The 72089-nt window shown below is 38.7% G+C and overlaps 4 protein-coding genes and 1 pseudogene across 7 annotated transcripts; 1 reads left to right on the top strand and 4 right to left on the bottom strand.

Moving 5' to 3' along the window:
• Window positions 1-7332: 7332 nt before the first annotated feature.
• Window positions 7333-12610, bottom strand: LOC108987638 (phosphate transporter PHO1 homolog 3-like). Of its 4 annotated transcripts, none has more exons than XM_018960575.2 (12): window positions 11968-12610; window positions 11399-11750; window positions 11246-11294; window positions 10247-10318; window positions 9732-9861; window positions 9505-9619; window positions 8811-9075; window positions 8607-8711; window positions 8308-8502; window positions 7768-8073; window positions 7568-7704; window positions 7333-7432 (listed from the first exon to the last, which is right to left on the bottom strand). In XM_018960575.2, exons 1-12 carry the CDS (start codon window positions 12560-12562, stop codon window positions 7333-7335), a joined length of 2421 nt encoding a protein of 806 aa, XP_018816120.2. In that variant the 5' UTR covers window positions 12563-12610. The 4 variants fall into 4 exon arrangements, with proteins under 4 accessions (XP_018816120.2, XP_018816119.2, XP_018816121.2 ...); XM_018960574.2 differs by having other exon boundaries at window positions 11962-12610; XM_018960576.2 differs by having other exon boundaries at window positions 11399-11726; window positions 11959-12610.
• A 9260-nt stretch (window positions 12611-21870) lies between these two features.
• Window positions 21871-24084, bottom strand: LOC108987637. The gene is made up of 2 exons (XM_018960572.2): window positions 22764-24084; window positions 21871-22526 (listed from the first exon to the last, which is right to left on the bottom strand). The coding sequence occupies exons 1-2, from the start codon at window positions 24082-24084 to the stop codon at window positions 21871-21873; spliced, it is 1977 nt and encodes a 658-aa protein (XP_018816117.2).
• Window positions 24085-27126: 3042 nt separating this feature from the next.
• Window positions 27127-30463, top strand: LOC108979132 (annotated as a pseudogene).
• Window positions 30464-32712: 2249 nt separating this feature from the next.
• LOC108979131 lies at window positions 32713-33436 on the bottom strand. Its single transcript, XM_018949724.2, has one exon. The coding sequence runs from the start codon at window positions 33284-33286 to the stop codon at window positions 32906-32908; it is 381 nt and encodes a 126-aa protein (XP_018805269.2). The 5' UTR covers window positions 33287-33436; the 3' UTR covers window positions 32713-32905.
• A 2212-nt stretch (window positions 33437-35648) lies between these two features.
• On the bottom strand, window positions 35649-55850 carry LOC108979133. The gene is made up of 10 exons (XM_018949725.2): window positions 55511-55850; window positions 55113-55421; window positions 54167-54277; window positions 53804-53894; window positions 46914-46982; window positions 46587-46664; window positions 42954-43043; window positions 36927-36977; window positions 36056-36292; window positions 35649-35978 (listed from the first exon to the last, which is right to left on the bottom strand). The coding sequence occupies exons 1-10, from the start codon at window positions 55600-55602 to the stop codon at window positions 35838-35840; spliced, it is 1269 nt and encodes a 422-aa protein (XP_018805270.2). The 5' UTR covers window positions 55603-55850; the 3' UTR covers window positions 35649-35837.
• Window positions 55851-72089: the final 16239 nt, after the last annotated feature.

The raw sequence follows: 72089 nt of genomic DNA on the forward strand, positions 1-72089 counted from the left end.
ATTAATCCTCTTCCATATTTTCTCCTTGATGAAGCAAAATGAGTTGTACTTAGACCTACCAATCAAGGATGGCAAACCTCGATACTTGTTGTAGTTGTTGCATACCACCCCTTCAGCTTGCTGGATAATGAATTGCTTTGTTTCCTCTCTTGTATTTGAACTGAACATCACACTAGTTTTCTGCTTATTTAGGGTCTGGCCCGAAGCTTTCTCGTATTGGATCAAAAGGTTGTTGACAACAGACCACTCCTCAGAACTAGCTTTACAGAAAATGATGCAATCGTCAGCGAAGAGTAAGTGGCTGATTCTCATCCCTCCCCTCGACACTGCCACCCCCTTTAAAGCCCCACTCGATTCAGCCTTATGTAAAAGGGAGGTTAGACCCTCTGCACAAATAAGGAACAAAAACGGAGACAAGGGGTCACCTTGTCTCAAGCCTCTAGAGGGTGTTATGGTCTCCCCTGGTTCTCCATTAGTAAGAGCTGAATAGGTCACTGTTCTTACACACTCCATCACCAAACTAATCCATTTCTGTCCAAAACCCAGTTTTACCATCATTGCCTCCAAATAGTTCCATTCTACCCTGTCATATGCCTTAGACATGTCCAACTTTACTGCCATACTCCCCTCCATTCCCTTCTTTCTAGCTTTCATGGTATGTAATAATTCATAGGCAACCATGATGTTATCAGAAATTAACCTACCCGGTATAAAGGCACTTTGGTTCCAAGTGATAATCTTAGACAAAACACCTTTCAGCCTATTTGCCATTACTTTGGAAATTAGTTTATAGAATACATTACACAGGTTAATAGGACTGAAATCATGAACTGAAAGAGGTGCATTAATCTTCGGGATCAGAACTAGATGAGTGTGATTTAGTACCTCTGGCATAACTCCATGCTGTAGAAAGTCGAGCACTGCCTGAGTTACCTCGTTCCCCACGACCTCCCAATGATCTTGAAAGAAACCAACACCAAAGCCATCTGGCCCTGGAGACTTGAGGGGTGCCATTTGCTTGAGTGTTGCTGCCACTTCCACACTGGTAAAACTCTTCTCTAGATCTCCTCTCATCTCGGGTGTTATTTTTTCCTCCACTCCCTGCAAGCATTGTTCGATACACCTTGTAGAAGGCTGAGAAGACTCATAAACTTTCGAGAAATGCTCCCAGAAGCCCAGTGCAATATCCCTCTTATCAGTTAAAACCTGGCCTTCGCTGTCCACTACCTTTTTTATGAGATTCTTCTTCCTTCTTTGGTTCACACTAGCGTGGTAAAATTTGGTGTTCCTATCCCCTCCTTCCAGCCACTTTTCTTTTGCTCTTTGCTTCCATTTAAGGTCCTCTTGTTCTAGCAGAAAATCGAGCTCCTCCTGAATTCTTTTTTGAAGCTTCATGCTCTCCGGGCCCTCATTTTCCTGAAGCTTGCTTAGTAGAAAGGTCTTTTCTTTAATAGCATTTGTTCTCTCCCTTGCTAAAGACCTGCTCCACCATAGTAAACCCCTCTTGCACCCTTCCAATTTGTTTTGAACTCTTTCCAACCAGCTTAAGCTATTTCTCCCTGCTAGCCATTCTGATTCTATAATATCTCTACACCCCTCCTCTTTAAACCAGTTAGCCTCATACTTAAATTGGAAATTACTCCTCCTCCTCCATCTGATCCATTGCAAGCATTCCAACACAAGAGGCCTATGGTCTGAGCAGACAGTAGGCAAAGTTTCCACTCTGAAATCGTTGTACATAGCTCTCCATTCGGGGTTCACCACAACTCTATCCAACCTTTCTTTAATAAATGATTCGTCTTCATGTCGGTTGCACCATGTGAACTTCTCCCCTTTCCACCCAAGGTCGGTCAAATTCCCTTTTTCCAGCACTTCCCTAAACATCTCCATTTGATTTTTACTTCTTTGTCTCCCCCCCACCTTCTCATCGTTAGTAAGAATTTCCTTGAAATCCCCTATAACACCCTATCCCCCACTCACTAGCCTAAAGGAAGAAAGTAATCTCCAAGCCCCTTCCCTTAAGTTGGCATCTGGATGACCATAGAAACACGTCAACAGCCATTCTTTCCTGCCCTCCTCCCCGATAACCATGGCATTTATGTGACGTTGGGAGTAGTTAATCATCTCTAGTGTATCTTGTTGTCTCCACATGAGCATCAGCCCCCCACTCCTTCCAATAGCCTCCACCACTAAACAACCCTCAAAATTGAAACTATTAGCAATACCCTTAGCCCGACTGTAAGAGAGCTTGGTTTCCATTAGAAAAATCACATCAGGCACTTTGTCCTTCACTAACAAGCGAAGGCTTTGAACTGTTCGGGGGTTCCCAAGCCCCCGACAGTTCCAACTTAAAATTTTCATATCTCTTGGCGAGGCTGCATCGCAGCCTCCACCTTATCCAGTGACAATATCTCCATCCTCAGTTGTGCCCCCTTGCGACTCTTCTTGTTATTCTTTGGGATTGCTGAAATTGTTTCACCCCTCTCTGTCCTTCGTTTGAAACCAATTGGCAACAAAGGTTCCGTATGAGTTCTGCCATGATCCCGAGCCCTACGTTTCCACCTTCCACACCCTCTCAGCAGGGTGGTACTCCGTAGTGATTTTGTAGTCTCCCTGCTCCCCCTCGAGTTCCTTAACTGCCAAATAGACGTTTGCTCATCAGTGGGTTCTATTTCATTTGCTCTGGGCCCCTGACTGGCCCTATGGACCTTGCTAGGCCCGTCCTCGATAACCAGCCCATTATGGCCCTTCAATTCATTTGAACTTTCCCCCCCAGTTTTCCTAAACTGCATGCACATTTCTTCCTTTCTCTACACTGTTTGAACCTCTCTATCATCTATCTCTTCACTCACATCAACTGTGTCTGTTCCTCCCATACCCCCTTCTGCTGGCGCTGTTTCTTTTCCTCGATTTGTGCCCACTCCATCCTTGGGATCCCGACCGTATACAGTAGACTGCCCCTGATAAGCTTTACATGGTGTCCCTCCCTGAGCTGAGCTCCCAGCGGACCCCTCTGCTTCTTCTCCCTTCTGCCTGCTCCCCGAAGCTCTTGTGCCTCCCTCCTTGCTTCCTCTCCATTCAGAAGTATAGGATGAGTACCTTCTTCTAATGTTGCTTTCAGCTCTCAACCATGGCCCGAACTGTCTGCTATTTTCGTCTATCTCGCTTTGATCTCCCTTCCCCGATAAACATCCCGTCTCACCATGTAATATCCACCCACAACCAAAGCATATTTTTGGCAGCTTTTCGTACATGAAAGTGACGCACACCTTTTGGCCCTGAACATTGAGGAATCGGCCCCTCGCTATGGCTTTAGTTAGTGGTACTTCCACCCTTACTCGAAGAGCCTTTCCCCATCCTATGCCGTCTTCTCCAACATCCACTTCTAAAGTTAAAATATTGTTAGAATATAATTTTTTAATATAATTTTTGTTTGGAAATTTGAAAAAGTTGAATTATTTTTTATTTTTTGTTTGAAAGTTTTTCAAATCTCCAAATAAAAATTATATTGAAAAACTATATTCTAACAATATTTTAATTTTATATTATTTTTTATTCAACTTTTTCTCTCTCATTTATCAAAATCCTATTAAACATCAAACTATTTCATTACTATTTTACAAAATATCTTACTTTTTTTTTTATCAATAAAATATAGATATTATATATATATATATGAATGAAATAGACATAGTCCTTGTGCACAAGAAGTATACATATAATTTAACATCATAAACAATTGAAAAAATAGTACATTTAATTAATTGGCGATAGTTGAAGGCATCCCATAAATTATATAATATCTAAAAATAATACTTTTATTTGAAAGTATTTGCACCGCACACTATATATATGGCATAATTTAATTTAGAAGATAAATTTTAAAATTTTAATCTTATAAATCAAATTATGTCATGTGAACGGTGTGCGGTGTAAAGTCTTAATAGTACTACTTCTTTTTCATTATGGAAAAATTTTACAAGAAAATTTTACACCACGCACCTCCACTTAATTTCAAGATGTGATTTCATATTATTTTCTTTATTTTATAGTTTACAAAGAATATGCCCATTATTTATTTCTATATTTTCCAATAATGAGCATATGTCCGTTATAAGGTTGGGCAGTAAAGATTGGAGAAGAGCAGTCACTCAAATTCAACATATTATAAAAAATAATGAGATTTCATGTAACTGCCCCCATGCATGGATATATTTATTTAACCCAAATTCGGATGGACGCAATTTGAGAGCTTTTTAATTGAGTAGGCCCGTTGATTTCATGCCATTCTTGACCCAATGTTGAAACTTGAATTAATATTTTTATTAAAAAAATATTATTCTTACCGTTCTATTTTTATCGCTCAATTCTATTATTACAATTTTTTATTTTTATATTTATTTATTTTTTATTTAGTGATTAATAAAGTATCTTTTAATAATATTATATTTTTTTATTTTTAAAAAAATATTTAAAAATACTAAAAAATAAAAATTTTATAACTAATGACAGCTCTGGTAATTGAGAAGTGTTAGTAGAGCCTCTTTTTTTTATTAATTTGAATGGCCCAACAACAACTGACTCTTTTTTTATTACCAAGAACGTGAAAAGCTCATTCTCAAATTTTTCACTAACTTTCATCGGAACAAATCAGCTTCTATTAGTCTTGTTCACAACTTTTGGAGCTTGGCTGCTGGCATTAAGCCTTCTACACCTAACGCTAGTGTCGGTGCAAATCTTTTACCACTGGTCCAAGGTCTTCAAGATATGTCAAGTATGGCAGGTATTGCAGATTCTCTCGCATGTTTTGATGGGTACTTCCAAATTTCCGTTGGATTGGTAGGTATTGATCAAGGGAAGTTAGGAAGTGTGGATTTTGAGTGTGCTAATACGGAAGGTATGGCTCATCAATTGCTCGATATAATGTCACCTTGTTTGTGCGCTCGATGTAATTTCTTGGCCTTTTGATAGAGGAAAAGGACTAGACTATTCGTTGAAGGAGTTTTGAGGCAATGGGAGAAGCTGGCTCACACTCATGCTGAGGCAAATGATAAAAAAAAAAAAGCGTACACTTCTCTTACGAAAGTGGCTAAGCCTTTGAGTTCATGTAATCCGAATGAGGAAGATGTTGATGAAGTTTTGGGGGCTTTAGGAGATAGGATTTTGGAACAAGAAGATGTGATTGTGAAACCAAATAGGGAAGTGATTCTTAATGAAAAGCTTAGAAAGTATAGGGAATTGGTTAGAGCCAAGAAGCTGTTTGATGAAGTGCTTGAGAAGCTGAGCTTAATTTGGTACCTTAATGTGTAAAGTATGGGTTTAGTATCTATAGCTCAGAAGTGTAGGCCAGTCGTGATTTTCATGGTGGACGTGCTTTATGCCTCTTCTACGTTCCAAATTTCTGAACTTGTTGCGCTTTATTAGAGGCAGTTGCTAGATATTCTTGACAAGGCTACAATAGATGACATTTTTTTGGTTCAATCCATTGCAAACATGTGTGGTGAACATATGAAAGATTGTTGGCAAGGTGTATTGAGAGTATTGTTAAGTCTGATGCTGGTGTGACAAACATTGCTAGAGGGGATGGGCACGGGCTGTTTGAGGAAATGTGCCATAGAGCGCTTGAGCCAGATAGAATTGTTGTGGAGGGAGCAAAGTTCTCAAAGAAAATGGAGTCTGTTCCAAAGGACTGGTGGATCGAAGATATATTTGAGCTGAGCATTGATCTTTACATGCGAGTAATGATTGCTATTAGAGTGATACTGCCAGATGCCAAAAAATGAAAAGAGAAAAACAAAATAAATATAGGAGCATGGAGCATATTCTGCATCTCGGAGAAGGCAGATAAAGTATGGAGAAAAGGGTGGTTATGTGAAGATGGCAAGGCACCACGTTTTATGAAAGTAGGATGGCGTCAACCATCTACCCCCTGGGAATGGAAACCCAGTTGATACGCAAGGAGTTGCTTCATGTAGGTGTTAAGATTCAAGATGTTCTAGTGATTATGGTTGCAGGTGGTGGCAAAAGCCTGTGTTCCCAGCTTCCAGCTATTTTTCATGATGGGATTGCCCTTGTTGTCAGTCCTTTATTGTCGCCAATTCAAGATCAAGGAAGTGTCTCAGCCTTGTTACACGGTAAAAAAGGAGAGGATAGGACCCCTTCAGATTGGGATGCTCAACTAAGAAGAGAAATAGGTGCAGCAAGAGGCATTGCTTGTATCCATTCAGAGAATGGCGGAAAGCTTGTTCGTGATCCAACCCTCGAACATTTTTCGGCATGAATCAGTAAGGTGTGTGGTTATAATACATTACCTTGGTTATAATGAGTTTCTGAATGTGTATGGGAAAATGGACGTGCCTTGGAATAAGATTTTGCATGTTGTTGCTGGCATGAAGATTAAAGGGGATGGCTTTGTTCAATTTGAGTATGAGGAATTTGCAAACGATGCTATTGAGAAGCTTAATGGCTTTACAGTTGGAGAGAAGTAGATATATGTTTCAAAATTTGTCAAATAAGAGTGATAGGATTTTGTCCAGTGTTGATGCTAAATATACAAACTTGTAATTAAAGAATTGGGGATCTAAATGTCATGGAAGAGGTTCTGCGGGAGAAGTTCTCCAATTATGGGAAAATCGCTAGTTGGTTATGGAAAAGGGAGACAATGAGACTCCAAGAGGTTTGGGCTTTGTAAACATCATCAGGGCATTTGTTGTAGACATCAACCTAGCATTTGTTGTTATTGCTTCATGCTTCTTGGTCATTCTATACAAACTTATGTCATTTTGGTTTTTGTTGCGCTTTTGGGTGTTATTTTTGGCATAGGCGGTATAAGGGCTTGCAAACTTGCTGGGTTGCTTTATTATCGAGCATTTGATGTTGTTTGGGCAATTACCAAGATATCTAATTTGCCCGGATACAATCAGCCACCACCATATGATTAACAGCAATGTTATCCTCCTTCAATAGCTGCATTTGCGTATTGGTATGGAAGTTTTATCTTCCTATTACTTGAGAGCTATGGTGTAAGGAAATTGGAAGCAGACACTGTTGAGAAGGATATGCATTGGCAGAAATCTCATAATAGTTTGGCAACATCACTACTACTTTGCTTTTGTTTTGCATTTAAATTTTGTTGATGATGAAATTGAATTTAATCAAAGAAAAATACATCATTTGAGACTCTGGTGGACTGCCTTCACAAGGAATATACTGGACTGTGGAAAAACAAAAAACAAAAACCGAAGAGAAAATAAAAATAATTTGATTTTCTATCTATGTTTACAGTGTGCTAGTTCTGTCCTTAATTCCTACTCATCCTTGTCTTCTTAATTCCTACTCTTCCTCGTCTTCGTTGTCATCATAGTTGAAGGGTAGGGGAACAGACTTGAATGCACGGTACTTGCCAACATTGTTCAAATGCTCATTCTCCAACCTGTGATGTAAATCACAAGACATTGAAAATATTAAGAAAGGTATTAAATTGAATACCTTTCTTATCCATAAAAAATTAAAGCTTACATAAACTTGTTTGAAATTTTACTCCAAAATGACCAACAATCTTGGTTACCTGAAGAAATTCCAAATCCCACGACGAATGATTTCTAGGAAGGCTACAATGGTGATTAAAGATTCTCCATGTAAGAAAGACATCTTGAAACCCAAAACAGTTTGCAACCAAGCAAACCTGAGGACGACATTCAACACCTGCAAGCATATATTACCATGAAATTACAAAAAGATGGTTTAGTGTCAGACTTTGATGAAAACTTTCTCCAGTTGAAGTCGTTTACTCAACATGGCTCCAAAATATACACTTTTGTGAGGGATCAGAAGCTTGTCTCTCAGCCATTGGTTCTTAGATTTCCGTTGCAGGAGTCCCCAGTCCACGACAAGGTCCCAATATGTACTGACAATTGCTGCAATGGCTGAGAAAATCCATGCTAGCATCCTCCAACCCAATCCCTTGTCGGGCTTGTAAGCTGTTCTCATTGTAACAGCCACACTTGTCAGAAAATATTTCAGCGCGTTGTATCCTTGCATAGCATCTTTCTCTTCAAATAAGCGATGGAGGCACTGAAAAAGAATATGAGGGAATAAGTCCTTGCAACAATAATCATTTTGAGTTGTGGCAAAAGAAGAAATTGAGCTTTAAAATATCACTTGTTTTAAAAGCGTCTCCCGTGCATGCCGAAAGGCACGCGGACCCATCTATTTTAATCGAGAGTGGAGTAGATTAGTCGATGTTGGAATTCAAGACTATTGTTTGAATCAACAGCTTAAATTATTCTCTAAAAGTGAGTTGGCAACCTGAAGGAGTCGAGACAAGTACGGAATCACTGCAACAATGAAGTAGAAAGTGTTGAATACGTCACTCTTTTTGCAAGTGTTTTGTCTGTGCTTGTAGTCTCCCCAACCGTAGTAGCATATGTAGAACTCCAAACTTCTCAAGGCTTGCACTTGGCTGGTAAACTGATCCGCCAAGAAGAAATCTGGGAGTGTGACCTGTCATATAAAGAAATTCACTAATGTTTATTAATTATTACAAACACCCACCTCAGTTCCATTTCATTAATCTCCTGCATCATGAACAGTGTCGACCACAATACCTTGTACAAAGGAGCACAGATACAGTGAAAGAGACATGTGAGGAAGAAGAAACGACTTGAACGGTACATTATGTTGAATGGAAAGAGTAATATGATAACTACAAGCTGCAGATCGGAACGAGAGGATAAAGTTCAGTACTGTATATATATTCAGAATTAGATGGGGAAAAAGTAGGTAAAGTACTTCTACATATACGAACTTACAAGAACCAAGCTGAGAGGCAGAAGATCTGTCAATGCTTTGTAATAATTCATTTTTGGGTCCCTTTCCATGTCAAGGTTTAAGGGAACACTAGCTAGTGCTAGTGCTAGTGCTGCAAGACCAAAGCTGAGGAGGAGAACTTGTTGGTAGCCCAACTCGGTTCCTTGCTTGAAGCCGAATATGAAGGAATAGTTGACTCGGTACCGCCTCCAGAAGTATATGTTGGCAGCATACATTAACATGTGCAGAACTATGAAGCCAAACAAACTGCGAGCGAGGAAGGAAGGAAGTTTAACAATGGAAAACTAGAGAAAGTTTTAAATTTCCTCTTTCTTGGATTAAAAGCATATTCATCTGAATCTTTTATTTTTAAAAAGCTTAAAGGTGCTCACAACGAAGCCTATATATATATATATATACCAGCACAAAACTTGCCTAGTCAAATGACTCATTTCCTAATCCATTTTAATCTCTTAACACATGTTCTACTTATCAATTAAAAATATCTTATCAATGGGAAGTTTGGTTCACATGTGAAGAAGTAAATAATTAATATCATGCATATTTCCATCTACTTAAACTTTTGGAATAATTAGTATTATTGACGCTTGAATTCAACATGGAAGAAGAAGGATTATACAGTTCTTAAAAAATCTGTTGAGTGGAGATGTAATCTTAGAGAGAAATGAAAGTTACCTGTACAGGGGAAACATGTTCTCCATATATTGGGTCGCCCCTTTATTATTCATGAGATTACGAGCGCGTATAATTAAAATAAGAGCTAATATCAGAGTTGCGCCAGCAAAAAGACCTGAAGAGTTTTCCAATGAACAGATCCAAAGGGAAAGAAATGGACATTAGATTTATCTCCATAATTTCTTCGCTGTTAAGAAGTTTAATTCATTCTAGATCAAAGACCTTACCCATGGAAAATGTAGTCCTTTGTCTTTCTCTCTTTGCCGTGGATCTTAAGATGTTCATGCCTCTAGTGCGGTTAGAGTTGGAGAAATACTTGATGAATGCAGCTTCAGTCCTGTCCATAAGCTTGGTAACCTACAATGGCAAGTGGCTTATATATATCAGAATAGAAGGAAATAGCAGTACTGGACAAAGCAAGTAGCAATCCTCTCGTAAGTAAAGTCTTGTTGCGTTTGGGTGTTGATGTGATCTCAGATGATCTAAATTGATATGTGAATAGTAATATTTTGTGGGTTTCATTTAGATATATTTGAATATGTGAAGTAGGTTGAGATATGTGTTTAAATGTATGAGGTATGTTGAGATATCTTTAATAAGAAGTTAAAAAAGTAGTGAATCCTATTAATAATTAGTTTGAGATGGGTTTGACACCCAAACATAGCCTTAGGTCTGATTCATTTGAGGTGGAATGATCCTTCTCTACTTTCATGTACTTTGCCTAGGAATATAGAAATCTCACCTCATCAGAGCTTCCGAGGATGGAGTTATCCACCATCTTCAGGTAGGACTTTGATGCATCCCTTGAAGTAATCTGCAATGTTAAGGTATAAATACAAGGACCAAAATACCAATGTTCAACTCTTAGAAAAGAGAAAAGGCTGCTGGCTATACAAATGGGACCTAGCCATAGATCCCCCTCCAATTTATGTCTCTCATATATTACACACTAATAATCTAGTCCCCTACCAAAAAGGGGTTTTTCCAAATAACCAAATACAACAATTCGGCTAAGGGTCAAAATTTTCTCACTTCTCCCCCTTCTTGGAACCTGGATTTCATATACACATAAAAAACAAAGGACCGTGGTTATTGAAAACGGGAAGAGACATGATTAGGAAAGTAACAACTTTTTTTTTATTATTAATTCCATGAATGTTGGCTTTTACAGAATCACAATTTCTTTCTACTTCTTGGGAAAATAACAAACAAATAGGCCTGACTAGAACATAAACACATATTATATGTTGTTATTTTACTAATTAACTTGTACAAATTATTTCTCTATATGATGAGAACGTCTTGATATAATACTTGAATAATGGTCCCGATTCCACTGTATTTTTTTTCCAATTTTATTTATGAATAATTATTCACATCAGTCACTATTTACTATCTCATACCCCATACCCTATGAAAAAATCCCACTTTATGAAATAATAATAAAAAAAAAATGTCGGGTGCGGAGTTGAATTATAGCTAATATATAGCAAAACTCTTCATTTATATATTTCATGTATGATAGATCAACTTATTAAGGAGAGTTTGACTCATATACAAGTGTATAAAATGTTAAAATACAAAGGATTAATGAAATATGTCTTTGTATTATCTCAAACTTTTAAGATAGTTGATGATTAAATATTTATATAATTATTTATTCCTCTTCTAAGCTTGTCAGTAACGTCTTTGCTAAAATATGCATAAGACATGATGATAATGATGCCCAATTGGAAAATACCTTCTCGTATTTCTTCATTATCTTTGAAAATGCCAGTATATTCAAGAAGCTGTCTCGTTCATGGAAAAGTATTAGTGGAAAGAAGAGAAGAAGAAGACAAGAAAATCCAACTAGATCTAATAAAAAAAACTAGCAATATATGTCTAATAATACCTGAAGCTTTTGAGAAGCCGGAGCTTCTGGTAAAATTCAATAATAGCCCGCTTAAGTTGTTCTTCAGCTTTCATAAGATTTTTCCTGCTGAAATTTAACTTCGTCTGCATGGGATAATGGAGAATGTTCTTAATGGTGGAGCGAGGAGTCTCCCGGGTGTTGTTTATTTTCACACGATCAACTACTTCAGGAGGAGCTGGTCTACTGGCCCTGATGTTATTCGGCCTCTGTTCTTGAACCTTTTGATTTCCAACATCAATGGTCTCCTCCTCATCTTTTTCCTGAACACCCGAATCATCCGATTGTCCATGGCTATTCGATCGCACCTCTTCAATCACATCCATCGACATGACTGAAAAAATATAGGATTCGTATGAAAAAAATAATTTTTTAATAATAAATCTTATTTTTTTTAAAAACGGTTGTACGGCACGTAATCTACGACTATATCCAATATTACTGATATTCTTTTGTAACTTTATAAGCTCTTTTTATCATAATAAAAAAAAAAAAAAGGGAGATCCTTCGATTAATAGCTTCGTAATATATACAAAACTTACTACTTGCACTGGCCCCTCTCGATGTTGAAGCCGACAATGCAGCTGCAGAAGCTGCAACATTTGAAGCAAGACGAGTCATCTCAACTGATCTATCAAACAAGCCTCGAGGATTCTCCACTTTTATTCGAAAAGCAATGAAAGCATCCATTTGCTTATTCAACATATCCGCTTCCTTCATCACCTCCTCCACCATAGACCTGTAAAACTTCTCCACTTTATTGAATTCATCGTCGAGCCTCCTGAAGTAAACCAACTCGTACTCTCCCCCTTCGTCGTCGGACATGAGAAACGTAGTCTGATACCTTTGTAAGCCATCCCGGCTCACTGAATTTACGAGAATGGCTTGGCTTTCAATGTCATGATCATCATCGCGAGTAGTGGATGATGGGCTTGTTGGGTGGTGGTTGTATCTTTGTGTAAGGCCGCTAAAAGCTCTGTAAAGTGTGAGCTTTCGCTTTAGGCCGGCCGATGGGGTGGCCGGTGGCCGGTTTCTTTGCTTGAAGCGTAGGATGTCTTTCAACAAGGTTTTGAGCTTCCCATAATCCATGTATGCTTCTTGCCATTCAGGGACCATCTGTGCCGCGAATTCCTTTCCGAACTTCATGATTTTTCGGGTTTCGTTGCAGACTGCAGTATTACTGCTGCAAACGAAGCAACGTGTGAGACAACACCTTGAGGCTTGATGATGTAGGATTTGTATATACAGGTTGAGAGCGACCATTTCCTCTTCTGTTATTTAAAAATAAATAAAAATAAAAAGAACCCCATATGCAGAGAAATTTCGATCGACGGAGCAAATACGTGTTGGGTGATATCATCAATGCATTGTCTGAACCAATGGTTATTGATGATATCACCCATGCATTGTCTGAACCAAGAGTCAACTGCCTTGCATATTGCACGCTTTCTTCATCCATACCAAATATTTTTTTTGTCTTGAGTCAAAAAAATTTTTTTATTTTTTTATTTTGGCATAGCCATTGTGACAAGTCGAGATGATAGAAAAAAAATTAAACTACACTTTATCTACTTTTGTCTTGAGTCAAGTTACCAACCTTTAGTTTTTAAGTTTTTACTTCATCTATCCGAAGTGTAATTGTATCTGGATATGAATCACGAGTTTAATGTAATTTTTGTTTGATCAGTAAAGGAGTTTAATTATGGGTTCCGAAGTGTAATTGTATCTGGATTTGAAAAAGTTGAATTATTTTTTATTTTTTGTTTGAAAGTTTTTCAAATCTCCAAACAACAATTATATTAAAAAATTATATTCTAACAATATTTTAACTTTATATTATTTTTTATTCAACTTTTTCTATCTCATTTCTCAAAATCCTATTAAACATCAAACTATTTCATTATTATTTACAAAATATCTTACTTTTTTTTTATCAATAAAATATAGATATTATATATATATATGAATGAAATAGACATAATCCTTGTGCACAAGAAGTATACATATAATTTAACATCATAAACAATTGAAAAAATAGTACATTTAATTAATTGGCGATAGTTGAAGGCATCCCATAAATTATATAATATCTAAAAATAATACTTTTATTTGAAAGTATTTGCACCGCACACTATATATATGGCATAATTTAATTTAGAAGATAAATTTTAAAATTTTAATCTTATAAATCAAATTATGTCATGTGAACGGTGTGCGGTGTAAAGTCTTAATAGTACTACTTCTTTTTCATTATGGAAAAATTTTACAAGAAAATTTTACACCACGCACCTCCACTTAATTTCAAGATGTGATTTCATATTATTTTCTTTATTTTATAGTTTACAAAGAATATGCCCATTATTTATTTCTATATTTTCCAATAATGAGCATATGTCCGTTATAAGGTTGGGCAGTAAAGATTGGAGAAGAGCAGTCACTCAAATTCAACATATTATAAAAAATAATGAGATTTCATGTAACTGCCCCCATGCATGGATATATTTATTTAACCCAAATTCGGATGGACGCAATTTGAGAGCTTTTTAATTGAGTAGGCCGTTGATTTCATGCCATTCTTGACCCAATGTTGAAACTTGAATTAATATTTTTATTAAAAAAATATTATTCTTACCGTTCTATTTTTATCGCTCAATTCTATTATTATAATTTTTTATTTTTTTACTTAGTGATTAATAAAGTATTTTTTAATAATATTATATTTTTTTTATTTTAAAAAAAAATATTTAAAAATACTAAAAAATAAAAATTTTATAACTAATGACAGCTCTGGTAGTTGAGAAGTGTCAATAGAGCCTCTTTTTTTATTAATTTGGAACGTGCTTTAGTTATACTGACACTTGCCTCTTCTACGTTCCAAATATAAGTTCTTGATCATTGGCCCGGCTTACAGGTAGGTCAAGGTGGCCCCATAGCGAATTTCTGAAAATAGAATCCAACAAGAAAGCATCGGTGCCACCTAGCGCTACCATACGCAGATATTAAAGCATTGATGGTGGAAGTGGATGGTCCAAAACAAAGTCAAAGTATGCAGTCTCACCAAAACGATTCGACTCGGCAATGTCAAGCTAGTCACCAAAAAATGGGTCTGACTCGTATATTTCTAGTGCTAGGGTGTAACCATTGCGGTCATCCTTAGGTTCTATGAACCCATAGTCGAGAGCCGGGTCAGTATTGCTCTTAATGTTTATATCATAATATTGGATGATAACCTAATGAAAAAGCTTCCAATTGTCACCCATTAACAAAATAAAATCAAAACTCCTTCACAAGGAACGAAAGGGCTAGCAGTCATGGGTTTCAGGGCATCAACATCATAGTATTATTTACTTCTTAATATCCCACTTCTTTTGAACTTATCTCCTCATGATCTTGACACAAAATGACTCCATTTATGAATTATTATTTGGCATTAACTTTGTCCAACTTGCTGACGATTCAAAAATTATAACCATTCATGTCAAATAGAAAGGCATGAAATCAACGGGCCAACTCAATTAAAAAAGCTAAGTCCAAATAAAAAAACTCAATTAAAAAAGCTCTCAACTTGCTTCCTTCCGAATTTGGGTTAAATAAATATATCCATGCATGGGGGCACTTACATGAAATCTCATTATTTTTAATAATATGTTGAATTTGAGTGATTTTCTTCTCCGTTCTTTATTGCCCAACCTTCAAATGGACATATGCGCATTATGGAAATCTCAGTAATAGGAAAAGATTGAGTAATATATTTTTGAGAAAATAATATTGAATAATAGGAAAAGTTTGAATGGAGAGAAAAGGTGAGAATAATTCATCACATGGCATCACTACTCTCAGATCACAATATCATCAAGGATCAGAAGGTGCTCATGACAACATCACAGAAGCTAATCTGCAGACACTGCCATCTTCGAGTGCACCACCTGTTTGTAATAATGTTGCTATTAATTTACTAGAAAGTCCTTCTTGTAGCTGAGTTGTAATGTACATTTATGTAATTGAAGAGTTAGTTATGCAGCAGTACAGATTTGCTGTATATTCGATTATTCCCTAGTTGGTTAAAGTTGTTTTTCCTTTGTGTACTTAAGGAGCTGCATATTGCAATAGCAGATAACACGAATACAATAAAGTAGTCTTTGCAACAAACTCTCTCGATGCTTTTCTCCTTCTTCCTATTTTCTTCTCTGGTTTTACACTACAGTTTCTAATTCTCACATGGTATCAAGAGCCACAGAGTGAGTTTTCTTTTTCTTTTCCTCTTGATGACTACTTCAAAGAATTCCATTTTTCTGGATTTTACTAATATCACTAACCCCTATCGACTTGATAATGGGGATAACCCTTCTTTTTCCTTGGTCCCTGACCTCCTTACCACATATAACTATACCACATGGTCAAGAGCTATGTGCAGAGCTCTCCGTGCCAAAAATAAACTAGGTTTTATTAATGGCACTCTGTCCAAACCAAAGAAAGTTACTGATCCCCTCCATGAAGCCTGGGAAAGATGTAATGATTTAGTTGTGTCATGGCTTCACAACTCAATCAATCCAACTCTCAAATCCAGCATTGCCTTAGTAGATGATGCTAAGCAAATATGGGATGAGCTCAAAGATCGATTCACTCAACAAAATGGGCATCGAATCTTTCAGCTCAAGAAGTCTCTAACAGGTTTGCAACAAGAAAATGACCCAGTTAGTGTTTATTTTGGCAAAATTAAAACTCTATGGGATGAACTCCTTATATATGATCCAATGCCCGATTGCAAATGTGGCAAACTTTCTGTGTTACTTGATAGGTACCAGAGGGATTGTGTCATACAATTCCTCATGGGCTTAAATGACTCTTACAGTATCAGTCGTGACCAAATTATGCTACTGGATCCATTGCCTCCAATAAACAAAATTTTCTCCATGATCCAACAACAAGAGATGCAACATACCATGCTTTCTAGCATCCCTTCACCAGAATCCATGGCCCTTGCTGTCAGACAGCCTTATTCCTCATATAAACCCTTTTCCAAACCAACTCAGCAACCCAAATGTGACAGGCTATTTTGTACTCACTGTAAAATTCAGGGTCATTCTCTCGACAATTGCTTCAAGGCAGGGAATGCACAAGCTCCAGTTTGTGCTCATTGTCACATGATTGGTCACATAGCAGACAAATGCTATAAATTGCATGGCTACCCACCAGGGCACAAGTTACATGGTAAGGCCAAGCCACTTGGATTCTCATCAGCTAACATGACTTCACTGGAGGCAGAGGATTCATCAGATAACAAATTCAATTTTACCAAGGATCAGTACCAGCAGCTTTTATCTCTATTACAGCCCAAGGAAGTTTCCATTGCCAATCATTCAATCAATCATGTCCAAACAGATTGTACCCACTCTCCTACCATGAATGGTACCTCCTTTTGTCTCACTTCTCTACATCACACAGTCACACACTCACCTTGGATTATTGACACTGGTGCTACAGATCACATGATCTGTAGCACCTCCTCCTTTTCATCCATTACCTCTCAAGTTTCCTTTGTTGTTAAACTTCCCAATGGACATACTGCACCCGTTACTCACATTGGCACTGTCCAAATCACTAACACCTTGATTTTACATAATGTGTTATGTGTGCCATCTTTTCATTTCAATTTAATTTCAGCCAAACAACTAACCACATCTCTTTCCTGCTGTTTTATTTTTCTTTCACAACTTTGCTTCATTCAGGACCTTTTGTCATGGACCACGATTGGCATGGGTGAGATGAAAGATGGACTCTACCATTTACTTGCTGCACCAGTTTCATCTACAGCTCTCATTGATCATTTTTCTGCTTCTTTACACAAAACCATTTCTGTTTCAACTATTTCCACAAGTGTTGACCTCATTTCAGATATTTGGCATTGTAGAATGGGGTATACACCCATTTCAAAGTTGAATGTAATCAAAGATCCTTCTATCAAGAATCATGTTTTTACTATTTCTGCTACCAACCCTTGTCATGTTTGTCCACTTGCCAAACATCATAAGCTTCCATTTCCAATTAGCACTCATAAAAGCAAACATATATTTGAACTTATTCACTGTGATATATGGGGACCCAACTCAGTTGAAGCTTATGATGGTTCCAAATATTTTTTAACCATTGTTGATGACTTTTCTAGAAGTACTTGGATCTACCTTCTCAAAGCAAAATCTCATACCAGATCATGCATTGAAGCATTTTGTAACTTAGTAGCAACTCAGTTTCACACTAAAGTTCAAATACTTAGAAGTGATAATGGTATTGAGTTTCAAATGAGGGATTTTTTCAATAAGCAAGGCATTATTCATCATAGAACCTGTGTAGAAACCCCCCAACAAAATGGGATTGTTGAGAGGAAACATCAGCACCTCTTAAACATAGCTCGAGCCCTCAAACTTCAATCTAATCTTCCCAATCAATATTGGACAGATTGCATCCTTACTGCAGCTTATATAATCAATCGAGTTCCAACTCCATTGCTCTCCAATAAAACTCCTTTTGAACTCTTGTTTAATTCATCTCCTACATACTCTCATATGAGAATATTAGGATGCCTATGTTTTGCCTCTACCATTTCTCAAAACAGAAAAAAATTTGACCCTCGAGGTAGGCAGTGTGCTTTCCTTGGTTACCCCTTTGGGGTAAAAGGTTACAAATTACTTGATCTCAATACCAAATCAATCTTCATTTCCCGAGATGTTACATTCTATGAGCACATTTTCCCTTTTCATATGTCATCTCATTCTTCATCTCTTCCTTCTTCCCTCATTCTGCCAAATACTTCCTCCTCTTATTCTTCACCTACATCCATTAATACTCAGCCTCTATCTCCACACATTTCCTCTCCATCACCTATGACTTCTGAACCACTAGTCTCTACCCCCTCCTCTTCCATTCCATTCAATACAGATCATGCTCATGACCCTTCTTTTAGAAGGACAACCAGATCTAGGCGAGCTCCTCAATATCTTCAGGATTTTCATTGCCAGCAAGTCACTTCATTCTCATCCACTCCATCTGTGGACATGGCATCTTCCTCACCAGGTATACCTTTTCCTTTATCATCCTCTATTTCTTATGCACATTTATCACCCACTTTTGCCTTGTTTTCTACTGCCATATCATCCACCAATGATCCACAAACATACACACAAGCTGCCAAAGATCCAGATTGGTGTAAGGCAATGGAAACTGAGCTTGATGCATTAGAGCTTAATCACACTTGGGTTCTTATTGATTTACCTCCTGGTAAAGTCCCTATTGCATGCAAGTATGTCTACAAAACTAAGTACCATTCAAATGGCACTGTCGAGAGAAAGAAGGCCAGATTGGTGGCCAAAGGGTTCACTCAACAAGAAGGGTTGGACTACCATGAAACCTTTTCACCAGTGGTCAAAATTGTCACTGTCAGAACAATTCTTGCCTTAGCTGCAATTAAAGGATGGCATCTTCACCAATTTGATGTCAACAATGCATTCCTAAATGGAGAACTTAAAGAGGAGATTTACATGAAAAAGCCACCTGGCTATCACAAAGGGAAACCAGGCCAAGTATGCAGGTTGCTTAAAAGTCTCTATGGACTTAAGCAAGCCTCACGCCAGTGGTATGATAAATTCTCAACCTCTTTAATTCAATTTGGTTTCACACAATCTAAGGCTGATTATAGCCTTTTTACTTGCATCAATGGTGCCACATTCACAGTTTTACTTGTCTATGTAGATGACATAGTAGTTGCTAGCAACTCCTTTAAATCCATTTCTGTCCTCAAAGGTTTTCTGAACCACCACTTCAAAATAAAGGACCTTGGTCCATTGAGGTATTTTCTTGGCATTGAAGTTGCTAGATCTCCCAAAGGCATTCATCTTTGCCAAAGAAAATACACATTGGATATTCTTGCTGACTCGGGTCACTTGGCTTCTAAGCCTTTGAAACTTCCCATGGACCAAAATCACAAGCTTAGCAAAAACATTGGAACTTTCTTAGCTGATCCCACCTCCTATCGACAACTTATTGGTCGCCTACTCTACCTCACCCTCACCAGACCAGATATCTCTTATCCTACACAAGTTCTCAGCCAATTCATGGACAAACCTACCACCATTCACCTTGCTGCAGCTCATAAAGTCTTAAGGTATCTTAAAAATGCCCCAGGTCAGGGTATTCTACTGTCATCTACTTCTTCCATTCACCTTCAAGGCTACTGTGACTCAGATTGGGCTTCATGCCCTGACACCCGAAAGTCTGTAACTGGCTATTGCATCTTCTTGGGTAAATCCCTCATCTCTTGGCGCTCAAAGAAACAAACAATTGTATCAAGATCCTCTGCTGAGGCAGAGTATCGTGCAATGGCATCTCTTTCCACTGAATTCACTTGGCTCAGGCAACTTTTCTCTGATCTTTCCATTCCTCACCCTCATGCTGCTGACATGTATTGTGACAACCAAGCTGCTCTTCATATAGCAGCTAACCCCGTTTTCCACGAAAGGACAAAACACATAGAAGTGGATTGTCACCTAATAAGGGATAAGATTCTAGAAGGGAGCATCAAAACTGCCCATGTTTCCACCCATTCACAGCTTGCTGACATATTCACCAAGTCTCTACCCTCTCATGTCCTTTATTCTCACTTGTCCAAGATGGGAATAATGAATATATATTCTCCATCTTGCGGGGGGGTATTAGAGATGCATGCACAACATGGCATCACTACTCTCAGATCACAATATCATCAAGGATCAGAAGGTGCTCATGACAACATCACAGAAGCTAATCTGCAGACACTGCCATCTTCGAGTGCACCACCTGTTTGTAATAATGTTGCTATTAATTTACTAGAAAGTCCTTCTTGTAGCTGAGTTGTAATGTACATTTATGTAATTGAAGAGTTAGTTATGCAGCAGTACAGATTTGCTGTATATTCGATTATTCCCTAGTTGGTTAAAGTTGTTTTTCCTTTGTGTACTTAAGGAGCTGCATATTGCAATAGCAGATAACACGAATACAATAAAGTAGTCTTTGCAACAAACTCTCTCGATGCTTTTCTCCTTCTTCCTATTTTCTTCTCTGGTTTTACACTACAGTTTCTAATTCTCACAACATATGCGCATTATGGAAATCTCAGTAATAGGAAAAGATTGAGTAATATATTTTTGAGAAAATAATATTGAATAATAGGAAAAGTTTGAATGGAGAGAAAAGGTGAGAATAATTCATCACAAAGCAGAAATAAAATAATTGGGTTCATCCAAAACTGTAGAAGAGCGAGCAATGAGAGATCAGATGACAGGACTCATTGGAAGAGCAAGAAATTTAGGTGTGAAACGAAACCTAAGCAACCTGGGCATCGCGTCACTTTAGTCAAATTCAGTGTAATATACACAAAATGTCGCGTTATTTTGGCAGCAGATCAGAATTGCCGAGTCTCCGACAAGTTTTTAAGCTAAATATAAAAAAGACAGTAGGTGAAAAATCTGACTATTAATTGGAATCGTGATCTATGCTATACCGCTACAGTATTTAATTTTTTCTAATTTTTCACAAATTTCAATCCACTTTTTTCTCGTAATTATTTTTAATATATTTTTTATCGTATTTTTTAAAATATATTATTAAAATATATTTTTTTATTAATTTTTATAATATACTATATATCAATTTATCTATTTTTTATATTATTTAATATATTTTATTTATTTCAAATAAAATAAAAAGTTAAAAATAGAAAAATAAATAAATTAAATATTTATACAAATGCGAATAATATGCTATAAACGTACAAATGAAACTGTAGCAAACTGTTTATTAATTATAAAATACGAGTTATATTGAATTATTTCTTTTAAAGTTTACAAAAGCATAAATTTTACATAACCCATTAATTTCTTGTCTGTATTTGGCCGCTAGCTCTATTCTTGCCGCGGTCAAAAATCACCAGCGTCAGTACTAAAGTCGAGGGGCGTAACAATAATATATTGGTAGCTTCAAAGAACATGTCACCAACTAGAAGGGGGAGAAGGGGGAGAAGTGAGAAAATTTTGACCCTTAGCCGAATTGTTGTATTTGGTTATTTAGAAAAACCCCTTTTTGGTAGGGGACTAGATTATTAGTGTGTAATATATGAGAGACATAAATTGGAGGGGCATCTATGGTTAGGTCCCATTTGTATAGCCAGCAGCCTTTTCTCTTTTTCTAAGAGTTTTTTTTTTTTTTTTTTTTGAAAATAAAACCTCATCATTTCATTAAAAATAAGTCAAGAAATACAAATTCTATCTCTTTCCAGATCTTCAACAATAAAATCTGGCATCTCTTCTATCCAAACAATTTTTTCTTTAAAACTCAAAGCTTTCCTAGCTAAACTCTGTGCTATAATGTTTTTCTCTCTAAAAACAAAAAGTAATTGCCAATCAGGCCTCCTATGAAAAGAAAATTTAATATCTTTTTACTATAGATCCCACCAAAGAGAGGTCCTCAGCTTCCCTATGAACTGCCGTAATGACTGATTTTGCATCCCCTTCAAATATTGCCTTTTGAATGTTAAGTTCACCACACACATCTAGAGCCACTCTCAACGCATAACTCTCTGCCACCATTGGATTGTCAACATGTTCTTTTTTATCACAAACAGCCACTAGAGCTTCCCCTTTCTCATCCCTAATAATAATTCCTACTCCCATTCTTCTATCCTTCACATCCAAGGAAGCATCCCAATTTATCTTCACTAAACCAGCAACTGGTTTTTCCCATTTCAGATCACCCCTTCCTCTTACTTGGCTTTGCTTTGTCTGTTGTAGAAGAGCTTGGGCAGCCTTATATTCTACTAAGGATTCACTGGCCTTCTGCAGAACTGTTTTGGGGCATACGATCTTCCTTTCAAACACAAACATATTTCTTCTTAGCCATTGTCTTCTGAACATCACTGCCACCAATTCTAATTGCTCCTTGCTCAGCTTATTGATCAACTTCAACCATAGTAGCATAAAGTCTGTTTCTGCTCTATTCAATTTTTGAGCTCCAAAACTTACATCTGCCCAAATGTCATTAGCTCCTGGGCATTCCCAAATAGCATGCATAATAGTTTCAGACTCTGCAAAACAGATTGGGCATGATTTTTCAGTCACTATCTTTCTTTTGAACAAATTCTCCTTTGTTGGCAATAAGTTGTTTCCCACCTTCCACAGAAAATTTTTTACTGAACTAGGCACCGTGAGGTTCCAAATGATACTCCATTTCTCACCCTTGGATCCTTCTCTTGAACTTTCTCCTTGAAGACTTTTTAATCTATCTAACTACAGGAAATAAGCGCTTCCCACAGAGAACTCACCTATTTTGGATGGACCCCAAAACAATTTGTCTTGAACCAATCCTCTACTCAAAGGGATACTCAAAATCTGCTCAGCTTCATTGAAAGCAAACATTGTTCGAACCAAACCTTCTCTCCATTCTCCCTTTTGTTTATCAATTAATTCTTTCACTTTTGCCTCTGCCTGCAAAACATAAATGGGTGATTGTATAGAAAAAGAGGAGGGAGAAGGTAACCACTTCTCTCCCCATATTTTAATCTTGCTGCCATCCCCCACTCTCCATCTCACACCATCCTTCACTAAGTCCCTTGCCTGCCAAATGCTTCGCCAGATCAAAGATGGTTGAGAGTTTAACTTTGCATCCATAAAATTTGATTGTCTAAAGTATTTCTCTTTAAAAACTCTTGCTGCTAAAGACATAGGATTCTTTATCAATCTCCAACCTTGTTTGGCTAAGAGAGCCATGTTAAATGATTCCACATCCCTGAAACCTAAACCTCCCTTACTCTTCTGCTTCCCCATCTTTTCCCATTTCCTCCAACAAATACTACTTTCTCCCTGCTGATTATCCCACCAGAATCTTGAAAGCAACAAATTAATATCACGACATAGCCTTTTAGGGAGTTTAAAAACTGACATAGTATAGGTTGAGATTGCCTGGAGAACTGCTTTAATAAGGATTTCTTTTCCAGCCTGAGATAGAAAATGGTTTTTCCAATTTAAAATTTTCTGCCAAATTCTCTCCTTAGTAAATCTGAAAGTATTGTATTTTGATCTTCCCACAAGGGTAGGCAGACCTAGGTATTTCTCATAGCTGCCACAGGCTATGGAATTTCCAGCATCCACTATCACCCTTCTATCCCCTTCCCTTGTGTTGCTACTAAAGAATAAAGAAGTCTTTTCCTTATTAAGAAATTGCCCCGAGGCTTTCTCATACTTTTTTAACACCTCTTGGATCCTATGCCACTCTTCTAGCTTTGCTATTCCAAAAAGGATGCAGTCATCTGCAAATAGCAAGTGGTTAATGCTACTGCCCCCTCTAGTCACTTGCACTCCCCTTGTAAGCTTCTGATTTTCATAAAAATTCAGAATGTTGCTCAGACCTTCGGCACAGATAATGAAAATATAGGGTGACAAGGGATCCCCTTGTCTCAACCCCCTTTTTGGCCAGAATTTAAGTCCATGAAAACCGTTAATGAGCACTGAGAAGGAGACAGATTTCACACAACCCATAATCAACTCCACCCATTTCTCATTGAAACCCAATCTCTTCATCACAGCCTCTAGGAAGACCCATTCTACTCTATCATACGCTTTTGACATGTCTAACTTAATGGCCATGTTACCCACCTTCTCCTTTTTTCTGGATTTCATAGAGTGTAACAATTCATAAGCCACCATAATGTTATCACTTATCAATCTTCCTGGCAGAAAAGCACTTTGGGTAGGAGAAATTATAACTGACAGCACATTTTTAAGCCTATTGGAAATAGTTTTAGAAACTATTTTATACATAACGTTGCAAAGGCTTATAGGTCTATACTCACTAACTTTCTTAGGGTCTTTGCACTTAGGAATTAAAGCTATATGGGTAAAGTTTAAAGAGGGATCCATGGGATTACCATTCAGAATTGATAGTGTTGCACTACACACTTCCTCAGAGACTATTTCCCAATGATTTTGATAAAAACATGGTCCAAAACCATAAGGACCAGGAGCTTTTAAAGGAGCCATTTGCATTAAAGCCTATTCCACTTCTACTCTAGAGAACCTTTTCATCAAAGAGTCATTCATTTCAGCCGTAACCTTTGCTTCCATCCCTACCAAACATTCATCTATGTCTTCCTTACTAGGTGCTGAGGACTGAAACAGCTTTTCAAAATAACCTCTAAAAGTTGCTTCCACATCTGAAAAACCCTCCATTCTTCTGTTATTTTCATCATATACTGAACTAATGAGGTTCTTTTTCCTTCTTTGATTGGCACAAGCATGGAAATATTTCGTATTCTTATCCCCATACTTATACCAATTGCATTTAGCCCTTTGTTTCCATCTAAGGTCTTCCATTTCCAAGAGTAAATTCAACTTTTCTTTAACCCTTCTTATCTCCTCTATGTTACTGCCAGTTTCCTCCTTTTGTAATTCCTGTAACAGCTTAGTATTAGCTTCTATCTCCTTGTCACCTCCCAACCTATTTTTTTTCTTCCAACTCTGAAGAGCTATACTACTTTTATGTAATAAACTCATCACTAAGCTTTCTTGAGGTTCTACTGTTACTTTCTTCTCCCACACTTTCTTTATGATCCTCTCACATTCTTTTTCTAATGCCCAGCCAGCCTCATACTTAAATCCCCTCTTCCTTTCCCCTCTCTTGCCTTTCATCTTCAAGATATGCATTAGTAAAGGTTTATGATCAGATGTTCTTGCTGCCATCACCTCCACCCATGTATCTTTATAAAGATTGGACCAAACTGAATTGGCCATTGCCCTGTCCAATCTTTCCTTAGTAAAAGAATCATCCCTATGAGAATTACCCCAAGTGAACTTTTCCCCTTTCCAACCCAAATCGAAAAGATTACCTTCATGCATGACTGATCTGAATAGCTCCATTTGATTTTCTGGCCTTTCTCTTCCCCCCCATTTCTCATCATTAGTAAGGATCTCGTTGAAATCCCCCACTATACACCACCCTCCATCACCAACTGGTTTGAATGACTTTAGTAGCTGCCAAGAATCCTTTCTTTTTGTAGTTTCGGGATGCCCATAGAAACAGGTTAATAACCATTCCTTCTCTCCTTCATCCTCTATCCTCACATTAATGTGTCTTTGGGAATAATTTTCTAATTCCACCCTCACTTTTAAATCCCAAAACAGAACCAATCCTCCACTTTTCCCCATTGCTTCAACCACAAAACAGCCCTCCTTGTGTAACCTTCTTTTTTTAGATTCCAATCTATTTTTCAAAGACTTAGTTTCCATTATAAAAACTAAGTTGGGTTTATTTTTCTCTGCCATATTGCAGAGATCTTGAACTGTTTGAGAGTTCCCCAACCCTCGACAGTTCTAGCTAAAAATTTTCATAATGATTGGCGGGGCTGAGAATCAGCCACCGCCACTACATCCAAAACTTCTTCCCTGACCCATCTCCCTTTTTTCCTCAAGCATTCCCTCTCCTCTTCCACCTGACCATCACCCTCTCTTTTCTTCTGAACAGACTCTTGGGAATGAGACTCCGTCTGTTTTCCTTTTGCTCTAGCCTTTCTTTTCCACTCCCCTCTCTTTTTTGTCGGTTCCACCCTCATCCCTTCCTTTTTATCACTCTCCATCCCCTTCTTCTCAATATTAACTTCTACCCTCATCTCACACACCTGCCCCTCCTCTGAAAGTGATCTTCCCAGCCCTCTTCCCTCCACTTTTTTATATTTTACCCCTTCATCCTTCCTATTTTCCTTCCTCACCTCCTTCCCTCTACTCTCCACCATCATCCCACTCTCCCTATTATTCACCTCTCCCATTTTTTCTGCTAAGACATTTCTCTCAAGATTACCTTCATTGTCACTATTCTCCTCTTCATTTTGATTTTTCTTCTCTTCCTTCCTTCCCCCATTATCACCCTCCTCTTTCCTCCACGTACCACCATTATTAGCCTTTGGTTTTTGCATCTGTTTTGCCCTCATCCAAGAACCATACTGTTCTTCAGACCCCTCCCAACTAATCCTATCACTACTGCAACCCTCCTCTCCATGCACTATGCTACCACATGAAAAACATATCCTTGGCATCTTCACGTAAGTAAAAGGAACCCAGAGACTACAACCTTTCAATTTCACAATTCTCCCTCTAGCTAGAGGCTTGGTCAAGTTCAGATGAACCTGGACTCTAAGAAAACTTCCCCACCCACTCCCATCTTCCTGAACTTCTACATCCTCCACCTCCCCCACCGAACCTCCTATTTGTTCAGCTATGGTTTTTGTCATACAAGAAAGGGGCAACTCATGGATACGCAACCAAAAACTCTCTGTATTAAAATTTATCCTATGAAGAGGGGTGTAGCCCTCAAACTCTTTAAGAACCAGCACCTGATTGTCAAACAACCAAGGCCTTCCAGACCACACTCTCATTTTATCATCTATTGTTTCAAAAATAATGGCAAAAACATTCGATCTTACCTCAGTAAACTTCGCAGCCTTACTGATTCGCCAAACTTTTGCAAATGTCAAACCAAGCACCTCTTTGCTGATTGATCTTAAGGAACACAGCTTCCCGAGCAAACTTCTCTGTTCTTTTCTCACCAGCTCTGCCGATGGGTCCGCCTCAAGTTCAATGTCGACCTGCTCTTCCTCCCTCAACCTAAAACCCTTCCATTTCTCCTCCAAACCCTCCATGCGAGACACCGTACAAAAATTTTTCTCTCAAAACCTCTTAAACAACCCGAGAAAAAATTTCTACCTCCATAACCACCTCCGTGCACCACCACTGTCCTTTCCCTTTTGTCTCTGTTTCCACTCAAAAATCTCTCTTCGTTGTCCCCCCAAAGCCCAAGTTTGTTATAACCGTCCTTACGTGCCACTCGCACACCCTTCGCACCTCTTCTCTAGAGAGAAAAGAGAGAAGAATATTATTCCCCACTTGAGAGTACTCTCTTTTTCTAAGAGTTAAACATTGATATTTTGGTCCTTGTATTTATACCTTAACATTGCAGATTACTTCAAGGGATGCATCAAAATCCTACATGAAGATGGTGGATAACTCCTTCCTCGGAAGCTCTGATGAGGTGAGATTTCTATATTCCTAGGCAAAGTACATGAAAGTAGAGAAGGATCATTCCACCTCAAACGAATCAGACCTAAGGCTATGTTTGGGTGTCAAACTCATCTCAAACTAATTATTAATAGGATTCACAACTTTTTTAACTTCTCGTTAAAGATATCTCAACATACTTTATATATTTAAACACATATTTCAATCTACTTCATATATTTAAATATATCTAAATGAAACCTACAAAATATTACTATTCACAGATCAATTCAGATCATTTGAGATCACCTCAACACCCAAACGCAGCAAGACTTTACATACGAGAGGATTGCTACTTGCTTTGTCCAGTACTGCTATTTCCTTCTATTTTGATATATATATATAAGCCACTTGCCATTGTAGGTTACCAAGCTTATGGAAAGGACTGAAGCTGCATTCATCAAGTATTTCTCCAACTCTAACCGCACTAAAGGCATGAACATCTTAAGACCCACGTCAAAGAGAGAAAGACATAGGACTACATTTTCCATGGGTAAGGTCTTTGATCTAGTATGAATTAAACTTCTTAACAGCGAAGAAATTATGGGGATAAATCTAATGTCTATTTCTTTCCCTTTGGATCTGCTCATTGGAAAACTTTTCAGGTTTTTTTGCTGGCTGCACGGCAGCTCTGATATTAGCTCTTATTTTAATTATACGCGCTCGTAATCTCATGAATAATAAAGGGGCGACCGAATATATGGAGAACATGTTTCCCCTGTACAGGTAACTTTCATTTCTCTCTAGGATTACATCTCCACTCAACTGATTTTTTAAGAACTGTATAATCCTTCTTCTTCCATGTTGAATTCAAGCGTCTATAATACTAATTATTCCAAAAATTTAAGTAGATGGAAATATGCATGATATTAATTATTTACTTCTTCACATGTGAACCAAACTTCCCATTGATAAGATATTTTTGATTGATAAGTAGAACATGTGTTAAGAGATTAAAATGGATTAGGAAATGAGTCATTTGACTAGGCAAGTTTTGTGCTGGCCTATATATATAGGATTCGTTGTGAGCACCTTTAAGCTTTTTAAAAACAAAAGATTCAGATGAATATGCTTTTAATCCAAGAAAGAGGAAATTTAAAACTTTCTATAGTTTTCCAATGTTAAACTTCCGTCCTTCCTCGCTCACTGTTTGTTTGGCTTCATAGTTTTGCACATGTTAATGTATGCTGCCAACATATACTTCTAGAGGCGGTACCGAGTCAACTATTCCTTCATATTCGGCTTCAAGCAAGGAATCGAGTTGGGCTACCAACAAGTTCTCCTCCTCAGCTTTGGTCTTGCAGCACTAGCACTGGCTAGTGTTCTCTTAAACCTTGACATGGAAAGGGACCCAAAAACGAATGATTACAAAGCATTGACAGAACTTTTGCCTCTCAGCTTGGTTCTTGTAAGTTCGTATATGTAGAAGTACTTTACCTACTTTTTTCCCATCTAATTCTGAATATATATACAGTACTGAACTTTATCCTCTCTTTCTGATCTGCAGCTTGTAGTTATCATATTATTCTTTCCATTCAACATACTGTACCGTTCATGTCGTTTCTTCTTCCTCACATGTCTCTTTCACTGTATCTGTGCTCCTTTGTACAAGGTATTGTGATCGTTCATGATGCAAGAGATTAATGAAATTGAACTGAGGTGGGTGTTTGTAATAATTAATAAACATTTGTGAATTTCTTTATATGACAGGTCACGCTCCCAGATTTCTTCTTGGCGGATCAGTTTACTAGCCAAGTGCAAGCCTTGAGAAGTTTGGAGTTCTACATATGCTACTACGGTTGGGGAGACTACAAGCAGAGACAAAACACTTGCAAAAAGAGTGACGTATTCAACACTTTCTACTTCATTGTTGCAGTGATTCCGTACTTGTCTCGACTCCTGCAGGTTGCCAACTCACTTTTAGAGAATAATTTAAACTGTTGATTCAAACAATAGTCTTGAATTCCAACATCGACTAATCTACTCCACTTTCGATTAAAAATATAGATGGGTCCGCGTGCCTTTCGGCATGCACGAGAGACGCTTTTAAAACAAGTGATATTTTAAAGCTCAATTTCTTCTTTTGCCACAACTCATAATGATTATTGTTGCAAGGACTTATTCCCTCATATTCTTTTTCAGTGCCTCCGTCGCTTATTTGAAGAGAAAGATGCTATGCAAGGATACAACGCGCTGAAATATTTTCTGACAATTGTGGCTATTACAATGAGAACAGCTTACAAGCCCGACAAGGGATTGGGTTGGAGGACGCTAGCATGGATTTTCTCAGCCATTGCAGCAGTTGTCAGTACATATTGGGACCTTGTCTTGGACTGGGGACTCCTGCAACGGAAATCTAAGACACCGATGGCTGAGAGACAAGCTTCTAATCCCAACGGAAATCTAAGAACCGATGGCTGAGAGACAAGCTTCTAATCCCTCACAAAAGTGCATATTTTGGAGCCATGGTGAGTAAACGACTTCAACTGGAGAGTTTTTCATCAAAATCTGACACTAAACCATCTTTTTGTAATTTCATGGTAATATATGCATGCAGGTGTTGAATGCCGTCCTCAGGTTTGCTTGGTTGCAAACTGTTTTGGGTTTCAAGGTGTCTTTCTTACATAGAGAATCTTTAATCACCATTATAGCCTGCCTAGAAATCATTCGTCGTGGGATTTGGAATTTCTTCAGGTAACCAAGATTGTTAGTCATTTTGGGGTAAAATTTCTAACATGTTTATATAAACTTATTAAGAATTTGAATGTTAAGAATTTGCACAAATTTAATGTATTCAATTTCTTGTGATTTACATCAGAGGTTGGAGAATGAGCATTTGAACAATGTTGGCAAGTACCGTGCATTCAAGTCTGTTCCCCTACCCTTCAACTATGATGACAACGAAGACAGGGATGAGTAGGAATTAAGGACGGAACTAGCACGGTGAAAACAGAGAGAGAAAATCAAATTATTTTAATTTCTCTTCGATTTTTTTTTTTGTTTTTTTGCTTGATGTTATCCAGTTGTAAGCCTGCTAATCCTACCACTATAAACCTTCAAATTTGCATTCACTTCTGAGCCCCTAAACTGCCACATACATGCCAGAAACTGAATTAATCAGCTAAAGGTAAAGACATTATTTCAGACTCTCATGCAATGCATTCACCAAAAGTAATAAAGAACCATTCGTCTCAAGATTGAAGGTTGCTCACACCAAAGGTAACACTGCATTTTATTCGACTGAGAGATCAAACAAGAACTTTTCTTTGAGGTTCTAAAAGGAAACTCTTTCTTGACCATATAGCCGGCCTCTAATAGTTGGTCAAGCAAAACTTTGGTTACAATCTTTCATATCATATATGAAGGTATGTTGTTGATATTCTGGTTGCATTCCAATCAATTTATAACATTTAAACATGACAATAGCTAATTTATAAAAAGTTTGAAACACAGATAAATCATTAAATGTGATATCTCATATGATAAGGATAAGGGTAGGTGATATATGAGATCCCACATTACTTGGAAAAAAGAAGTTCTTGCTCTTTATAGAGTTCTAATAAGCTCCAATTGTATCAATTACTAGTCCTTTTGAAATATAGGCAATGTGGTTCGGGCTTTCTATTTGGGCGTAACATAAAGGCAGGCCTTGACAAATCACTCTTGAAACTGAGAATCCCCAAAGTCTCAGACTTTCCAAAAAAGCACATTAGCCTAACAGTCCAGACCATTACCACAAACACTTTTTATATCATTGCGATATCCAAATGAATCAACTCAAATTTAAGGGGATAATATCTTTTAATAATACATAACAACATTAGAACCCTTGCAAAGAAAACGGAAGCAATCAGACATAGTCTAATTAGCTATGCGACTTAGACCTTCGCTGATAGCAAGAAAAATACCCCACTTCCAATTGTTAATACATGAAAAATACCCCACTTTCAGTCTAAGCGGTGGAGAATTCCTTTTGCACATCATGTTGCAGTACAGAATCCCTTTTATACATCATGTTCTTTTTTTCTTTTTTTTGAGGTAAGAGAGAGTTTTATTAATATGAATGAAACAGACGAAGCGCATGTACACAGGGAGTATACGAAAGAAACACAAATCATGTTCTTAAATATTCAAGGTAAATTTTCTTTACTTTCAACCTTAAAGAAGAATAAATGGAAGCAGGGAAAAGGGAAACAGACTCATGCAACGTGAAATATTCAGGACATACAGAAAACCCCAACTTATAGCTGCAATCATATCGATAAGAATCTAGATCCGTACCTTGAGCACCATCAGTAACCCAAAATGTAAGAAGTGACAGAAAATCAATTTACCAAACTTTAAATCAAGAGTAAATTAATGGGAAATATTGTAGCACTACTTTAGTGAAAACAACCCCCGCTATAACAGATGGAACCTGAAAATTTCACTCAAACTCATAAAGTAACCAGAGACTTTTGATAATAAGTTCAGTGTGAGGATATAAACATGCCAAAATATGAACTTTTAAGGAGAGAAGGCCACATAAAATGCATATTTGCAGTAAGAAAGATATTGCTCTTATCCTATTATTAATAAAGGTCTACCAGCTTTCAGCAAGAAAATAGTACTGAACCAGTACTATGAACCCAGACCACTTACTGAAAAGGAAGGATCCAGAAAGGTTCCAAACCAGTTCATTGAAATAAAGGCTCCACTAATAGATAGGATGAAGCCACACCCCACTGAAAGTAGTAGGATACCGCACGGCCACACTAATCTAGACCAAGAGCACATCTAAAATTCAATCAAAAACAATTGCACAGCATTATGCCAATTCACATAAACGAAAAGTCAGACGAGACAGAAGAACATCATAAAAGCGCCAAGAGAGAACGTAGCTACGGGAAGTGAATTGCCACAACGCAGCAACTAACCTATTCCAAGAAAAAACCGCCATTTCAAAAAGCTCCTTTCGATAATCCGATAATCCGAAGGAAATCACAAAAAAAGTAGAAAGGAAATACTCACTGAACAAAAAAACAATAATAAAAGTAAGCTGAAGAATATGAGACTGCAAGAGAGAATGTAATCGTCGAACAGTTGGTTTAAGTAAAAAATCATTATCCACTTATTCTGACGTCAAAACAGATATAAGCTAACATGCCTCCATTCATAACAATTCCTTCATTGCCTCTAAACCGGCCTCCTTATATTCAAAATTTAATTTTCCAAACAAAAAAAACAGAGAAGAGAAGAGAAGAGAAAACTCCAAAAATATTCTGTTTTATCGCCAGTCATACCAGCAAATTAGAGCTATTTTGATTCCTAGTAAAATATAATTTAGAAAAAAAAAAAAAAAAAACACTTATCGTCTCAATTGTCACTGAGAAGCCCCTCCCCGCTCGGAAACCTTCGAATCCGAAACCACGTATTGGTATGAACCCTCGGTAGAAGCTTCCTTCTCCTTCTTCTTCTCCTTCTCCATTTCCAATTCCTTAACCGCCTGCTCCTCGACCATCTTCTCGGCCCGGAGTATCGGCTCGTAGTAGTCCGCGTGAGCCTCCATACACATCTTCAACGCCCCAGTGACATCCGAGCACTTCTCCACAATGTCCCCCTTCGTCTTCTCAGCCTCCTCAATGCACTGCTCCCACGCTATAAAGCTCTCCTTGCACCCACCCGCCTTCATAAACAAGCAAAACCCGCACTCTCCATCCTCTCCTTCTTCTTCCCCCTCGTCCGCATTCCCAGAGACCTCCATCTCCGACTGGTCCAAACGTTCTCGGGTGGCCCCACTGCCTCCTATTGAGGAATCCACGGGCTTGGTTGATACCGAGTTTTCCTGGCTGTCGGTTTCAGGAATCTTGGATTTGGGGTCTAGGGTTTTAGAATCAAAGTGGACGCGGGATTTGGGGGATCTGAGGTCTGAAAATCGGTCGGACTCTCCGATTTAGAAGACGAGTATGTGCTGGGAGTATCTCTTGAACTTGTTGTGGTGGAAGAGAGAGCGCTCCCCATGGCTGCTTTGCTTAAAACCTCCTAAAACCCTTGGGGAAGCTCTGCCGATTTGAGACGGCTCAGTTCACACGATGCGTAGCACACACCTGGGAGTCGTCGTGCTGACCACGCACGCTGTCTTCGTCTAGGCGTAAGTCTGACGCGTGGGCTGATCCTAGCCGTCAACTTCATAAACCTTTTCACCATACATAAAAGTCTTTTTCTTTGGAGAGGAAAAATCTTACTCTTCATTCAAACATATCACATTCATTTTATTTTATTTTATTTTTTCTTTATGCGGTATATAAATAATAAGTAGAAAAATTTAATAAATTAAAAAAAAAAAAATCCGCATATACTATTTTTTTTTTTAAATATGATATGCAATACATGAGAATGATAAGTAGCATAACTCAAGTACTATGTATATGCGGGTCTCATGGGTTGAGAGCAAATAGGTCTGGGCCTACCAGGTTTGCATCCATTTTATGGGCTTGACCCATGAGTCTTAGAGTTTTAGGCGTCGTTTGTTTTTACAGTTCATTTCAATTAATCTCATCTTATCTAATCATTATAATTTTTTTAAATTTTCACATAAAATATTAAAAAAAAATCAACTTTTTTAAATCTCAATTCAACATTTTCAACTTTTTTAAAAAATATATTATTAAAAAAATATATTTTAATAATATTTTATTTAATTTTCATCTCAACTCATCTAAAAAAACAAACTAAATTTTACTGTTAGGTCTTGATTTGGGTTCTAGTAAATAGGTTGGCTCATTTAATGGTCCAATTATATTGTAGGGCTTGCTTCCAATTTTAATGGGTTAAAGTTTTAATAAATTTCAATGGGTCTCATCTTGAGTGCAAAATAAGTCCAAGTCAACCAATAAATTTTTATGGGCTTTAAGAAAATATTTTGGGCCATTACTAATTAAAAAGAGTCCACTTGCTAAATAGGTTTTAAATCGATTATTGAATCCAATAAAAATTTCATAATCCGTTCAAATAAATTCAGGCATGTATGGCTATTTAAAATAATCCAATAAATCTTGATTGGGTTTCCAAAAAATGTTAGCATATTAATAGGAACCCAAAATCATCCCTTAAATCTTAATGGGATTTAAAATAAACTTTTTGACTCTCGAACCTAATTAAAATTCCTAACCAACCTCATGGCCCAATATGGCCCTATAAAATTATTAATAGCATTAGGTCGGGTCATTACAACACTAGTGGAAAATAGACCTAACTACTAGGCAAGAAAACGAGGTGTTGTATCCTTTGACATATTAAAAGCCTTCTAAATATGATGACTTTTCACAAATGTCATTCATATTCTATAAATAAGGAACCACAAGCACGAATTTAATCATTCTGTACTTTCTAAAAATGTAGAGAAACACTTCATTTTTTTTTAAATTTCTGACTTTTGGCTATTTTAGAGTTCGACAATCTTCTTTGATGCACACCAAAAAGGAGATTAACGAGAATAGACTTATCTTGAGAATATACCATCAAGAAGTCTTCTAGTTTATCCTCAAATTTGGATGCAGCATAATTTTATTATAAGGAAAACGTACATTATAACATGCATGATTCTCTTTGTAAATTGTTTCTGTTATTTTCTCTGCTGTCTAATATATAAAGCATATTGAAATTATTTGTCTATATTTTCCAACATAAACAGCAATATAGATTACTCGACTTATTAAATTAGATCATACAATGTAAAAACAAATCATATATATAGAAGAAAAAAATCACAGCTAACAAATCCAGTTTATTTAAGTTTCAAAAATTAGACATTGGTAACATTACATTCGAGGAATATTGTGCATCAGTCATTATTCACTCCCACACTCAACAATATAGTTTTTTTTTTTTTTTTTTTAGGATGTGGAAGTATTTTTCATAGGATGTGGAAGTATTTTTCATAGAGAGTGGGGTATATGGTAGTGAATAGTAGCTGATGAGAAAATTTTTTCATTACATTAATATAGGAAAAAATATACTTACAACCGTAAATTGCGTAACCGCCGCACAATCGCTTTGAAAAAAATAAATCAAACATGGGATCCACATGAAAAAAATTAATTTTTTAATAGTGGACCCCACTCTTTTTCAAAGCGATTACGCGACGGTTACGCACTTCACGGTTGTATGTAGAATTACTCTTAATATAGACCGCAACTGGAAGTATGTGTTACCACACGATTGGGCCATGGAGCACATAATTTTCTCGTTTACAGTACTATTGGAGGAAAATAATCCATATAAAAAAGGGGGGGACAAAATAAGATATGAAAGGTTTACTTTTTCCCAAATTGGTCAGACGTTTCCATCAAAGAATCCCAAAGGGATGACCTTTCCGGGCAGACCTTACTTAGCAGTGTCTTCAGATTTCCTGCCGTAAGCTTCTCTTGGTGTTGAGACAAAAACTCAGAGCTTTGCTGAGGCACATAAAAGGAAATATGAGCTACCAACCAAAAAGACAAAACGGTACACTGAAAAGAACAAAATACAATACCTTTGTCAACCATAACATGTAACTAGCAGAAAATGTGGCTTGTGCTTTGAAATCCTCGAAGTCATTATTTGGAACGCTCGAGCAGGAGTGGTGGAGTTGCAACTCATTACCGATAAAGAAACCAAAGTCATTACTGATGCTGATTTTTTGCTCATTATTGCAGGATACATCGTTGACATGAGTGACAAACTGCTTCATCCAACACAAAGAAAGGAAGCGGCGATGAAGCCATAATGCCTGTTTAAAGATAAAGCATACCATAAATTCTTTAGTAACATTATAGTAACATTATAATTGATGGAATGGTATAAGAGATCTTAACACCTCAATTGATGGAACCAAAAATCTCGTCTTAAAGATAAGACTCAAATCATTAAGTGAAGGGTCTATAACAGAGGCTTCTAAGACCATAACCGATATGTTGTGTGCTACATCTGCAAAGTATAGTATATACATACAAGCCAGTTAATTCCCGGACTTCATCTGAAAATACATATACCAATGAAATAAATAGAAGGCCAGTTTCTTCCCTTTTCAAAAGTCACATATCTACAGGTGCTCAGTGTTACCATTGGTGCAATTATGCAAACATTAGTGACTTGAAATTCAAGACTTTATTTCCTTTTCAGATAGATGTATTGCTACAAGGAGGAACCCTACCGATATGAGCTTTAAAAAATCAAAAGTTCCAATAGATAAAGCAGTTAGAAGTAGATTGAGAATGAAGTGATGAATGAGAAAGTGATGAAGAGCATATTTTGGATGTGCTTGAATGGATGAAAAGGACACAAGCAATTAGTTGAAAAAGATTCATACACCAACCCCAAACAATTGGGATTGAAGTTTAGATGAGTTTATTAACGGCATGTACCTCTCTTCCTATGTAATGCTTTATCAATGTTTCATTCCAATGGAGCTCCTCCTGTCATACCAACAATGTCAGGAAATTGAATAATCCCTGAATAAATAGTCAATACATTTAACAAGCATAGTTTAAATATAATTAACATATTTAATTGACAGCAACTATGACTAGAAAGGGGTAATATAATTAATAGAGTTTTCTCAGGTGTAAAAGGATTTTTGGTTAGTATCTAAGTGCTTAACATAGCACTTGAATAATCTAGGTCCATTTTCAATTCTTGTAGCAGGTAATAAATGCAACAATCTTTAAAAGTGAGCTTTTTTAAACGAGTTATACAATATACACTCTCCCACATTCTTATTCCACTCTATTGGTGTGGCACTGTCCCTTAAGTCTGCTATCACTTGTTCACAATAAGTTTTATAATTGATGGGCAACACCATGTTCAACTTAACGGAAAGTGCCATTATAACTCATTTACAAGGTGCCTTTACACCCACAAAACCATGCAGTCTGAAGAAGTTGAACCTAGATTTCGGATTCTAAGCCAACACCTCAGTGAACTGTTCTCCTAGGGAGAGTTCTCGCTTCTGGCTATCAAAAAATCCAATAATGCTTGCCTAGAATGTCACTATCGAATGCCACAAGCTCATGTCCTAATTCTATAACCTCTTGTGCTTCGAACTTGGTCCTAGAGAAAAGTTTTTAATCCAAAAAGTTGCAAAGCAATTCTTTTATCAAATGGAAAGACCTTTATATTAGAAAATTGAGTCAGAGAGAACAAATTTATGGAACCTATCAAGCCAAGAAACGATATGTGATTGAACGTGAAAAACATATAGAAATAAAAGCAAAATAGAAAGCCTTAATTGCAAGGACACAAGAAAAGGAGGAATGCGTGATAGAATATGTTAGGTCAATATTAGGTTGCACTTATACCCATTATAGTGACATTCCCCATATTGGACATTTCAATGCAGTGGCATCTAAAAAGCCTGCCAAGAAGGCACACGCACACTAACCCAGAGGCTTTTAATCGCCTTAAAAACAGAAAAGAAAAATGCATTAGTAGTTTGTAATCATTATATAGGATTGTCAATTGCTTTTTACAGTTTACGAGACTATGTTCTCGGATGCTTTTGATGACTATCAGCTAAAAAGGTGATGCCTTTTGCTCAACTAGGTGATATAATGGATCTCGGCCCTTTTTTCCACTACATCATAGTGTAACTCCAGAGCTTATTTTTAAACTCTCTTATTGTATCTTCAATCAAACTTTTTGGTTGCAACCTACGTAGAGCATATACTGTTCCTCCATGCATAAAGCTCCTTTACCTTCTGGAATAATTCATTTGTATTATATTGACAATTCAAAAGGAGACTAAAACATATATCGTGTCTCCAAATGTGAGTTTATTTTTTGCTTTCTCGGTTTTCACCAAAAGCACTCGATGTGCTGTGATAAACTGGAAGCAGAATCTCTATGAAACATATGGCCGCTAGTTTATTTTTCAGAAATAATTAAATCTAGACAGTTTGTGATCCAAACACAAATTATACCCACATACTAATTGAGATCTCCTTCCGTTGTACATGAGAGAGATGAGAGAGAGAGAGAGAGACGCGGGGTCCCAGTGGTTTAATGTCACAATTCAGTACATCTACAGGAGTGGACTGAAGTCATTGTGGGCTTTGGTTTGGGTAATAAAGATTTAGAGGTTTGGGCTAGTCCTGTTGGTTATGTGTAGGCCCATGGCCCATTTCTTTGCCTTTTGGCCTTTTGTTTGTTGTGTCTGGCTGTGTGTTTGGCCTTTTGTTTTAATTGTTGTTTTAGTTGTGTTGGCCTTTGGCCCACTAGTTAGTAAAGATTTGGTCAGTATATGTAGGAGAACGAGACTCTTGTAAGACATGCAAAATCTGAATCAAAAAGCTATTTCTCTTTTTACATCTTCTCTCTCTTTCTTCCGGAGGATCTCCCCTCGAAGTGAGCAGGTCTTTGTGTATTTTTGCCAAACACTTGGATATATTACAAATTGGTATAAGAGAGATACCGGTCTCTGTGCTATCAAAATCCATGAAAGAAATTCCTGTATCAATCAACAAAAATAGGGAGCTAATAGAACAAACACAACAAAATCACAAAGTTATCCAGCGGAAATTAAAGAATTTCGGGAGCAACTTCAAGGAAAATTTAACCTATCTGGTTGGTGCGATGCAGGAAGAAGAAGATGGAAAACGAGCAGCGGCGGTTACAAAAATAGGAAAAGGTCCAAATGCAGGGGTCGACAATGGTGCCGACAAGAAAGACTACACTGAATACTCCATCAAGGAAGAGGAAGGGCGAATACCTAAGAAATCAGCTCCACCACTCTTATTCCCCAACATCCACCCAAACCGACACCAGCTTCCTAAACCCTTAGCTAAATTAGTAACTCACATCACTGTTCTCTCTCACTGTCCCTCTCATGGCGACCTCTCTGCAATATACGCTACTTCTCTTGGCCTTCCCAACACCCCATATAGGAGTTTGACCTTGGTGGTGTCGTTGTCAGGAGTGGGAAATGGCTTATCTTATTTGTCTCCTCCAATGGCCTCTCGTTGTAGATCTATCTCGCAACCAACCCGACCTTAAACCAAAATCTGCGCAATCTCATCATACAGTCCCGCACTCTCGACTCCAAGATCGATTCCTCAACATGCTCTTCAGTCTCTACTCCTCTCACTTCCATGACTGCCAAACTCTCTCTTCCTTAAACGTCTATTGGTTTGTCGCTTGCACTGTTAGCTCCTCTTGCAGTGACACGTTCCCTTTGGCCTATCGGGTTCTGGTCCTTGTTTTCATCTTCCTGGACACAGGCATGATTGTCTGGACCTTCATGGTCCATTGGAACCATATCAAGGAGAGGCTCGTAAACAAGGAGTACAAGATCTGGAAAAAGAACAAACCCTTCCTCTACAATCTGGTCATTACCCACGCCCTCGAGCGGCCTTCTCTCATTGTTGAGTGGCTTCCGGATTGATAGGAGCCCCTTGGCAAGACTATTCCATCCAGAAGATGATTTTCGACAACCACACATCTGTGAACACGCCCAATCACCTCATGCTCGTCCAAGTCCAGCTCCCCATCGAGGACACGAGAACAGCGCCCTGCACTACGATGATGATTGTGCCGATGTCGGTGGCTTTAGATATGCCAATGGGAAGGTGCAAATAATCCAGCAAATAAATCACAATGCAGAGGTTAATCGTGCTTGCTATATGCCTCAAAACCTGTTTATTATTGCTACTAAGACAGTTAGCGCCAAAGTTTATGATTTCTTATTATAGCAAACACCCATCTAAGCCTCCTCTAGACGGGGCGTATAGTCCTGACTTCAGGTTGAGGGACCATTTGCAGCCAATGGGACTTGATTTCCCCCAAAGACATCAGTGCGATTGCTGCTTGTAAGGTGTTTGATGAAGTGCCCTATAAGAGCGTGGTTTGTTGTTGGACTTCGTTGTTAGCTGGATTTGCTCAGTCTGGCCAGACGGAGGAGGTTTTACAGTTTTACCTTATGATGGTTCAGCTGAACTTGCAACCAGAAAATGATACCCAGGTAAGTATGTTATCCGCATGTTCAAACCTTGAGATCGTAGAAATTGAGAAATGGGTGCCATTTCTAACATAAATTGACAACAAGGTTGATTCCAAGAATTCCACTCATGAGGCTGTCAATATTGTTCTCATGTATTTGTATGGGAAATGGAGGAAGCTTGAGAAGGGTAGGGAAATTTTGATAAAATTGTTGATACTGCTAAGAAACGTATGCTTCCTTGGAATGCCATGATTGTTGCATATGTACAGAACAGTTGCCCTATGGAGGCACTGAGTATTTTCCACAAGATGATGGAGGATTCCAGTTGTATACTGAACGATGTTACACTGATTAGCGTGCTGTCAACTTGTGCTCAAATTGGTGATTTAGATCTTGGTGAGTGGGTGCTTGAGTACATGAATTCTAAAGGAACTAAACGTATCATGGGGTCAAACCAAAAATACTAGCTACGGCATTCATTGACATGTATTCTAAATGTGGGAGCTCGGAGAGGGCGAAAGAGGTTTATGTCTTTATGCCCAGATGTTCTCCCAAGATCTCTCCGAGGTTTATGATCAGATGTTGTCTCCTTCAATGCTATGATTATGGGCCTTGCAGTAAATGGTGTAGAGGGTGGAAATTTTGATTGGAACACCGATGATGAGCTGGAAGTTAATGACTTCTCTTTATCTTCTTGTTCAAGTTTGACACCTCCAAATGGAGAAGCTGTTGTGGGCAGTGGGGAGGCACACTCAACTGCTGGTTGTTCCAACTCCAAGTTGATTGATCTGTGGTCGTCAAAGGTGATTAAATCAAGGGCACACAAATACTGGCCTATTGTTATGGATATAGCTCCAAGGAATAAGCTACCAAGGATAATCAGGAGCAATCAAATTATGGGTCATGAACAGGACAAGTTGACTGCAGCTCAAATTTTCTATCTTGCCTGCAGTGTGCTGATATATTTTCCTGAAGGCCGATACTCGCCAACTGGGAATGGATCAGCAGAAAGTGAATGTACTTGCAAGAGAGTATGTTGCATTTTATAAGAGCCTTACTAATGATTGGGAAGAAGACTTAGCTATGAAGCACATCTCAGTTGAAGGCCAGTTCGAGTTTAAGGCTATCCTCTTTGTTCCCAAGAGGAGAGACCTTTTGACTTTTTTGACACAACGAAGAAGCCCAACAGTACTTCGATGTGTCTTTATCATGGACAACTGTGAGGAGCTGATTCCTGAATACCTTAGCTTTGTCAAGGGTGTAGTGGATTCTGAGGACCTTCCTCTGAATAGTTGAAGAGAAATGCTATAGAAAAACAAAATCCTCAAGGTCATCCACAAGAACTTGATCAAGAAATGTGTTGACATGTTCTTTGAGATTGCTGAGAACAAGACTACAACACGTTCTATGAGGCATTCTCTAAGAACCTCAAGCTCAGTATCCATGAGGATTCTCAAAACAAAACAAGGCTTGCTGAACTGCTCCACTACCACTTACACAAGAGTGGTGATGAGATGACTAGTTTGAAAGATTATGTGATCAGGGTGGAGGAAGACCGGAGCGACATTTATTACCTTACTTGGGATAGTAAGAAGGCCGTGGAGAACTCCCCATTCCAGGAGAAGCTGAAGAAGGGTTATGAGTATCTATATATGGTAGATGCCATCAATGAGTATGCCATTGGTCAGCCCAAGGAATTTGAGGGCAAGAAGCTTGTATCAGCTACAAAGGAAGGGTAGAAGCATAACTGCACCTTGTGGGCAAGGTGCTTTGAAGGAAGGATTTGTCACAATTCAGTACATCTACAGGAGTGGACTGAAGTCATTGTGGGCTTTGGTTTGGGGTAATAAAGATATGAGGTTTGGGCTCAGTCCTGTTGGTTATGTATACGCCCATGGCCCATTTCTTTGCCTTTTGTTTGTTGTGTTTCGCTGTGTGTTTGGCCTTTTGTTTTAATTGTTGTTTTAGTTGTGCTGGCCTTTGGCCCAATAGTTAGTAAAGATTTGGTCAGTATATGTAGGAGAATGAGACTCTTGTAAGGCATGCAAAATCTGAATCAAAAAGCTATTTCTCTTTTTCTGTCTTCTCTCTCTTTTTTTTGGAGGTGCTCCCCTCGAAGGGAGCAGGTCTCTGTGTATTTTTATTAAACACCTGGGGTGTGTTACATTTAATAACTTCTTTAAGTACAGGTAACAGCTACAATTAAGCAAGGTTAAAAAAAACCATCAAGGATCAACTAGTATGTCAAATTTAGAAGAGAGACAATACCTATGTTTCAATTGGCATGAGAATAATGAGAAACAACACAATAGTGATGCATGACAAAACTACGATATAATGATATCTTCAAATGCATCAACATCTAACAATGATAACGAGGAGAAGATATGAACATATAGCACAAACTCGCTTGTAGCAAATTACTACAAATTTGTAATGATTTCTAGAAGATCTTTACCTTCCATAGTTCATAAATTTCAATTGCATAACCAGCAGATGCATTTTCTTGTTTGCAGGATGAGTCCTCAAAAATTCTGAGCATTAGCCGCTGCAAATTGATGGCAGTTCAGATCTTGAGAGGTATGAAAATCTATAGTCCATTGCAATAATCATGTAAGAAATCCTGAGTCCAAACAAGGTAAAATCACAAGCTACAGAAATTAGGACAGGTTTGGAGGATGGGATGAGACACAAAATTCTCATCTCATCCCATCTCATCATTACACCTTTTTCAAATCCCCATACAAAATATAATAAACAATTCAACTTTTTCAAATCACAATTCAACTTTTTCAAATCCCAATACAATAATAATACTAAAACATAATATTTTAAACACTAAAACAAAACACAAAATTCTCATCTCACCCCCCAAATCTGTCCTAAACACCGGAACCTCTTTTTCTGTCTCTCTCATCGATTTCAAGCTCTAAAAGGACCGGTGATGAAGGGACTCAGGCAGTGAGTTCAGAAATGGCCAGCGTCAATACTCGAGGCTTGTTGGTAACTAATAAAACCCCATATCTGGGTGAGCCGCAAGAGGCTATGGTAGTTTATGTCTTTGATTGCTAACGATGCTCTAGACCTGAAGATTGTCAATGATGCGCCTAAACAGAAGTTCATGACTGATGTGGTCGAGTCTCAAGGCACGACATGAACACTTGTGAACACTTTTCAACTTTAGGTTTGTTGAAGGGGAAGATTTTAACAAATTTATACTTGTTGTTCAACGTAAGTGTGTAGGGATCCCATCTCGTGTTACTGTTGCCAAATATTGTTATAGTGTATTTGAGGGAAAATATAAGTTGAAAAGTGCTCTTCAAGGGCATTGGATTTCCCTTACCACAGATATTTGGACATCAGTGCAAAACCTCAACTACATGTGTCTCGCTGCACATTTTATTGATGATGATTGAAAATTACACAAGAGGATCCTCTCTTTTTGTTTAGTAGAAAATCTTAAGGGTGATACACTTGGTAGGGCCATAGAGATGTGCTTGATTGATTGGGGGCGGCCAAAAATACTTGCAATCACTCTTGATAATACAAATTCGAATAACGGAGCAATTACTTTTTTGAAAAAGAAAACCAAGAATAGGAAGGACATTATTTTGGAACATGAATTGTTGCATGTGAGATGTTGTACCCACATCTTAAAATTTGATTGTTCATGTGGAGTTGAAAGGATATGTTGAGTCTGTTGCCAATGTAAAAGGTGTTGTGAAATACGTTAAATCCTCCCCCCACAAAGATGGAGTGCATTTAAGTCATGTATACAATTCGAAGAGATTATGAGCAAAAGTCATGTTTGCCTAGATGTACCAACTAGGTTGAACTTCACCTATCTTATGTTGGAGAGGACTGTAATTTTTCGAAAGGCTTTTGAACAGTTAGAGGAAGAAGATTTGGGGTTCCCTCCTAGTATTGGAGATGAGGGTGGTGATGATGATTGGATGAGGATAATGGCAAAGAAGTTAGGGCCTCCCAACAAGGATGATTGAGAGAAGGTAAGATTGTTTGTGAGATTTCTTGAACAATTTCTTGACGCAACTCTTTCTTTACAGAGCTAATTACAATTCAAGATGTGATTGACATGGAGTGTAAAGAAGGAAGCCCCGTGATGGGATTAATGGCAAATACTATGAGGCAAAAATTTGAAAAATATTGGGGCAACTTTGATAATATCAATATGTTGTTGTATGTTGGGTTTATTTTTTATCCTTGGTACAAGATGCGATATCTTGAGTTTTCATTGAAATCAATGTATGCCCATGATTCTACAAAAGCGGTTGATTTGAAATTGAAGGTAAAAAGTGATTTAACGCGTATGTATATTGCATACGTTGAAACTGAAGAGGGGAACAATTCTAGTCAACAACAGCAGTGCACAAGTCTCCCACCTGAAGATTTAACTACTACAAGTAGTAGTAGACTTAAGAATAGGAAGGCACTGAGGTTGGTTCTATTTAAGCAACGGTTTCATTGGAAAGCAACTCAAAGGTTAATAGATACCTAGCCGAATGCAGTGAGGAACTTAGTGCGAATTTTGACATTCAATCTTGGTGGAAGGCTAAATCTTTTAGATATCGCGTACTTTCAAAAGTTGCACGCAATGTTCTTCCAATACCAGTATCTATAGTGGCCTCTGAATCTGCATTTAGCATGACAGGTCATGTACTTGATCATTTTCGAAGTAGTTTTCCGATTATAGTAGAGGGCTTCATTTGTGCATAGAATTGGCTTCGTTTCTTCTTCTACTCCTATTAGCCTTAGGACTTTAATTAATGATGTGGAGGATTTTGGAAAGCTGGATATGAGTATGTAACAAATTTATTTCCTTTTAATCTTTCTATGATGTATATGTTATGTAAATTTATATAATTTGTTTTGTTTTGTTTTATTTTTCATGTATAGAACTTGTTGAGGTTGAAAATTCCACGAAGGTGTCGAATAGAATGTCTACACCTATTGCAGATGATTGAGGTGAGAACAAAATACTACAATACTAGTATTTTAGTTAGCATGAAAAAAATTTTGAAACTAAGATATTTGTTTGCTATGTTTTTGCAGTAAAATCGTTTTTGTGACTTGTGGAGACATGGAGTTTGAGTTGTGGCCTCGTTTGTCATCATTTGATTCTATAAATAATAACTACGTTGATTTCCTTTTGGTTATTTTGGTGTGGGTTTAATACAGTTTGATTTATTTTAGTTGTGGAGTAATTTGTAATATTGTTTTATAAGTAGGTGGGTTATGGCTAGATGTCTGGATTGTAATAATTTTTATATGTCAGTTGCCCATACCTTTTTTGGTTTCTTTCTTTTATTTGGAGTTTGGATGATATTGCATTTTTTTTCATTTTCTCCATTTTTTGTTTTTAATTTTATTATGATGATTGCTAACCTTTTTTGGATTAATATGGATAATTTTCAAGTATTTTTTTTTCCTTTCCTTTTCTAGTTTTTTTCTTTTATTTAGAGTTTGGATGATATTGCATTTTTTTCAATTTCTTTTTCTCTATTTTTTGTATGTTGGGCCGAAAAACAGAATAAAATGTCACTGTTGTGCAAAAACAGAATGAAAGGTCAGTTTGGCCGAACAACATGAAATTGACCCATTTTGCACTAGCCCGGACAGAAATATAACAGTCCTGTCCGGTCCATAGGTGTAATAGGTCCGGTCTCGGGATGGAAAAAGGGTGGACTGAAGTCTGGTCCCAAAAAACCCCCAGACTGATTACACCCCTACTCTAGGAGCAAAAACGCATAAACAACTAAAATGGTTAATGCTATAACTGCCACTTTAAAATTCTACAACTATTATATGATACAGTATCTTGGGGTTCAACTGAATAAACTCATTTCAGGATTCCTGCAGAGTCAGAAAAAAAAGTTGGTGAAAAACCAGTCAAAAGATAAATAGATGCCCTGTTACCACAAGCATAGGAGCGCTACTTTTGTGAATGGTTTTTCAACCAGGCAACATTGAAAAATAAAACCCCATTTAATGCTAAGAACATCTGGGAATTTCGATAAAAATAAATAACTAAAGATGACATAAAAGACGTTCAAATGCATAAAAGAAAACTCACTCTGCGATAATGAAAGCAACAATTATCAGCAACGTGCAACCCCGCCCAATTTTTGGATTTCTTTAGCTCATGCAGCACCTAAGAGCAGTCAGATCCATATAATTGATAAGAAAAATTATGAGGGAACTCAAATCTTAGTCAGTATCACCCAATTGGTATTGCAACTGGCATACAATTGGTATTGCAACACTCTTGGAGAACTCATATTTAGGTGACTGCAATTGGCATACAATTGGTATTGCAACACACATGTAGAACTCACTACAATATGATCAATCTTATAATCTAAGATTAATGTAGAAACTATCTACCAATGGTCCAACTAACCCGTTCTCTGGTCATGTAGGAAACAAGCCAGCATCGGTGATTCCATGCACGGTAGTTCATTTTTGATCTCTGCAAAGAAAAGAGAGTCAACTTAAACAGCGCTGCCATTTTACATATCACATTCTCTCTCAACATCATAGCATGGTAGATATAGTGAAGAAATGTGGTGTACCCAAAACCAATAGCTAAACCACTAAGATATCTCATCTTGTTTTTTTATTTGGCAAGTTACACATGGTATCTTCTTTTGATAAGTAGTTACCCACGATATCTTAAACCAAAGACCTCATCCCCCATCCCATTCTTATGGGCAAAGGAAGTGTCATTTATGCTCGAGCTTATTCTTTGACGACTAATAAAATTTTACTTAAAAGTGCAACCCAAAGAACACAAAAAGTACTACAAAAAATACAAAAGTTATGCCCATTAAAGTCTGTAGAATCTGTGCAAAGGAGAAAAGTAGAACTGAAGAAAGTTGAGTTCCTCAAGCACTCATTCACAGGCCTCAAAATTTCTACCTCAAAATTACATCATATGAGGCAATTAGGAACCATCTTCCACACAGCTACAATTTAAAAAATCTACAATTCTTCTAGGCAGCACCAATTAACCCAACTGAAAAAGTAACTTCACAGAGCACTAGCAACATTGCAATTGAGTAAAAGACGATCAAACAACTTCTTACTCTTTACATGGTGAGAATCATCCCTAGACAGGCCGTCTAAGCAAAACAACAGCTCTCAAGTGGACCCTAATCTGCAAATTAGAACATTATAGAAAGAACAAATATCGAACATCTATCTTGGAAGGGGCCCAAAATTAGCTTGTCTTCACCTCCTGGTCCCAAACTTATGGAATACAATAGGTGATGCAGTATAGGCATGCATCTCCCAATCATGAGCCTCCCTAATAAAATTCACATTCCAATGTGTGAAATCACTAGATATCTCCAAATAGAAGCGCATGAGCAACACCGAACACCTCTAAGAAACTTCCTTCAGACCGATTATCTCCACATTGCAAATCATACCAAAATCTAATTCTTGATCTCTCTCCCACCTCATATCTATATGTTTGAAAACTTCCCACAACCTTTACGTATGTTAACCTATAATCCCCCCCCCTGTTAGAACACACCCAACCCACGAGCATCTGTACTTAGAATCTATTATAACTCTCCATAAGGCTTCTCTCTCATTCTGATAACACCAAAGTCTCTTTCACAACAACGCATAATTAAACAAAAAACAAATTTGAATTGTCAAACTACTATCAACAATCAGAGAACATGCCTTGGACCAACTTACCAGGTGGAATTTGACCTTTTCACCTAACCTACTCCAAAGGAAGTCCCGTTGTAGCTTCTCTAGGCGAATAGCCACACTAAAGGAAGCATAAGAAAAGGACATGAAATACACAGGCAAATTAGAGATAGTGCTCTTCATTGGTAATTCTACCACCTTTGGACAAACACATTCTCGTCCAACCAGCTCACCAACGCTCAATCTGCTCAGTTACCCATCTCACATTGTCTTGGTTTTGAAAGTAGCCCTAAGGGAATATGCCAAGATCTTCCTGAAAAATTGGCTTTGTATAATTAATACTTAGGCCTAGTTTGTTTTCAGATGAGATGAGATGAATTTAGATAAAAGTTGAAAGTTGAATAAAATATTGTTAGAATATATTTTTTTAATATTATTTTTGTTTTGGGATTTGAAAAAGTTAAAATGTTTATTTTATTTTGTGTGGAAATTTGGGAAAGTTGTAATGATTAGATGAGATGAGATGAGTTGAGAAAAGTTGTAAAAACAAACCAGGCCTTAGTTTTTTCTTTTCTATTAGTAAACAAAATTTTATTGATCAAAAGAGTAGGCAAGAGCCCAAGTATACGGGACATATACAAAAGCAACACCTAAGCGTGCTAGTTTCCCTCCAAAGCTTCTTTCATTCCTCTTCCCCAAATGCACCACCATACATATTGGTACCATCTAATACTTAGTTATTCAATCATGCTTATTAATCTTAATAAAGTATGTTTTACTATGTAATGGGATCTTTTATACCTCATGCTTACAAAAAAAATTAAAAGGCAAGTAACATTCTGGTCCCATTTCTAAAATTAGCATCATTTTTAACCTAGAGAGACACTGTGTTACATAAAACCCCACAAAGAGCAAACACTCAATTTCCATAACGTTTTAGCACTGTAGCTTCCATCTCATACGATCAACTTTACTTGTAAAGTATTAGGACACAACATATCCATTAGGAAATCACCTCAACTTCAGCTATCAATCATAAAAGGCAAAATAAACATGAGATCCTACTTACAAAGCCCATTAATCCCCTAGGATTCTAAATTTCAGTGAGTATATAAGTACTCCTATTAATTTTTGTCTTTTTTTTTTTTTTGGATAAGTAAAGATAGCAAAATTTTATCAAGTGTTGAATAAAAAATTGAACCTTGTGGTTTGCTTTAAAGTAAAATTGGTCATCGTGATTTCGAATTAAAATTCCATGTGGTTTGCAGAATAATTAAATTAGTCGTTCCATTAGACTTCCATTAGTAAATACCATTAGACACACCACATCAGCATCAATGAAGACTCAGCATGTCATTTAACACACCATATGTGTGGCACGTAAAAGAATTTAATATGGTAAAAAGTAAAAAAATTATTTCAAAAGCTAGATTTGGAAACATAAAAAAATAAAAATCTAAAAAATGATAAAATAGAAAATAAAAACTACAGACAAGGAAAGAAAATTGAAAAAAAAAAATCAAAATGATTAAAAATCTTTAAAAAAAATATTACACTAAAAAAACCATAAATCTTAACAAAAACAAATAATATATTTCTTAAAACTATGAAAGAATGTTCAATTTAATCAATTTTACAACCACTAGGTGTAAAAGGTTTAATCGAAAGTATTGGAAGAAATTTTACTTTAAGACAAACCATAGGGATGAATTCAGTATTTAACTACGGAATATATCCCAAACAAAATCATCATAAACAAAAAAACACCAACCAATCCATCCCAAACGGCCTTAATACTTGTCCAGGTATTACATCAACCTCCATACCTTCTCAATACTCAATTCACACTAAAAAAGTATTATACTAAAAAACCTTAAATCTTAACAAAAACAAATAATATATTTCTTAAGGAAAATCGCCGAGGCCTTCAAAGTAGGTTCTACATCGGGTATCGACGTAGAGACAGCCGAAATGGAATGCCCTCCACCACAAGTGACATAGAAAAGGCCAATGGCAAGTTTTACACACTTGGTCAGTGTTCTCCCCGAAGAAACGATGGCACCCACACCATAGTTGAAGGAAAATGGTTTAACGATGAGGCCTGAGGGAGGTGTAGGGTCTGTCAGAGTGGCATAGAAGGATCGTCGGGGGCTAGAGCACCTCTAGTCAATGTTCTTTCCGAAGAAACAACGGCACCCAAACCGAAGGTGAAGGAACTTGATGTACTGTCGAGACTTGGGGCATTTTACGGATTTGCCGCCAACCCAAAACCTCCAATGGTGACCATGGCCTCACCACTCATGAAGAAGAGAACCAATTTGTCGGTATCACTTAAGGCATCTTGTGACAACAACAATGGAGTTGTTGAGGAGGTGCGGGATTTGTATGCAGGAGATGGTGTGGAGGAAATTATGGGTTTGCTGTTGGTGCCTTGTAAAGAGCAATATTTAGGGCTTGGCATACAGTTGGGAGCTGAGTCTGGGGAAGATGTTGTCCCCTTGTTATCTTTCCACCAATAGATAAAATAGCTGGTTCATATTGGGTGTTGCAAAAGGTTTAATGAGATACAACAGTGTGTAGGGATAACATGTGGAGGATTTGACGACCAATTCACAGCACTACTCACTACAATGGAGGCGGGTCACTTGAAACAAAATCAAGGTCTAAGAAGAGGGGAGGTAGTCCAAGTCGAGGGAGGACTAGAGGGAGGGAGGGCAGGGCCAGTTGTATTATGAAGCCTTCCTCCGTTCTCGTATGATCATTTGAATTAGGTAGAATGGTTCTATTTAGCACTTACATAAAAAAAAAAAAAAAGAATGGTTCTATTTAGCTTCTAAAGGAGTTTGGGGTGGGGTATTAGTTATGTGCAAAACATGGGGTTGGGGTATTTACAGTGACTTGCTTTGTGCTTTGGGGAGGTGCCTTTTGTCCCAATCGGGTTTGGTGTAGATTGGATAGGTTTCTAATTTCTCCCTCTTGGGCGTTGTTCCCTATTATGGGCTTACTATTATGGGCTAGGTTCTTTCTCTTATATACATCCAATGTACTTGGTTACGCCTAATGATATTAATAAATTTTTACTTATGAAAAAAATAATATATTTCTTAAATTATTATAAATTTAATCCAGTTCAATTGAAAGTTTTGGGAGAAATTTTACTTTAAGACAAACCATAGGGATGAATTTTGTATAACTGGGGAATATATCCCAAACAAAATCCTCATCAACAAAAAACACCAAGGAATCCATCCCAAACGGCCTTAATACTTATCCCAGTACTACATCAACCTCCATACCTTCTCAAAACTCAATTCACACTAAAACCAGCATAATTCATAGAGGGAGACCCCATATTCCATTCCATGAAAGGAAACTTAAATTCTTCACTTGACTCACCTAGTAAAAGGTCCCACTAGACGACAACAGTAAGAATGATGAATAGGGATAGAAAATAGATGAGAAAGCTAGATAAGATAATCCTAAGAAATATGTTTCTGCCACTTTAGAAAAGCAATCATTCTCCACACGATGGAATCCTTAAAAGATCCCAAAGGCAAACCCAGATAGTTCATTAGTAAAGACCCCACCTCACAACACAACAATGGCGCCAACTCCTCCATATCTTAACCATTCCCTACTAAAATTGTTAACAACCCAAGGAAAACTCAAGCCACAAGAGTTATAAAAAAGCTAGTCAAGGCTACAATTGAAGCCCCTTTGAATCATTTTAAACCGCAAGAACTTATTTCTTTGAAGCAATGTGGGAATCCATATCACCACTCTTTCACATTAAATCAGGGATTTTCAATCTCTCTCCTTAAATATGTCTATCCTTGGAAAGAAAATTGTAAATCATCTACCCTTGGAACCACTGTACTAACTCTTTGTAAGGATAACAAAGAACATCATGGTTTCATCCTTCACGTCTTGTTCTGCTATAAAAGTGGTGTTTCCATCCTATGTCTCCAATGAAATTCTCCCTTCAGTCAGAATTTGCTAAAAATGGAAGAGTGTAGTCTTATTATATCCTCCATTCAACCATACAGACCCTGATTTCTAATGGCAAGAGATTTATCCCATCCATGGAAGCCTTTCCAATTCCGTCGTTGGTTCTTCTCTTACGTTCATGTCAAATTTCAAATCTAAACTCAAACTTCAACCATTAGCTCTGTCTTAGTAACCACTAAATTTCCAAAGTCTTGTTTTGAGTCCTACTTAAGAGCTTTTAACTTTCATGGAAACAAAGCTCCGACAACCATGTAAGACATACTCATTCCCATAGTCATGAGGAGACCTTTTTCCCCTTTCTTTAAGTAACAATACTCAATTTCCTTAAAAGAGCAAAAGGGAGCAACCGACACACATTGGAAGTATTCATAGGAGAATGCCTACTAAGAAGGCCATATGTAGACCTTTTTTGTTTTTTTTTTTTTATAAGTGCATATGTAGACCTTTTTCATAAAAATAAAAAACATATCAACATCAATTATGGTTTTTAAAGATCAATTAACTATATCTTAGCCTTATTTTCTATTGGATGTCTTGTAGGTTATATTTTATCATAAAAGTCAGAGAATTTTAATTAATTAATACTTTGATAACTAATTATTCTATATGGTGTGATACCCCATATGATAAGTGAGGGTAGGTGGTGTATGGGATGCCACATTGAAGGAGAAGTTCTTGTTCTTCATAATGTTTCAATAGGTGTGGTGCACGGGAAACTTCCTTTAAGGGGTTGGCCCAAGTGGTGAAAGCCTTGGTCTTGGGGTATCACTCGCTTCAAGGTTCAAAGTTCAACACCTTATGGGTGCAAATAATCATTTGGGGGCACACCCCTTAGTGAAAAACCAGTGATTTAACCAGTTCCATGTAGGGAAACTTCAGAGGATGCGGTGCACGGGATCAAGATTTACTCTGCAAGGGTGAGACCGAAAGGCCCTAACTTGGAGAGGTTCCCCGACATAAAAAAAAAAAAGTAATGTTTCAATGGAGCTCCAATTATATCATTAACTAGTCCTTTTGGAATATACGTCATGTGGCTTGGACCTTCCATTGGGGCATTACATATAGCCTGCCTCTTTTCTTTTAATAAAAACACACAAAAAATGAAGAAGGAAAAAATGGAGGAATTCACCTTTTCATGCCATTTTCCAAAAAGCAAAAACAACCTTAAAAATATAATTTATCAATCCGAGAAGATTGGAAACAAGTAGGGTCATCCACTGACCGCAATGCTAATCGTCTTAGCTGACCAACAACCATAAAGGCAGTGGCAAAGTAGTAGCATTCATGAGCACATAAGACCCTAATCTACAGCAAGCCAGCCTGTTAATAGTTTGAGAAGAAACAATCCAGCCCGGTCTCAGTTTCCATTTAAACACAATTTATTGACGTTCACATGTCTTAAGTATTTTCCAGGTAAACTAGAAATTTAATCTATAAAAATAAAATAAAATAAAAGGTCTTGAAATTGGACTTCATTTTGTTGTTTGCTATATACTAGTAGTAGTGTTCAAGAAAAAACAAGTGAACACAATATATGTGAGAATGGAGTCTTTCAATAATAAAAAGTGAATATGAACCTTCATAATTTAATAGCATGCAGTTCTTGAACTGAATTTGAACCTCAGCTATTTTTTCCACCAGCTCAGATTCTTTCCTCAAAATCTCTTGTAGAGTTGAGCACTTTCCAGTGACTGACTTGATCACCCAACGCCTATATAATTGGCAATGTGAATAAGAATGTTGTCTTATTACTTAAAGCTGGCAAATGCAGGTGAAAAAGGGAATATATATTCAAAAGAACTGAAAAAAAAAAATCAATTTTAACATCCTGGTGATCGTATTCATGAAACCAAATATGAGAAAAAGAAAACTAGCACTAAGTTGTCTTCATCAATTCAACTTTATTTATTAAGGCGATGCTAACCCCATGTATCAATACTGTAAATTGTCTATATCATAGAAGCCGTTTAAAAAATACGTTACCTATGGCTCCAAGCATGATCACTTTTGGGTGAATAAGAAAGAACAAGTTCTGACAACAGAAGTTCATCCATAAATATTGAGAGGTCCTGCTTCTTAGACACTATTAGCTTCCTGCATAATGCATATGTCACCGGAAGAAGTGTGAGTATCAAAGGTAGTACAGCACATAAGTTCTTCAAAAAACTTTGTCCCATAAGATGGCAAGTATAATAGTTTTATTTTTTTCTTTTACAAGTACAATGAAGTTTTACTAAACCAAGTAGGAGGCATAGCCCAAGTAAAATAAAATACCCATGCACTTCAAAGTTCAGCAAGGGCAGGGCTAGGTCTACACTCAGTTTATCATAGATACAGCCATGTATATGCCTTGAGGCCTATTCAGTTAAATACAAGGGCATAACCCTCCATGGCCAGTCCATCCATATGTCAATGACAAACAATACAACTCTGCACATCTCACGCAGCTTGCCACTCGAAAGTTGGGTGGGGGTCTGACCATGTGAATGAAACGCACTTACTAGAGAACCTGGGATGCCCTCAACACTCAAAGTGAAACAAAGATGGTGGTGTGTTTTCACATAAAGTAGCAGCAATCAGTATTATGTAAATTTTAACTAGCAACTAAAACAAAAAGTTGGAACACAAAATCTTCTCAATGGTTTTGTTGATTCAAATCAGGTCCTGAAAGTCAGGATACTTGCTAGATTCTGCAATGTTTGTGTAGTAGCTTTGAGTTTTTGATACTTTTTTTTTCGGTCCCTGATGCTTAAGTTAGAAACCCGGAGCTACATAAAACAATGCACACCATCGCATACAACTTAAAACTGTTTCTATTATTGTAACTAGTTTTAACTACCGGATATAGCAAATGACAAAATTAGGAGAAAAAAAAGATCATCTAGAATATATATCTTGTAAAGTAATATCCAGAGAGAGAGAGAGAGACCTGGAATTCCAGGCAGTGCCGAAATCGGGGCTGAGCAATAAGAGGGCCCTACTATGCTTCATCACTTCACTCTCCAGTCCGTCATCAGATACGACGACATCGGGACCGAGTCTCTTATACTCTCCTATTGCGGCCATAAACGCAAGCTTAGCCGCATTGTACAACGGAAGAAGAACCAGCGTCGAGACACCGAACTTGTGATCTCTGTTCCAGAAGCTTGGACATTCTGAAGAGGGAATATCAGTAGCATCGCCCGCCTCTTCGGTTAGCTTTGCAAATTGGGACGGATGTATAAAACCCACTTCATCACTACATTCAAGAAACGTATTTATATGTGTGTAACAATATTGAAATGAGAACACCAAAAGAGATGGAAATCAGAGCTAGAGGGAAGTTACATAAGAGGGTCAGCCTCGAGTATGTGTTCGAATTGGTGCAATAGATCAACGGGTTTTGATTCCGGATATGATGATCCATCATTTTTTTTCATGATTCTGTTGGTTGGCTGGGTCGCTGGCGAAGTCAAACGGCGCAGAGGATGGTTTTGAGAGGAATCTGGTAGATGTTTGGTAGCGTATACGCGAGGAAAAAGGAAAATCAAGTATTACCGAAAGGAAATTGATAGGGATACAGAGGCATCCACAAAGATTCTACACAGTGACGTGGCCCGTCAGTTATATATATATATATACTTTTTTTTAATTTCTTTTTCTGAACTCTCAGCTTCAGAGTACCCCGCTGCTCTCTCTTTCCCTATCTCTCCTCCCTTTCATTCTCACATTTCCTTTCTGAGAAAATATACTTACAACCGTGAATTGCGTAACCGTCACGTAATTGCTTTAAAAAAAATGAATAAAACATGGGACCACATGAAAAAAATTAATTTTTTAATAGTGGATCCCATTCTTTTTCAAAGCGATTACGCGATGGTTACGCACTTCACGGTTGTATGTAGAATTACTCTTCCTTTCCAGAGCACTGGCTTTCTTCTCAATTTTCGATATGTAGGCAATCGGGTCGGCGAACTGAGTGTCGGTTGGGCGAAACTCAGGCGCCAACGGCAACCCTTTTAGCCAATTGGGTATTTCCAACATGGATAATACTAAAGAAGCAGTTTGATCCGACCCGCCATCCGATCCGACCCGCACTGAAAAAATCGGATTTGGATGATGCTCAGGTTCGACCCGTCCAACCCGTTAAATATCAGCAACCCAATAAGGCTAGCCACTAACAGCCAATAGCAATTAACTACTATTCAATTTAAAAGTCTTCTGGAAGGTCTTCTATTTATTTGTGCTGGCTTAATCCCCTTCATCCAACTCATCTACAGCTCATAACTTCGTAGCTAACTTTCATCTCAGACTTCCTTCGAACCCTTCAGCCGAAACAAACTCTCGGACTTGTTACACATTCGCTTGATGGCACCAAGAATCTCGCCCTCCGTGAAGCTCAACTCGTGGAAGGACTTTAAGTCCTAGGATTCATTCTTCAACAAACGGTCTTGATCTTTTTCCTCATTCTTCGAGGAGACGAAGCATACCAAACACACAAGCAGGATGGCCAAACCTACTGCGAAGCAAATGATGAGTGTTCGGATGTCTTTGGGAATGCCGGAACCGAAGGGACAACGTGGGAACACGGAGGTGATGCCAAGGATGCAGAGGCCTCGGTTACCAGAAAAGCTACCGTTGTCCTCCATCAAGGCGATGAAGCTCAAGATCGTCACAGTGGAGCAAGAAGCCCAAGATCTTCGCCCCCATCAGAGTTTTGTCGTGATGATAATCGGGTTAAACATCATTTTATTTGTATGAACTGATCATCTTAAGCTGCAGACTGAGTTGTAGATGATCTCTCACATGCAGGCATATTCATAGAATATATAAAACGGGTTGACCCGATATCGAGTCGGGCCGGATCGAGGTGTTTTCAAAAACATGTCGGTCAGGTCGGGCCGGGCCAAAATTGCACGGGTTGCAACCCTAGATAATACTACTCTTGCCACTTTGTTTTACCGCTCCATTCTATTGATTTTTTAATTTTTTTACTTAATAATTAAAGAAGTAATTTTTAATAATATTATATTTTTTTATTTTTTTAAAAAAATATTTAAAAGTGTTAAAAAATACATGTATGAAAAAGCAAAAAAAAAAAAAAAATCCTATAACTAACGGTAGCTCCCAGAGGTAGCTGGGAGCAGTGACTGTAGCATGTTTCTTCCAACATCACCCATTATAATCAATAACAATTGGATGGTATATATAGAGGTGTTCATCCGGGTTCCAACCAGGTAAACCCGGACCGGAACCCGGGTTTCAAACCCGGGCCAAAACCCCGACCGGATTGGTCCGGGTCAGACCAGGGCCGGAACTCGGGTGAATTTGGGTTCCGGATCATATCCGGATTTTTTTTTTTTTTTAATAAAACCCTTTAGACAATGAGAGAAGGCTTTTTAAACTCCATCGACTTCACCATCAAAAATTCCAGATACACTAGACTCAACTGTGGTGTTTATGAAAATTTCTCTTGGATTGAAACAAGCATGGATGAGTACATTATTTATACAAACAGAGAGTGAAAAGGACGAAGTAAATAAATTTGGGCTTTTTTCCTTCAACTTTCCCAACAACCAAACAGATAAAATAGAGAAAGTCGATACCCAATACAGATTAAAAAAAAAACAAGTTTCCAAACATTCAAAAAATACACGACCACCAGCAAACAGATGGTCAAAGCATCCATCAACCACCACACAACCCATCTCAACGGCAAACAGATGCGGTGACGTCGAAGGAGATGCGGCGACGGGGTTACGATGGCGGCGGCTAGGGACCTAGGGTTTCTACTTCTGTCGCAGCGCAACTAGAGAGAGAGCGAGAGACTAGAGAGAGAGAGAGAAGTGAGTCGGGGGGGTTTACCGGAATAACGACCTAAGGTCGATGGTGACAAAGATGTGGCGACGGCGAAGGAGATGTGGCGACGGGGTCACGATGGCGGCAGCAAGGGACTAGGGTTTTTGCTCGGCAGCAAAACGAGAGAGCGAGAGACTAGAGAGAGAGAGAGAGAGAGAGAGAGGTGAGTCGAAGTGAGCCCGGGGGTGGCACTGCAAATCGTTGAATGGGTGGCACGAGGTGCCTGTGACCTCTCTGATGCTTAAGTCAGTAATGAGAAATAATAATTCGAGAATGCATAAATCATAGAGGATGAAGATTACCTGTTGCTCATATATATAGGCGTGGAGAATATAGGATTAGTACTATAAACTGATTAACTTTATACTATACTTAGCCATTATAAGAGTTATCCCTAATGTATTGGAACCACCTTAATCACACGTGGTCTATATCCACAATATGAGATTTATCCCTTCCTAATATGTCGACGACTAGGTGTTCGTCTAGTCATACGAGTCCCTTGAGCCCTTTATGGATGATGGGCTTTGGGCCCTCGGTTTGGACCAGACCAATATTAACTCCTCCAGTTACCCCATTAATTCCCCTCGCATGTAAGCGTGGGGAATTTATAATGAAGGTAGACTACCTCACTAGCAATTTGGGACAACTAATGGGCTATCTCACTGGCCCATTTATCATTTTACTCGTCGTTTCTGCTTATCGAGAGACGAGAATTTTGAACTTGGGAGAACGTGCATATGTTACCCAGCAACCATCGCCACGTTCCTCAATCACTTTGCTTAGTCAGGTAATGATGATTTATATTTATTACCTTCATTTCGCTACTCTTTCTTATTCTTCGTCTTCTTCCCGATTTCTTCATTTCTCCTTTACGTTCTTGAAACTCCATTGTCTTGACTTCTCTCCCTTCGACCCCAATCTTCCCTGCGACTCCAATCTTCCACATTTCCCTTTCCATTTGCTTCTTTGTTACTCCCATGGCCCACCAAAATACATCCTAAACCCCTGCTATTCCAGAATCTTCTTCCGCCAAAGACGTTTCATATTTCGAAGGTTTCGAATGGTGCTCCACCCTCACTATTAGAGACTTGTCAAATCTATGCAACACACCTATGGGATCCCAGACTCCATACTCCTGGAACTCCCTCGCCACAGATGCGTCGATGAAGACAGGTTTGCAGGGAAGGTTGCCCTTCTCGTCTGTGCCCTAATCCATGGTTTGCGATTTCATTTCTGTCGTCCAATACATGACGTTCTTGATATTTTTAGGCTAGCCCCTGCGTAGCTTCATTCTCATGAGTGGTGGGTCTTTATTTGTTCTTGTATTGTGTTTCGCTAGGTTTTGGAACCTGCTAGGGAAGAATACCTAGATTTAACTGCCCAAGAGTTCTTGGCATTTTATTCTTTGAGAAGCTCTATGGGTAACATTTGCAGCTTTCAGATTAGGAAATAGTGGTTGGCCCGTTTTAAAAGTCGTCGCTCCAACGCCAAACAATGGACAAGAAAGTTTTTCTTGGTTTCGGGCACCGGTTGGGAATTTCCCAACTCAGAAGCTATGTGTTGGGTATTTCCAATTAGGGCTACCTACGGTAAGATTCCTAATGCTAAAGGCCTGATGGTGTCTTTGGAACCCCTATCTGAAAGGTAACAATCCTAGGTTGACATGGTCGCCACCTGGGCCAGTGAACATGAAGACGACCTTTGGACCGAGTATCTCTTGATGCCCGCAAATATTACCGCTTCTTGGTGATGCATGACCACTCAAAGGTCAAAGGTTGTCTTTTCCTAAGTAAGGTTGTGGCGCCATCTCTCCTCGCCAAGTCTCCCTTAGAGTCTACTCCAAAGGCTTTGAGGAAATGTGCCCACTAGCCTACTTTGGATACACATTCTCCCATAGCAAAGAGAGTAGCTGCACGCACAGACGATGACACCTCCCTCATGTCTAGCCGACCTCAAGGTACTTCTCTGTCTACCCCCCATCACTTACCCGCACGCGCACCTTTTCCAAGTCTTGATGACGTCGAGGGTTTGATGGATCAAGCCCTTTCTGACCTGGCAATCGCATTTCTTTGATCTTCCCTCCCAACAGCTTTATTTGGAGTCTAGCCCCACCTTCCGATTCCCTGCATTTGGAGCCTCTGATTTCTTCAAGGAAGGTGGTGAGGTCAATGTTGATGGACACCGTCTTCTCATTAAGTCTTGCCTACCAGACGGCCCTTGAGGGAATTCAGGGTAGTGGAGATAGTGCCTTAGGTGACCATGGTGTCTAGGGGGGCGACGTTCTTATTTGTGAAAAAGTGGAGGAAGGAAGTGAAGGCAAAGGTTCAACATCCCACTCTTTGCCTACTACCATCTCAGTAGGAGAGACCCCTCCACTCGACTTGGGGGTTGGTGGTGACCACGTTTCTATTCCCTCTCCCTCTCCTTCCTCTTTTGGAGATGACACCGGGTATTCTCCCTTAGAGGGAAATGGTCCTTTGGGTGGTCTCGTGAGTGAAGATATCAGTCTTGGGAGGTTGAACTTGCTTATACCCACATTGTTTTTCCGGTGGGAGATTTGGCTAATGTAACGCCTGTCCTTGTGGTGGGACTTTTTATAAAATATTTTTATAAAGGACGATGGGAATTACCGTCTGATTTAAAATTTTTCACTTGCATACCCAGGGTGCAAGACTCCACGTTTATAAATTAAAATGTGCTTTGACAATAAAATAAGTTTACAGCGGAAAACATAAAATCTTGAAATAAAAAGGCCTCTCGTGCGTTTAAAACTCGTGCCTAGACTTCCGTTCTCTTCCCCATGAAACATGTCCGTCCTGATCATGTAGTTCTTGTGGGGGGAGGAACATGCATAAAAACTAAAATGAGTCGAAGACTCGTAAGCATTACTTCATACAGTTAAAATATAACAATATAGGTTTTCATTCATGCATTCATCATTCGTACATACTATTACGTGCATGCATACGTACTTACGTGTGTTCATTTGAAAACGTCACTGGACGGGGTTTTTCTCTTTTAAACATGGGCATCCTATTTTTAAAACATTTCTCCTATCAGTGCCTTCATTTCTTCAAGAGTTCATGCATGTTTACGTGTATACGTGCATTCTTTTGAAAATGTCACTGGACGGGGTTTTTCTTTCAAAAGGCTTTCCTTTCTTTAAAACATGTTCCCCTTCAGTGCCTTCATTTCTTAAAGGTTCGTGCATTCGTGCGTTCGTACATGCATGCATACATCCATCCGTTCTTATCACTTTCATAGGCTAATACACACTGTTACGTCCCGTGTGTTGGGTTAGCGGTCTTCCTTTGGACCCGGATTCCTCCCGTGGCCATGGGTTGGGAATCCCTTTCATAGGGGGCAGCACTGGGTGCACTTCCAGTACTACTTACCCGGCATTGCAATCTGCCCATTCATTGGTACCCTTTTCATTCATTCATGTGGCCGTTACGTATCTTCATACATTTCATACTTTCATTTCTTTCTTGCTTTTCATTCGTTCGTTCATGTCAGCTCGAAAGAGCTGGAGCTTTCATTCAGTTCATTCTTTCATTTAACAGTCATTTCATGAGAAAACATTTCTTTTAATGAGAAAGCATTTCTTTTCATGGGAAAACATCGTTTGGGGCGTAAGCCTGAAAATCGTCTTTTCCTTTTTCAGTTCATTTCAGTCCTATCCTTTCTTTAATAGTTCGTTCATGGAAAACGTCATTCAAGAACATACATGGGCTTAAACGTCAGCTTTCATGGCATCCATAAGCGTCACCTTGAACGTCGTCAATCATGGCATCCACAAGCATCACCTTGTGGCGCACATGAAAGCGTCGATTCGTAGGATCCATAAAAGCATCTGTTGTCATGCCTTTCATGCATTTTCATCAGTTTATAGATTTTCTTAGAAAATACATACAATAGATACAGTTTATAGTCATCCATTCACATGCTTACAATTAATACTTTGGTTGCGTAAAAAGGGGCTGCCAAGGAGGGGCCGTACATACTTATATCTTTAAACACTTAGCATTTTCTTTCTTAAAGCGTCTTTCGTTTCTTTTCGTAAGCATCTTAAAGGAAAAGAGTTTCTTGTATCTTGGAAAACTCTAGAAGAGTATGAACGTAACACTTACCTGGACTCCATGCTACTTGCATACCATGCAGTCCATTCATGTGCTTGTCAGATGGCAACCTACATACATACACATATCTTAGCGTCATTCTCCATCTAATGCATAAGCAACTTGAACTATAAATAGAATTACGCTATACTTGGAACACTCTCCTTCTATCCCGTGCACTTACGTGCCCTTTACTATGCTAAACCCTTCGGGAACCACTTACGGTCACCACATCTTCCAACTCAAAGTCTTGCCTTGAGTGCTCATCCACTAAAGTGAATCCATGATTCACCTTAGGATTAAGACACCAAGACATTCGTCTTACTCTTCTTACAACCACATTCCGACGCATGATTCCGACCGATGGAATCACGCATCCCAATCCTAGATAATACGCCTGTCACTATCTTCATGCATCTTAGCCCATACAAATCCCCATTCCCATCCATACAAGCCATACGGCTCTAAGCCAACTCTGAGGCTTAAGTACCATGTAACTGTGCTAAGGACAGATTACCCATTACATATAGTGAATCCATCATGCACATGTGTCTAACCAGATTACGCATGTACCTTACCCCTTTATCACCTAAGATCAACATATGACCCGTTGATCACCTGCTTGTATAAACAAGCACCATACTCCGATATCAACCTTCACTTAACCCGGCTAGCATGACTTCTCACGCTATCCATCCCTTTTGATAGTTCATCCCAACATTTAACACGACAAGACCCCATTCACAACTACGCCTTATGTCACGTCATATAGCTCGAGATTGCTCCAAAGCTACACTGTGACCTTGTCGCGTTACCCAACATTCCGCTACGTCAACTCCTAACTCATCACGAGTACGGTTCCTCACGTACTCTTGTCACATCGTGACATCTCGTCACGTTCCTGTTACGCCATTCCTACACTCTAACACTTCACCCATCATAAGCATGACTGCCAATAACCACATCACTTTATGACGTTGCCCAGTCATGCTTCCGCTGCATACTCTCACACTTGTCCCGCTACTTCACCCATCACAAACACGACTGTCAATAGTCATGTCACTTCGTGACATTCCTCAGTCATGCTTCCACTGCGCACTCTTATACTTGTACTGCTACTTCACGCATACTCCTAGCCATAAGTCCATCACGGTGACACTTGCTACCTCAGACTATAGGCTATGCCATAACTACTTCGGGACACTGTGTCACAGTTCCCGACACTATCCATCACGTTTCACGCCCATCAATCACATAACCATCCTTATCTCTACGACACGTCACACGGGGTGTCGTTGCCACGTGAAGTACACTCCATGTATACTCCCTTCACATACGTCACATCACCACTATGGCATACCCGCCATATGGTACATCACTCCATCACATGGAGTACACTCCACGTGTACTCCCTTTACATACGCTACATCACCATTATGGCATATCTGCCACAGGGTGTATCACTCCGCCATACGGAGTACATTCCACATGTACTCCCTTCATATACACCACGGCACATCACCATTATGGCGTACCCACCATATGGTGCATCACTCCACCACATGGAGTACACTCCACGTGTACTCCATTCACATACATTACGCTATATCGCCATCATGGCATACCTGCCATATGGTGCATCACTCCACCACATGAAGTACACTCCACGTGTACTCCATTCACATAGACCACGCTATATCACCATCATGGCATACCCGCCATATGGTGCATCACTCCACCACATGGAGTACACTCCACGTGTACTCCATTCACATACATTACGCTACACAGAGCACACTCAGCGTGTACCCATCCCATTCCACACATACCACGCCATCATTACAACACAGTCCACAACATTACACAGCGCACTTCCCAATTACACCCAACACTTCACAGCGCACTACACGACACAATACATCTCCATCCAACACATATATGCCCAACACCTCACATACACATCATATCACATCACATCACCACACTATACAGATATGCCCAACACTTTATCACACTGCACCACATCACAATACCACACTCCACAATACCAACAGCACAGTCCACAACCTAGTCAACTAACCAATATCTAACATAATTAACGAGGGATAAAGAGTTATACCATTGACGGGATAACCCGTGCATTGCTCGTTGATCGTCATAGCTGATGATATCGGAAGTGTCGTACGTGGCGGTTAACCCACGTACGTTAACTATTTAGGCGTTTGGATAGCTAGGTGTGGTCTTGGAAGGGCTCGTGGTGGCCTTGTGATGATGGCAATGAGCATAACACGACAGATCTAGCCGTGTACAGTGGCAGCCAGCCACGCGCAGTGGCTGTCCATCACATGCAGTGACTAACCACCACTCAAAGTGGTGGTTTGGATCTAGGGTTGCGCTGAGGGGTTGCTGGTGGAGCTCCTGGTGGCACTGGGGTGGCGCCATGGTGTTTCATGGTGGTGGATCTGGCCACACTGTGGAAGAGAAGCCGTGGGAGAGTGAGAGAGAGTGTGCGTGCATGGGTGGCAGATCGGGGTCGTGGATGGCTAGGATGGCTTGGTGGTGGCTTGAGGAGGCTGAAGGTAGTGGTCAATCACCGTGGGTGGCGGTGCACGGCGGTGAGAGTTGTGCAACCCATGCGTGGATAAGGGAAAGCCCGTGCGTGGAGGAGGGGCTTCTGGCCATGGGTCACGTGGAGGAGGAAAGGGGAGGAAAGGGGAGGTCCATGGCAGTGCGGTGATAGAGGCAGCGCACGGTGAAGCCGTGCGTGGGTCTCTTGTGCGTGCGAAGGGGAAAGTGGCTGCATGGGAGGGCCAGAGCTCGCTGGAGGGTGATGGCCGATGGAAGAGGAAGCTGCCGTGGAGGTGGTGGCGCCATTGGGTGGCGCATGGCGGCGCAGTAAGCACTAAGCCCGTTCTGGCTGTGCATGGCCAGCAGAGAGAGAGAGGGAGCGTGGGAGAGAGAGACTGGCATGGGAGGACTCACCGGCATGAGGTGGAGCTGGTGGTGCCGGCGGTGAGAGTTGCCGATGCACGGCGGCGCCGGGCTGAGGCTTGGAGCATACGGCGAGGGGAGAGGCTGCGTACTGCGTACGCTTGAGGGAGAGGGAGGAGAGAGAGAGAGCTACGGGAAATGAGGGAGAAAGAGAGGGGGTTTGGGTATTTAACCCAGTCCTTTCGTCTGAGGATCCACGTAACGATCTAACGATGGATCTCAAACACTGATTTGAAAATGCGTAAAACATTAACTTAATTAAAAGCGCTTAGAGGAATTAAGGTATTATATTATTTTAAACTAACTTTAGTTTATAAAATAATATTCTTCATCATTAATAAAATGATGAAGTCTCACTTAACATATTAAAGAGAATAAAACCATTTGATTAATAAAAGCTTTCAACATAATTTAAATCTCATAATATCTTAAATAATTGAAATCATTTTAATAATATATTTAAATGATTTCCGACGATTATAATATTTTTGGAGCTCTTCAAGAATATTTTGATTGTCATATTTAAGATCAATCTTAATTCAATAACACTAAAAATACTCCTTATAAATATTTCCAACATATTTAAAACACTGGGCGTGCCCTAGAAGTCACAAGATATCTTTTGAAACACGCCATCATGGTTCGGCACTCATGACGAGTCTCGCAATCGTTAGTGAGAAGGGCTGATGATCACATAATCTCTGCCTTCGGGATTTGCTTACGTCATAAAGAAGGAACGTACGTCAGAAAGAAGAAGCGTACATAAGAAGGAAGGAGCTGGATATCACAGCTAAGGCCCCTGAGGTTGGAGTAGACTCATAGGGGATGTCTCCTGAGCCTTTCCCCATTGGTCCTTAATATAGGTCTGAGGGAGGTACTATGGGGAGGTACAAGGAGGTACATCCACCTCTTCTGCGCCTGCTAGAGATGAGGTCGTCTGCAGCATGGTTAATTGGCTAAGGAATTTTCTTTTTAGGGTAACTTCAACCTCACTTCTCCCATTTCTCTCCACCATTTTCCCAAACGATCGTTTAATATTCTTGAGTTTTATCTTTGTAGGGTGTCGATGACTTGGTAGCCTGGATCAAGGCAGATTGTGCTGATTTGGAGGATGTGGTCGGCTCTAGGCGTGTCTTCTCGATGGCTATGCACACTCTTTGGTGGGTGACTTGGACATTCTTCGCGATGAGGTTCTTAACCTTCGCGATGAACTCCATCGTGCCATAGAGGTGAGGGTCTAGGATAGCTTTTCATTGGGACTGTTGGAGTTATAGCGTGATTCTGCTAGAGCCCAGTTTTCCCTTGCTCAGGGGGAGTTAAAGTTGGAGCGGGGTCGTGCTTGCTCTTAACTGTCCAGCCTTCATGAGGAACTCAAGTTTGTCCACCAAGAGTTATCTAGTTCTTAGTGGCACTGCACAGAACTCGGGGAGCTATGGGCGGTCTCAGAGGAGGGCAAGCGGCTAGTTAATCTTGACCTCTCTAAGGCGCATGATGCTCTAGAAGAGTTGACCAAACGGCACGAGGAGTACAAGAAAGTTTGCGCTGACATAGGCGAACAGTAGATGAAGCTTAATGAGACACTCATTAACAAGGATAAACGACTCGAGGAAAAGACACAGTTGGTGAAGACATTGGAGTCTGACTTGGCGGTTGCGAGAGAGGAACTTGTCCCCCTTCATCCTTAGCTGGCATAGGTGCGTGGTGTTAGGGATCGCGCTTTTGGTTATGGGTATGGGGTCACGTGCTTCGACTTAGATTGCATTTGTTGGCCAATCCCGGCACTAACTTGAGGCGTTTAGATTTAGGGATGTTCAAACCTTATACAGCCTTGCATCAATTTGTTGACGCCTTTGGTTGGGACACTATGCCCAATGCCTTCGACAATCCTCACCCAACTCCACCTTTCGACGGTCCTAGTACTTATCTTTCTGTAAATGGTTATCTCTTTGCTACATTTATAATAGCTTTTTGTAAATAATAGAAGTATTCTTGTATGTCCCTTTTGTAGTCGTGTACATTGAAAACATTAAGTCGGTCTTGACTTTTTCGTGCTTCCCTTTGCTTTTATTTCGTAAGGCTCTTTCTTTCTCCTCCGTGTGTGGCTTGTTGTTATATTTCTCTGTTGTCGTCTTTCGCACTCATTTTCCTTTGAACTGCGCACCTTTGTTGTGACACCCTCAAATTTTGCTTGGGATCATATGGACATTTGAATCATCGATGCATGCAATACAAGGTTACCTACCTCCGTTCATGACATATAAGATGCAATGTTCCTAGCATGCAACTAGCATTATGCAATATTCACAGCAGATAATTTTTTGTTTTAACAAATCTATACACCAAACTGAAAATATCTCAAATACTTAAAACATACTTCCTACATAAAGACAGACTAAACAATTGAGATCACAACGCTAATCCAAAATAGCTATGATCAAAAGAGTATTGGAGATTCAACTCCATAATAAAAGTAGTAATTTAGATTAACTACTATATTATCATTGACATTACACCATCGCTCAGTCAATCGTTTCTAGTTGGTCAATTTCCGACTCTCCTTCAGATCCTGTAACAAGATCTACCATTCAGGGGGGAATGGTAGTTGAGGCTACTATAGTGAGATCTGATTACAAATTTCAGCAAGTTAACATAAAACCTCCACACAAGTTAATGATGCGTGCATGACAGCAAAAACATGAATGCATAATCAATGTCATAAGTAATCATAGGACAACTTGACATACACATAGCATAAATGACATAACTTAAACTGAAATGCGAACTGAACTTGACTTGCTTAAACTGAACTAGACTTAAACTAAGACTTGACTTGACATGAGCTTGATCTGAAACTTGACTTAACATGAACTTGGACTTGAATTGAAACTTAACATTAACATGGACTTGAACTTGAACTGAAACTTAACTTTACATGAACTTGAACTGCCTTCTTTACTTAACATGAACTTGGACTTGAACTGACTTATTTACTTAACATGAACTTGAACTGAAACTTAACTTGATCTGAGACTTGACTTAACATGAACTTGGACTTGAACATAGCATTCTTGTCTCATGGAATTACCACGATGCTATTCTTGTCTCCTGGAGTTACCACGATGCTATTCTTATCTCATGGAGTTATCACGATGCTATTCTTGTCTCATGGGGTTACCGCAATTTACTAAAACCATGAACTGAACAATAACTTAATTGCACAAGGATGTACATGAATTTGAAATCTTGTTCTTTAATTGATTAAACTTAACTTCTTAGGTGCTACATGGGTCCCTTAGAGCCATGTGTCCCTGCCGATTACCACATCACAATACAGGTATTTGCACCAGCTGTGAGTGTAATGCCCTGGTCCCGGATGGGTCGGATAGTTACCTCTTAACACTTAAAATCATACCTCATTGTACAAATGTAAACTCCAATTCCTCATTTACTCATAGACCTCATTGCTTTAAACCATCTACTCCAAAATAAATAACTAAGATTACGACGAAATCTCAACATAAAAGTCAACTTCCCAAAGTACCAAGTCAACAAAGCAAAACGAAACTATTCAATGAAATTCTCCAATAATAAGTACCCTCTCTGTATTTAATAGACTATGCTCATAAAGTCTTATCCATGCTTCCTATTCTTGAACCTTCGCTGAAGTATCCAACATATTTGAAAAATGTTGTGGAGATAAGGGGTGGGTTATCAACAACTCAGTAAGCAGATGATATATGTTAGTGTGCAAACAAGAGTATTTACAAAGTACAGTATGCAGAATAAAACATGTTTTCAAAAGTAACAGAACGATGGTTTTAAGACAAGTAAAACCCAGAGTACTTTGGCATAACATAACCTGAAGATCATCGTCACATCAAAACAAAGTATCTCACATAGCAGAGACCATGTTTCACCCCCGTAGTAGGGTTGTGCTAACCCCGATGGCCAAACCGGGCAAAGTGAGAGGTGAAATCTTTCATTTATTCTTCTCAGAGCCCTGAGTATGCATACAGGAAAGACCATAATAAAATCACTTTATTTCCAAAGTGGGTGCACTCAGAGACAGAGAAGTTTGTACCAACCCAAACAGAGTAGAGACAGAGTCAGATACAAAATCAATACACCATGCCAAAAGTTTTCATATGCCATATCAAAATAAAACAGAGTACCAAAACATAATCAGATTCTTCTCACATACTGGAAACAAAAGTCGAAGCATCATTTTAAATCAATGCACAATTTTTCAGATTTTCAATATCGCTCTTTCTCAGATTTCAAAAACAACATGATAAAATTTAGCTCACGTTTACACAATGCATGTCAGAAATAATTTTTCTTTTTTCGTATAGATTTCATGAGTAATGCATATAAGCGACCGAGGTTGGTTTTTCTCAAGTTCTCATTTCATCACAAAATATGCAAAGTTTTCAGAAAGTCAACCACAGTCTCAATAATTCATATAAAACCTAGTATAGGAACCTCGCTTACTTAGATTTTTTAGATTTTCTGAATCTTTCCATAATCATGCCGAATGAATATCAATTATCACCTATACGGAATATTAAACATTACTAAACTTCTAAAAGAACTACTAAAACTCTTCATCTACTTAAATTCATAATACGAAAATGGCTTTGATAACTGTATAGTTATCAGAAATCTAAAAAAAAATATATATTATCATTAAAAATAATCTTAACTTATTATAATATAATTTTATCATGGAAAAACAACTTAAACTCACTTCGAAAATTAACATAATCATAATTAAAACTCATATCTCGATAAACTATTATTAAAACACTAACTTAATACTACCAACATATAATCTAGAGGGAAGTCATAAATTTCTTAATCAATATTAACTCATAAAATATTCTTAATAATGTTTATATTAAAAATCATCATAAATTACTAATCATATCTAATTTAAAAATATCCAAGATTTATTTCATAAAGATTTATTTCATATAAAAGGCTTTAAAGTGTTTTTTAAAAAAATAATTTTAAACACTTAAAAATTTTCTACCAAAATTAAACCATAAAATTAATACCCGATAATATAATTAAAGTCTTTAAATATTTTCTATGACAAGGGTGTTTAGGGAAATAAAAATATATACAAGGGCTCTTTGGGTAAAGCATGCATGGTCACAACAAAGAAAGAGCTATGAGATTATAACTTCCAGAATCAAATGGATCAGTCCATACTCACCGAGAGGGGTGGACAGGGATGACGGAAGTGGCGGCTGAACTAGATCTACAGTGTACGGCTTGGCTGAAGTGCACTGACAACGAGAGAGAAAGAGATAGAATCCAAGAGAAAGAGGGAGAGGGAGTTACGGACCATGCAACTTGGGAGCTGTAGTTCGACCATGGAGTCTTGCCCATGATCTGTGGTGGCTCCACTTGCGGGTTCACTGCTGGGTTATGGCACATGAACGGCAAGTGACCGTACAGCTAGCATGGAAGCTGTGTTTAATGGAACCATGCTCTTGGTGATGGGTTGTTGCGGTAGTTCGATGATGGGCGACAGCATGGTGGTTGAGCAACGATGGCGACCTGCAGTCATCTAGCGTGTAGGGGTAGCGACAGCAGAGAGATAAGGAGAGGGAAACTGAAAGGAACCAAACACAGAGGGGGAAAATGTTTGAGAGAGTGGGTGCTCTGTTTCGGCTTGACCAAAACAGAGGTCCTTGTACGTGCGTTGAGCCGTGTGCTTGGGCTGTTTCCATGGTGGTCAACGGCGGAGGGAGAAGCTTCAGTTAGGGTATGAAGCAGGGGGCAGGTGACACACGGTGGGGGAAAAGGCTATGGAGTAGTACGCTAGGCCTTGGGTAGGCAGTTTCCGTGAGATGGAGGTGGCGGTGCGAAGGAGCTTGCTACGAACGTACAAGGATGGAGGCTATGGCTGTTCTTCGTGCAGGGGTTTACGTTCGCGTGGCCTAGGCAGTGGCTACCCTTCGGTGGTGCAAGGGGTGGTGGACGGTCATGCGAGGATGCATAGATGACTCCATGAAATAACCATGTGCGGCTAAGCTAGTGGGTGTTGGGAGGCAACGACGGGGAGAAGGTTGAAGAGGGCAGCAACTGTGTTTTGACAGTCTCTCTGTGCGTGAGATGATAAGTGCATAAATTTATATAAAAAGGGTGATACGAAAACCCTAGAGAAATGAGGGAGACATGCGTGTGCATAGAGTGGATAAAAATACATTAGAGACGTGGAGGTTTTGGAAACCGAGGTGGAGCAAACTTCGGGAGTGCAAAAACTAAAAGTGAAAAACCGTCGGAAGGATAACATGCGTGCAGAAAGATGAAGCTCACCTCAAACAACGTCGTGGCTGCGTGAAAAAAAAAAGGAAGAAAAAAAAAGTCCAAAGGGCCAAGGTGTTACAGTGAGTGCATTGTATGTGCCACACTTTGGCACATTTTAGTTTTTGTGGGGTCTACAGTGAGTGCGGCACACGAGGTATGGGGTCTACAGTAAGTGTGGCACATACAACGCTCTCACAGCTGGCGCGCTTTGATGACCAGCTAGTTAGGCCCCGCCTGTTACCCATTGACAGCATTTAGTCAACTCAGGAAATTTCACACATATTTAAATACTCCAGCATGAACAAAAGAGTTTCACTAGGATATTACATCAACCTAGCACTCAGGGTTGCGATTGACATGAATAACTTGACATAAATGTTATTGAAATACACAAACTGTATTCAAGACAAAACGTGAATAGAATACAAAAGGACAGAACCCTGACGTAACTCAACATGACTTGAACGTAACTCAAAGATACGACTTACTTGAGATAGAAACATTTCGTAATATGGCATAACATGTAACATACAACATACTTAACAAGAAATACTAGCAACAGTGAATATTACATGATATGACATACATATAACAGATGACCTACTTAACTTAGCTTGACATACTTGCAATGTATAACA

Source organism: Juglans regia, chromosome 11 (assembly GCF_001411555.2).
Source record: "Juglans regia cultivar Chandler chromosome 11, Walnut 2.0, whole genome shotgun sequence".
Lineage (NCBI taxonomy): Eukaryota > Viridiplantae > Streptophyta > Magnoliopsida > Fagales > Juglandaceae > Juglans > Juglans regia.

What these genes read in the sequence shown, in the direction of transcription:
- LOC108987638 (XM_018960573.2), bottom strand. Translation starts at nt 12,562, where the DNA reads ATGAAGTTCGGAAAGGAATTCGCGGCACAGATGGTCCCTGAATGGCAA. An exon ending in TGCCTCTCAGCTTGGTTCTT is followed by an intron (nt 8,712 to 8,810) that starts GTAAGTTCGTAT and finishes TCCGATCTGCAG; the next exon opens with CTTGTAGTTATCATATTACT. An exon ending in TCTGTGCTCCTTTGTACAAG is followed by an intron (nt 8,503 to 8,606) that starts GTATTGTGGTCG and finishes TTTATATGACAG; the next exon opens with GTCACACTCCCAGATTTCTT.
- LOC108987637 (XM_018960572.2), bottom strand. Translation starts at nt 24,084, where the DNA reads ATGGCCATTAAGTTAGACATGTCAAAAGCGTATGATAGAGTAGAATGG. An exon ending in TTGGGGTCCATCCAAAATAG is followed by an intron (nt 22,527 to 22,763) that starts GTGAGTTCTCTG and finishes TCTGTTTTGCAG; the next exon opens with AGTCTGAAACTATTATGCAT.
- LOC108979131 (XM_018949724.2), bottom strand. Translation starts at nt 33,286, where the DNA reads ATGGAGGTCTCTGGGAATGCGGACGAGGGGGAAGAAGAAGGAGAGGAT.
- LOC108979133 (XM_018949725.2), bottom strand. Translation starts at nt 55,602, where the DNA reads ATGAAAAAAAATGATGGATCATCATATCCGGAATCAAAACCCGTTGAT. An exon ending in CTCGAGGCTGACCCTCTTAT is followed by an intron (nt 55,422 to 55,510) that starts GTAACTTCCCTC and finishes TCTTGAATGTAG; the next exon opens with TGATGAAGTGGGTTTTATAC. An exon ending in GGCACTGCCTGGAATTCCAG is followed by an intron (nt 54,278 to 55,112) that starts GTCTCTCTCTCT and finishes TGCATTATGCAG; the next exon opens with GAAGCTAATAGTGTCTAAGA.